Source organism: Ictidomys tridecemlineatus (assembly GCF_052094955.1).
Source record: "Ictidomys tridecemlineatus isolate mIctTri1 chromosome 2 unlocalized genomic scaffold, mIctTri1.hap1 SUPER_2_unloc_1, whole genome shotgun sequence".
NCBI classification, from domain to species: domain Eukaryota; kingdom Metazoa; phylum Chordata; class Mammalia; order Rodentia; family Sciuridae; genus Ictidomys; species Ictidomys tridecemlineatus.
The window spans coordinates 32,564-104,652 of record NW_027520951.1 but is presented as its reverse complement, the minus strand read 5'-3'; the positions used below and the strand labels follow the sequence as shown (position 1 = coordinate 104,652).

At 39.2% G+C, this 72,089-nt stretch overlaps 1 pseudogene; it reads right to left on the bottom strand.

Moving 5' to 3' along the window:
• Positions 1-30,751: 30,751 nt before the first annotated feature.
• LOC144372228 (KH domain-containing RNA-binding protein QKI pseudogene) lies at positions 30,752-31,384 on the bottom strand (annotated as a pseudogene).
• Positions 31,385-72,089: the final 40,705 nt, after the last annotated feature.

Genomic DNA, 72,089 nt, shown 5'->3' with positions numbered 1-72,089 from the left:
GCCTGAGGCTTGGCATAAATAGCTTTTACAATGTCGAGGTAAGATCCTGTTATCCCTAGTTTTTCTAGTGTTTTGAACATAAAGGGATGCTGTACTTTGTCGAAAGCTTTTTCTGCGTCTATTGAGATGATCATATGGTTCTTATCTTTAAGTCGATTGATGTGGTGAATAACATTTATTGATTTCCGTACATTGAACCAGCCTTGCATACCAGGGATGAATCCTACTTGATCATGGTGTACAATTTTTTTGATGTGCCTTTGTATCCGATTCGCCAGAATTTTATTGAGGACTTTTGCATCTAAGTTCATCAGAGATATTGGTCTGTAGTTTTCTTTCTTTGAGGTGTCTTTGTCTGGTTTCGGAATCAGGGTGATGTTGGCCTCATAGAATGAATTTGGAAGAGCTCCCTCTTTTTCTATTTCCTGAAATAACTTGAAAAGTATTGGTATTAATTCTTCTTTAAAGGTTTTGTAAAACTCCGCTGTATACCCATCCGGTCCTGGGCTTTTCTTGGTTGGAAGTCTTTTGATTGCTTCTTCTATTTCATCTATTGATATTGGTCTGTTTAAGTTGTGGGTATCCTCCTGACTCATTCTGGGCAAATCATATGACTTAAGGAATTTATCAATGTCTTCACTATCCTCTATTTTATTGGAATATAGGTTTTCAAAATAATTTCTAATTGTCTTCTGTATTTCTGTTGTGTCTGTTGTAATATTGCCTTTTTCATCCCGTATGTTAGTAATTTGAGTTCTCTCTCTTCTTCTCTTCGTTAGCATGGCTAGGGGTCTGTCAATCTTATTTATTTTTTCAAAGAACCAACTTTTAGTTTTGTTAATTTTTTCAATAGTTTCTTTTGTTTCAATTTCATTGATTTCCGCTCTGATTTTAATTATTTCTTGCCTTCTGCTACATTTGCTGTTGTTTTGCTCTTCCTTTTCTAGGGCTTTGAGATGGAGTGTGAGCTCATTTATTTGTTGGTTTTTCCTTTTTTTGAGGTATGACCTCCAGGCGATGAATTTCCCTCTTAAAACTGCTTTCATTGTGTCCCATAGATTCCGATATGTTGTGTCTGTGTTTTCATTTATCTCTAAGAATTTTTTGATTTCCTTCTTTATGTCTTCTGTAACCCATTGATCATTCAGTAACATATTGTTCATTTTCCATGTGATATAGGATTTTTCCTTCCTTCTTTTATCATTGATTTCCATTTTCATTGCATCATGATCAGATAAAATGCATGGTATTATCTCCACCCCTGTATATTTACTGAGGGATGCCCTATGACATAATATATGGTCTATTTTTGAGAAGGATCCATGTGCTGTTGAAAAAAAAGTATAGCCACTTGATGTTGGATGATATATTCTATATATGTCAGTTAAGTCTAGGTTGTTGATTGTGATATTGAGTTCTATAGTTTCTTTATTCAACTTTTGTTTGGAAGATCTGTCCAATGGTGAGAGAGGTGTGTTGAAGTCACCCATAATTATTGTATTGTGGTCTATTTGATTCTTGAACTTGATGAGAATTTCTTTCATGAATGTCACAGCCCCATTATTTGGTGCATAAATATTGATGATTGTTATGTCTTGTTGGTGAATGGTTCCTTTTAACAGTATATAATGACCTTCCTTATCCCTTTTGATTAATTTAGTCTTGAAGTCAATTTTATTCGATATGAGGATGGCCACACCTGCCTGCTTGCGAGGTCCGTGTGCGTGGTATATTTTTTCCCAACCTTTCACCTTCAGCCTGTGTATGACTTTTCCAATCAGATGCGTCTCCTGGAGGCAGCATATTGTTGGGTTTGTTTTTTTAATCCATGTTACCAGCCTATGTCGCTTTATTGGAGAGTTTAAGCCATTAACGTTTAGAGTTACTATTGATGTATGGTTTGTACTTCCAGCCATGTTTGATTATTTATCTTCTTTTAGTTTGTTTCTCCTAGCTTAGCTTTCCCCCGCCCTCTGGCTTTATAGAGGCACTTCCCACTGATGGTTTTGGTTATTGTTTTTCATTTCTGCCTCATGTAATGTTTTGCTCAAGACGCTTTGCAATGCTGGTTTTCTGGCTACGAATTCTTTTAGTTTTTGTTTATCCTGAAAAATTTTTATTTCGTTGTCGTACCTGAAGCTTAATTTTGCTGGATACAAAATTCTTGGTTGGCAACCATTGTCTTTCAGTGTTTGAAATACGTTGTCCCAGGATCTTCTCACTTTTAGCGTCTATGATGAAAAATCCGTTGTTAACCTTATTGGTTTACCCCTAAATGTAATCTGCCTCTTTTCTCTTGTAGCTTTTAATATTTTCTCTTTGTTCTGTATGTTGGATATCTTCATAACAATGTGTCTTGGCGTTGGTCTACTGTGATTTTGTGTGCTTGGTGTCCTGTATGCATCTACAATTTGTATATCTGTTTCCTTTTTTATTTCTGGAAAGTTTTCTGTAATTATTTCATTCAGCAGGTTACTCATTCCCTTGGTATTAATCTCTGTGCCTTCTTCTATCCCGATGACTCGCAAATTTGGTTTTTTTATATTATCCCAAATCTCTTGGATGTTTTTTTCGTGATTTTTTACCAGCCTATCTGAGTTGGCTAGACTCCTTTCAAGATGATATATTTTGTCTTCATTATCTGACGTTCTGGCTTCTACTTGTTCCACTCTGTTGGTGATACTCTCGATTGAGTTTTTAATTTGGTTTACCGTTTCCTTCATTTCCAGAATTACATTTTGATTTTTTTTAATAATCTCTATTTCCTGATAAAGATGCTTAACTTCTTCTTTTATCTGTTTCTGTAATTCACTTTCAATGTGATCTTTAAGATTCTTTTCCATCTGTCTAAGGTGTTCCTTGAGTTCTTTATATGGCCATTTTTCTGATGACTCTAGGTCCTCCTGAATATTTAGGCTGTCCTTCATTTTTTGTACTCCTTTTCTTCCTTGCTTTTTTATGCTCATGTTACTTCTTGTTCTGTTTGACTGTTGAGTTATTGTTTATTCTTATAAATTTATTGGATGCTTAGGAGGAGAGATAATAGAAGGGAAGGGAAGAAGTCACTAAAGAGAATGAGTGTAGGCAGGTAGGGTTCCGGAAAGGGGAAGTACGAAAATTGAAAAGAAATGAAAAGACAGAAGAAAAAAGTGAAAAGAAAGAAAGAAAAGAACAAAAAATTTAAGACTTTAAAACAAAAAAAAATTATAGTGATAATAAAAAATGAAAATTAAAGTTTAAAAAATAATAGTAACCATAATAGAATAAAAAGAATTTAAAAATTGAAACCATTAATAAGAAAGTTAAAGAACAACAACTAATCAACATCAAAAAGTAAAAAAATAAAAATAAAAATAAAAATAAAAAAATAAAAAGATAAAAGAATAGAAAAATTTAAAAAAGTACTAATAATAATCATTGAAAAATAATAATAATAATTAATGCAGTCATAGAGCTCGGTTAACTTCTCTTCCAGTAGGTGGAGCTATGCCCACTGGGCCAGGCTTCTTTTCTTGATAGGTAGGAACCAATCACTGTGCCTCAGCTCTTCTTCCCAGACTGTGTGGGTCTCCAATCCTGAGTACTTAGAGCCTTCTCTTGTGGTTCCTCAATCCAGGCCCCGCTCACCTGTGACGCTTACCACACTACTGGCTACACGCTGGGTCTGCTGCTCCTGGAAGCTCTGTTTTCATGGATGCCTGGCCACACCCTTTCTGTTTGCCTCCCTCAGACCCCAAGTTTGTATGGCTTGGTGCTGAGGGCCCCAGCGAACTTGTTTGCCCTCAGGTAGTGACTCCCCTGGTATCTGGTGCAAGGGACCTCTGTTGTCAGCACTGGTGGAAAGCAATAGCTGTGAGATCTGCTCTGCAGGTCCCACGTCCCTCCTGATTCCCTGGGTCCTGCTATGGTGCTCAGTTGGTTTTTACCTCTGTGAGTTCAGGTGGGACTAGTTATTTCAGTGGGATCGTTAGTGCTGAGACACGAGAAGCAGGTGAACCAGAGCTTGCATGCCGCTGATTCATGCTCAGTGTGTGTTTTCTGAGGGGCCCAGGCTGCACGCCTTAGCTCCACATCAGCTCAGCTTTGCCTAGTGATCCTGAGCAGGCAGGCTGTGGGCCGCGCTCAGGCGCCGCGGTTGTCCGCGGCCTTAGCAGCGGGGACCTCCGTCGCTCCTCGGCTAGGTGCCTGGGTCCAAGCGGCTGCCGCCACAGCTCTCCGGCCCCTCCCTCCGGAGCGCGGGTCCCCTTGCAGGGGACTGCCAAGCAACTCCAGAACCATTTTTGCCCAAAGGTGCAGCAGGGAACACGCAACCGCTGTGTTCAGAGTCGTGGTCCCGCCTTCAGAGGATAGGACTCGGCACTCAGGCCAGTTCCCGTCTCTAGGTGCGGCAGCAGGGCGATGTAGTCAGAGCAGGAAGCAAATGGCGGCTCCCGCGGAGTGGATTTTCGGCCCCGAAACCACAGCCCAGCCAACAATCCCAATCCACTAACTCTCCTTGCATAGAAAATATTCAAAAAAAAAAAAAAGGTGTTGTACTGAGCTTTCTTTGTCAGGTACTTACAATCCGCTGATGATTACGTATTCAGCTTCTCTGCCAGTAGCGAAGTGAAAGAGGCAGCAGATGGGCGCAGAGCACCCGCGGCTCTGAGCAGAAAAGCGTCTCTCTTTAAATCTCCTTGTTTTTTCTGCTGCTTGGCAAGGTGGTCCACTACAGATTAATGGTGAAAGGAGCTCTAACACGCTGCTTAAAATCTCGATTAAAGCCGCTGCTCAGAGCCCCACGCTCAGCACTTCAGCAACCCCTGTACACAGCGGCCATCTTCCTCAGAACCTCATCCTGGTTTTCGGTATTAATTCTTCTTTAAAGGTTTTGTAAAACTCCGCTGTATACCCATCCAGTCCTGGGCTTTTCTTGGTTGGTAGTATTTTGATGGCTTCTTCAATTTCATCCATTGATATTGGTCTGTTCAAATTGTGTGTGTCCTCCTGACTCAGTCTGGGCAAATCGTATGTCTTAAGGAATTTATCGATGTCTTCACTATCCTCTATTTTATTGGAGTACAGGTTTTCAAAATAATTTCTAATTGTCTTCTGTATTTCTGTAGCATCTGTTGTGATATTGCCTTTTTCATCCCTTATGTTAGTAATTTGATTTCTCTCTCTTCTCTTCGTTAGCATGGCTAAGGGTCTGTCAATCTTGTTTATTTTTTCAAAGAACCAACTTTTAGTTTTGTTAATTTTTTCAATAGTTTCTTTTGTTTCAATTTCGTTGATTTCCGCTCTGATTTTAATTATTTCTTGCTTTCTGCTACATTTGCTGTTGTTTTGCTCTTCCTTTTCTAGGGCTTTGAGATGAAGTGTGAGCTCATTTATTTGTTGGTTTTTCCTTTTTTTGAGGAATGACCTCCAGGCGATGAATTTCCCTCTTAAAACTGCTTTCATTGTGTCCCATAGATTCCGATAGGTTGTGTCTGTATTTTCATTTATCTCTAAGAATTTTTTGATTTCCTCCTTTATGTCTTCTGTAACCCTTTGATCGTTCAGTAACATATTGTTCATTTTCCATGTGATATTGAATTTTCCCTTCCTTCTTTTATCATTGATTTCCAGTTTCATTCCATTATGATCAGATAAAATGCATGGTATTATCTCCACCCCTTTATATTTACTGAGGGTTGCCCTATGGCATAATATATGGTCTATTTTTGAGAAGGATCCATGCGCTGCTGAGAAAAAAGTATATCCTCTTGATGATGGTTGATATATTCTATATATGTCAGTTAAGTCTAGGTTATTGATTGTGGTATTGAGTTCTATAGTTTCTTTATTCAACTTTTGTTTGGAGGATCTGTCCAATGGTGAGAGAGGTGTGTTGAAGTCGCCCATAATTATTGTGTTGTGGTCTATTTGATTCTTGAACTTGAGGAGAATTTGTTTTATGAACTTCACAGCACCATTATTAGGTGCATAAATATTGATAATTGTTATATCTTGTTGTTTAATGGTTCCTTTTAACAGAATATAATGTCTTTCCTTATCCCTTTGGATTAATTTAGTCTTGAAGTCGATTTTATTCGATATGAGGATGGCCACACCTGCTTGCTTGCGAGGACTGTGTGCGTGATATATTTTTTTCCAACCTTTCACCTTCAGCCTGTGTATGTCTTTTCCAGTCAGGTGTGTCTCCTGGAGGCAGCATATTGTTGGATTTGTTTTTTTAATCCATGTTACCAGCCTATGTCGCTTTATTGGAGTGTTTAAACCATTAATGTTTAGAGTTACTATTGATATATGGTTTGTACTTCCAGCCATGTTTGATTATTTATCTCTCTTTTTTTTTCAATTTAGTTTGTTTCTCCATGATTTGCTTTTCCCCCTCTGTCTGTCTTTACTGAGGTACTTCCCACTGTTGGATTTGGTTATTGTTTTTCATTTCTTCCTCGTGGAGTGTTTTGCTCAAGATGCTTTGCAATGCTGGTTTTCTGGCTGCAAATTCTTTTAGTTTTTGTTTATCGTGAAAGATTTTTATTTCGTTGTCGTACCTGAAGCTTAATTTTGCTGGATACAGGATTCTTGGTTGGCATCCATTGTCTTTCAGTGTTTGGAATACGTTGTTCCAGGATCTTCTTGCTTTCAGCGTCTGTGTTGAAAAATCCATTGTTAACCTTATTGGTTTACCCCTGAATGTAATCTGTCTCCTTTCTCTTGTAGCTTTTATTATTCCCTCTTTGTTCTGTATATTGGATATCTTCATAACAATGTGTCTTGGCGTGGTCTACTGTGATTTTGTATGCTCGGTGTCCTGTATGCATCTACAATTTGTACATCTGTTTCCTTTTTTATTTCTGGAAAGTTTTCTGTAATTATTTCATTTAGTAAATTACTCATTCCCCTGGTTTCAATTTCTATCCCTTCCTCTATCCCAATGACTCTTAAATTTGTTTTTTTTATATTATCACATATCTCTTGTATGTTTCTCTCATGATTTTTAACCATCCTATCTGAGTTGGTTAGACTCTTTTCAAGTTGATATATTTTGTCTTCATTATCAGACGTTCTGGCTTCTAGTTGCTCCACTCTATTAGTGATACTCTCATTTGAGATTTTAATTTGGTTTATAATTTCCTTCATTTCTAAGATTACTGTTTGATTCTTTTTTATAGTCTCTATCTCCTGATATAGATGCTTAACTTCTTCTTTTATCCTTTTATGTAATTCCTTCTCAATGTGTTCTTTCGCTGCTTGAATTTGCTGTCTTGTGTCCTCTTTAAGGTTCCATTCCATCTGTCTAAGGTGTTCCCTGAGTTCTTTATATAAGCACTTTTCTGATGACTCTATATCGTCCTGAATATTTGGGCTGTCCTGTGTTGTTTGTACTCCTTTTCTTCCTTGCTTTTTCATACTGCTCATTTTGCTTTTTGTTCTGTTTGACTGTTGAGTTACTGTCTACTCCTATAAATTTATTTGATGTAGTTATGGGCAGGTCTCCTTTCAATGGAATATTGTTAGAAGTTCCTCAGCAGGTCCCATGCAACTGTATTTATGTGTCTCTCTGATCCCGTTACTGTGGAGGTACAGAAAATGCTGCCTGCTCGCCGTCCGCCATGTTGGAACCCCTCCTACAACTGAAGTGATCTTCAAATTGGAGCCAAGAACAGTCCCATGGATGGATGAAGACTATCCGCATCAAACCAGAGCATCCCAGATGTCATGTGTTGTCCCGAGTTTTGTGGAGGATCTTGACCTTGTCCCTCCCGCCCTGAGTTTGAAAATTCAGTGGTGAAAGCAAAAGATGGGTTTCTGCACATTGGCCATATCTACAAGGGGAGCTCAGGCTCACTGTTGGGGGCGTGTGGGAAAATAGATTTTCAGGGGGCTGCAGGCCGTGGGTTCCCGCCTCCGCCACTGTCCACGCCCCTAGTGAGCATTTTCTTCAGTGGCACTTTTCCTTGATAGAAAAAGAATTTTGTGCATGTCATCAAATTGTACCTGAGAAATCCCTCATGCAAAGCTCATGTCTTTTCACAGATGCCCTCTGCCTTACTTTGTGATCTTTGCCCCAACTGCTGTTTCCCATCTAGTTAACTAATGTCACCATAGCCAACAGTAGACTTGTGAAAATGATCTTCTGTTCACACTGTCTTCCTTTCTGTAACTACAGGTAGCCTCTGCAACAAATGAGCAAAGTAAGTATTCTCAACTCCCTAACATGCTGAGGAAAACCTCTGTGTTTAGATAGGTCAGACATTCCTTCCTGTTTCTATGTAAAAAGTTATCCTGGATTTAGATTTTGTTTGAAAATGAGGATTGGGATATGGTGACAAAGTGATTATCCAGTGAAGAATTGTGGCCATCTACCATGATCCTGAAACAGCTGTCTTTTGGGTGGTGTGCATTTATGTGAATGAGCATGGGGTGGTATCTCTGAGCATGTCCATGTGTAATAATTGTGTATGTGTTTGTGAGGCTATGAGACCTTCTTCAGAAATTCTCTTCTAACATGCCCAGAACAAGCATCCATTTTCTAAAAATAAAAACCCACACTAATGCATGATTTGTTTGATATAATTTCTTCCCACTTCATGACATCCAAATGTAAAGTTGTGGTTACTAGGCCCTCTCTGTAGATAGAGATATTGCTGAGCCAAAAGTACAGGTTCTTCACTCTGTAAGTGAAAGAAGCATTAAGAATTCAGGAAATTATCCTGATGGTGATGCGTTCGGATAGGGAACTGTATACATCACTTAGTGATATAACACATTGCAGGTGATTACAATATATAAGTAATAACTAATCTCCTACAGAGATGTGAAATATTTTGCATACTTTTAAAGTGTCCTCAGTGGTCATCTCTAGAGACAAACATACCTCTAAAGGTACAAAATAAGAAACACACATATCACACCTGGTTCCAATCTACTGGAAACCCAAACGCTGTGCTTCTCATTCATTCTTGTTCTTATCTTTGCTGTATATTTTCACTGATGTCCATATCAAGAAATGCCCTGAACTATTCATAAGCAATAAATCAGTGTACTAATCATTATTATGCATCCTCCTAGTCCCCCCAAATGGCATGGTGGAGTTCATTCCTGAAGAAAGCATGAGTCGAGAGACCCCATCAAAAGCCATGGTAAGGTTGCTTATCTTCCTCTGAAATCCAAGTGTTGCTCTTTAGTTTCTCTTTCTCTTGTAATAGGATATGGTTTCCTTGAGATGACATACACAATTTCCTGAGTGTGCAGATTCTCACTGGAGTGTCTGTTGCCAAATGAGACCTCACTGAAGGCAACATTAACAAGAAACAGTATCAACTGCACACTGTATGATAACAAGCTTTGTGCCTGGCTGTGGTTTTCCCTCCTGGCCATCAAATTCCTTAATTATCACCTAATATAGACCTGTGACACAAATCCCCTAGAAAAGCTGGTGTCATTTGGTGAGAGTGAAATTGCTATGTGTTCCCTTGATTTGCCCACATTCTCAGTGGATTTTTTAATGTCACCAGTAAACAAAAGATTTGAGCACACGGGACAGAGCATGGCTTGATCTTCATAGTGACTCCTTTTCATATTTACAGGAGGATTCAAGAAGATCCATAGTTGGTATGTATCCTGGCCCCACTCTCTTTCTGTTGCAAAATGTAGATGAAGCCAAGAGTCGGAGAGTCTTTTTTCCTTTTGAGTGTAGAGTCTCAGTGATTCCACTACCTCCTTAAGAATGAGAAGTGAGGGGGCTGCAGTCCAAATTAATTTTTAAAAAATCTATGGCATTCTGCATATTTCCTTGAAGCACCTGTGTGAGTTGAGCAAAGTGGTTAGGTCAATGAGAGTTTTATACATGTGTCTCTGTGTGCATTCATGCAACATTATTCTGAGTGTGACTTTGTGTTCATTTTTGCACATTTGTTGTTTCTCTAGATATATACATACCAAGATGCCAATGTTTACATGTTTAAACAAAAAAAGCCATCTCCATTAGATAATGATTTTGTATATGTGTAAATAGATCAAACTGTAAACTTTCCATGTGTGCAGTTCATCCACACCAATACCTCAATTAACATGCAAAACATATCCCATCAAAACCCAGAAAATTTTCACGACACTCTATAAGGAAAAAGCTCGGGTTCATTCCTGTCACTTCACCAGTAGCAACTTCGTTTAATAGAAAACCTCACCTGTCAGTAGGCCCTGTATTTAGTCAGTGCATGTGATTGTTCACAACACTTGACTCGAAAAATTTTCAAGTTCATATACATTTTCTGTGAGAGGTGTCAGAATTCATCTTCCAATCCCCATCCATTCTAGGCACAAGTTTCTGGACAGGGCCAATCCTTAACAGTGACCTTCAGGTCCACCAATGCACTATGCTCACTTATGGTGGGTATCTGAGACAGAGGAGATACACAGGCCAGAGGTTACTGTAGCCAAGGAAGGGCTTACTTTGCATGTTCCAACTGACACTGAAAGCTACATTATTGGGTCTTTTTGTAGACATTTCTTTGTAGAAACATGTTTTAACTGGATGGATTTTCATGGGGCCTGATCAGCACAACTGCAGCTCATCTAGTTACAGAGCAAAAGGTGGGCTCTAGTGAAGGTCCAGCTCAGCACAGCAGTGGTGTTTGATCCCTAGTTTAGATCTGTGCTGCTCCCTGTGTGGCCTGCAGGATATCACATTGACAGTATATATGATAGGTCTTCATACTGTCAGTCTCAAATGCTGTCCAGGTCCTTCTATTCATACATACATGGATACTGACACTGACTGGTCACTGTGAGGATAGAACTACTGTGGTCATCATTCCTTCTCATCCCTGAACTCCTCCCTGGGCAGAGTGTCTTCATCTTAGTCCATGTCTTCATTCATAAATGCAACTCTATGCTAAGATCTCCCTTGTCAAGCATGTGGGGCTCTACAATAAACCAGGTATCCACCTGGGATCTGACCAGGACCAGCCAGAATCAGTAGGTAAGTTAAGAAGATAGCATTGTGTCCAAGCTTTTCACACACATATCTCATGAGCTCTAGGTGGGACGTGCTTGACCTTGTGCAGAGCCATCTGGATCTTAATGTTGACTTTGTTTATGTAGATTCCACAGGCCCTCAGAGAGTTCCTGGCACTTTTCACTTTTGTATGACTCCACAGTCTACTTATAAATGAGGAGTATGAGGAGTAAGAACATGCCACCAAAGTGCTGTCCAAGGAAACCCATGGGAAGGAAATTATTGCCTGCTTCATTTTTAAACTTCAGGTCTTGGCCATCCAAAATAACAGTATTTTAAATTTTATTTTAATTTTAAAACAAAACTTTCAAAGTGGCCAGTAGACCCATGTGCATAAAGCAGAGAACATTTCCTTTTGTCTTGTGAGCAGCTAATCTGATGCTGGCACAGTATATATTCTGCGTGTTTATATTCCTGAAACTATTGGCATTACACTTTGCATGTCAGCTTGGTCTGTTTCAAGGAGACAGTGATAATGTTCCAATGGAAGAAAGTAGTTAAAATTTGACTCCTTACAGCTCCACTCTCTCATTAGAAGGTTTGCCATTGTTTGCAGCATCCTGTTTGAGGCCTCTGACTCCCCAGAACTCGAGAGGGTCTGAGAACCCAGAACAGAGATGAACATGACCCTGACTATTAATATTAGTATCACTATGTTTTTCTTTCTAATAAGGAAACCCAGAAACTGAATAAATTATACAGGTGGGTGTGTTTAGCTTACACTTCTGGAGATACAAAAGCATGGCACTGGCAAACAATTGGCTTTAGGGAATACCCTTTAACCTGCATTGCATGATTGGTGGTGTCAGCAGAAATGCAGGTGCAGGAGGGAGACATCACATGGGGAGACAGGAAGCCAGCAAGGATCAGATGATTCACTTGCTCTTCTTATATAACAGGATCTAACAAGGGTTTGAGAAATCTATATTCTTACTTCTGACTCTCATACCGTCAAATGTCCTCAACACCTCCAAGCAGACCCTTCCTCACACAGATTTCACAAATCTCATTGTGGCCATACTGAGAACCAAGCCTCAATCACACAATCTAGTGTGGGATAAAAAACATCCAACCCTAGCAACCATCATAAGCTTAATTGTGTAGAAGAAAGCATGAGTCAATCTTAAGTAACTCTGTTGATGGTGTCTGTGTCTCTAAAGGTTGGATATGGAACAAAGATTATGATTCAAGCAGTGATGAGGAAGAGACTGCAGGTAGGAACAGCCCTTGGGGTATGACAAATTGGGAAAGGTTTCATGGTAAGATTTGAGTTCACCTCCTCATGTGGGAAAATAGAAATGGGAATAAAATAGAAATAAACAGAAATACGTGTTATTTTCATAAAAATAAGAGTTAGTAGTCCTTCTGATATCCTGTTCATAAGAAGACAACTTTTGCTTTGCCAGTTAAACACAATCTTCCATGTTAAGTCCCATTCTGTCCTAAATTCGCCTCTAACAAACATCAAGTAGCTTGACTTTCGTTATTGATTATTTTTTTGCATCATGCATGAAAGAAATAAGATCTGCACTTTAGGTTTGAGCGACAATGGAAAGAATCTAGTGGGACATACTTTCTTAGAAGCACTTTGAAAACCTGTAATTGAAGCTCTCACTAGTGATAAGCAGTGAATATGAAGTCACAATTACACTCTGAATGTTCTCTTTTTAGAGCAGCACTTTCTCTTCTGTGTTTTGTCTATTTCTGGTTGAAAATAAACTCCCAAATGTGGGAGACTTAAAAGAAAATTGTTTCAGTTCTCTTTGAACAGGCCACTGTGTTCTCCTGTGAAAGAATGGAGAGAAGTTCCTCCTTGAACATGTTTCTAATCGCAAGTCTTCATCTAATTCCCAAGCCCTGGGACTAGGAGGAAAATCTGAATTTGCTTGTATTTAAGAGGCCTAAGTCCAGAAAATCAGGGAGACTGTGGTTGCCTCTTGGAGGAACAGGATGACACAGAATCCCTACCAAATACAGTGGCGGAATGTGAACTGGAAAAGAGCTCTTGGGATGCTAGATCTATTTCTCATTGCAGAGGTGAGGTGATGGAGGCCAGGAGACAGGAATGCAGACAAGAGGAAGAATGGAGAGCTCTGACTGTGGGTTCTAGAACACCAGGAAAAAGAGCAACTCAAGTTCTCACCTTGACTTTAACTCTTCCTTTTTTTTTCTAAGGCCACATTATCACCATCAAGGCCATGGTCCACAGAGAAAATATAGGAAGCGATTCAGAGGATGAGGAGGAGGAAAAAAGGACCAGAAATCTGCAAGAAATTGATTTTCTATTGGTTTCTCTTAATTATTCTTTCTTATGTAAAGGCTGTAGATTTTCCATGTTTCATCTTTCCCACATTTTATGACTTTTCTAAAGGTGCTTTCCTCATCCAGATCTTTGAGGTCCTTGGACCTTCAATGTCTGTTAAATCTCTCGGCACTAACATTCTTAGTCATTCCCTGTTTTTTTTTTTTTTCACCACAGGCAACACCACTGAATCATGCTGAGCAATACTGCATACCCATACACTGAGTTTGAGTTGTAGGGAGCTTCAGAAACACTGAGTTGTTGCCTGATGCATGAAACACAAAAAATATGGGTCTGTTTTACTGACCACTGAATAGCTGGGTTCTCCTGCCTTTGCTGGCTCTGAGTATGCATGAATTTACCCTTCCTTTACTAAGTTAAGATTACACAATTCGAATGTAGGTCCCCTAACATGAATTGTTTCCAGGGGCCCTCTTCTGATTTAATATGTGGGCTCAATGCAACAAAAGTTTCAAAGCAGTTTAGGAAAAGGAAATGTGAGTCTGGAAAGAATGGGAAGGATAGAAGAGGTCAAATCAGTCCACATATTCTCCATTGCTTTCTTAAATTTCTTTGTTGCACTTTATGCAATCCATCAGAACCAATTAGTGCACTGAAGGTTCCATAGTTGCATGTGACCATAGCCATGCAAGGAAGGTACAATTTGGTTAAAATCAGTGCAGGAAGCTCTCTGAGGAAAGGCGCTCAGAGGGTAGGGCTGGAGGAGCCAGGGTCCTTGCTCCACCCTGTGTCATCACAGGTGCTGCTCCTCAGGGTCTCAGGTGTGTGCTACTCAGCCTTTACACCCAAATGTCCTAGAGAACCCTTCCCATTCCCTCATGTTCACTCTCTAGGGAAGCACTCAGAAGGTTCTGAAGGTGAATGTCCATGGAAATTTGCTCCTGAGGACATTCATAGACACTCTTCCCACAGACAACACTCTCAGCTGAGGGCAGCATACCAGCCTCAGTGCTCCCTGCCCAGACCCCAGGAGAGATCAGGGCCCAAGTTCATGTTGCACATCCTGAGGACAATTGTGGTCCTGGCCACTCTCTGTGGCCAGCAACTCATCCCAAGTGACCTTTTTACCTTGTTCTGTTTTATAGACCCCATAAGACACCTGGGAGAGCAGAGATCTTGGCCCTGGGATACAGGAGAGATGATACCTGCAGTGCACAGAAGCTGAGATTAACCTGTAAGACTCGAAGCAGGAGCTTGTTTTTCGGTTCAAAAGACATAACTGTCTATATTGTATAGAATTTGCAGATTTATATGTTCTTTGTTTAATAATTTTAATATTAGTACTTCATGTTAAATTTTTATATTAAATTATATTTACTTAGTAACAGTTGCTTTTTAAATTCATTCTGTAAAATAAAACACACTAGGGAAGAGAAGTGCGAGGGAAAGGGAGGGAGAAGGGGAATTTCATGGAAGATGGAAGGGGAGACCCTCATCATTATACAGAATACATGTATGATGATGTAAGGAGAAAAAAAAGAAGTGTGTCACATTAGATTGGGTAGAGAGAAGTGATGGAAGAGGAGGTGAGGGGGAGGGGGGAAAGGAAGGTCAGCAGAATAAAATAGACATTAGTATTACTGTATGTATATACATGACTGCATGACCAATGTGATTCTGCAACCTGTACACTCAGAAAAATGAGAAATTATACCCCATCTTATTCAAAAATATGATATGTCAAGATCATTGCACTGTCATGTTTAACTAATTAAAACAATTTTAAAAACACACACACTAAAAGAGGAATATGTTCCTGAGGCAGATCTTGATGAATTACAAAGCTTTTACTTGGTGACTTCCATCACCATCACTCCTCTCCTCCCATACCCCTCAGTTTGCTTCTTTGGTTGTTTTTTTAGATTGGTATTATAACATTCACTAAATTATTGATGTGGGTGAATAGATGCAATAAAGAATCAAATCATTAAATTACAAGATAAGTTAAATCCCAACTAAATTTCATAAGTGTTTAATTAATTTATCCATTCATTATCTAACTGAATCTCAAGTCAAAACACCCAATATAAGAAAGGGCTGGGAAACAATTAAAAATATTCATTTATGAAAAATTGTGGTTTTACATTTTATATCCTTTTTTCAATCAAGAACAATAATTTTGTAATATCACATACATATAAAACAAGTTGGAAAACTACATTACAAACTTGTAACGATGGATTTAAATACATTAACTGGCATGTTTCTCATTGGAAATAGGTTGGTTGCTGTATATATAGTGTATGAAAACTACTAATATAATAAAGTGTAGACAAAATATAAATGTCTGCTCTATGGTAATATATGAGCATCACTCTAATCTAACCATGCTAAAAGTTACATAATACTGTAAAAAATGTCTTAAAACTATATACTTTAATAAGAAATAAATTCAATAAAGAATGATAATACAGGGATTTGGGTTGTGGCTAAGTAGTAGAGTACTTACCTCACACATGTGAGGCCATGGGTTCGATCCTAAGCACCACATAGAATAAACAAAATATATAAAGGCATTGAGTCCATCTACAACTAAAAATATTTTTTAAAAAAGAATGATGGGGTGGGGTTGTAGCACAATGGTAGAGCACTCCTAGCATATGTGAGGCACTGGGTTTGATTCTCAGCACCACCTATAAATAAATAAAGGTCCATTTATAACTAAAAAAGTATATATAAGAAAAAAGAATGATAATACTGAGAACCAAGGCATTCAGATTTCAAAATTCATGCTTCTTTTCAGGTGATCCAATATTTTGTCAACTAAGTTTTCAAAATTTGTTCAAAGCCAACATTACTCATATATGTTACGCATCTATTATTTCATAAATTTACTTTCCTCATAAAAGACCTTTGATAAACATCCAAAATATTCAGGTTAAATATATGCGAAATGAAGCTGAAAGAAATACTGGTATCGTTTGTCACTGTCACTTCAAATGTTTAAGTATTACAAGTATTCAACCAACACAACAAAGTTAAAATTATAATGGCACAGCCTGTATTGTAATTAAATCAACACAACAGACTGTGTAACACAAAGAGCAGTGGCACATTAAATGAAAACTAGCTGAATACAAACAATTGACTACTGCAGAGCATAATATTAAAACAGTTCAAGTGAGACAAAGTGATGGAGAGGTCACCATGAAGGTGCCAACTGATGATTCTGTTGACCACTGTTGTCCAGAATGGAAATTAAAAATTATATTTGTAAAAATATATTTGTAAAAATTATATTTGTAAAAATATGTAGAATTTGCAGGGAAATGGATGGCATTAGAGCAGATTATGCTAAGTGAAGCTAGCCAATCCCTAAAAAACAAATGTCAAATGTCTTCTTTGATATAAAGAGAGCCACTAAGAATAGAACAGGAAGGAAGAGCATGAGGAAAAGACTAACAGTAAACTAAGACGAATGGGGGGAGAGAAAGGAAGAGAGAAGGGAAAACATATGGAAATGGTAGGAGACCTTCAGTGATACACAAAATAATAAGAGGTTATGAGGGGCAAGGGGGTGGGGGGAAAAAAAGGGGAGAGAATTGAACAACAGCAGAGGAGGTAGAGAGGGATGTTGGGAGGGGAGGGGAGGGGAGGGGGGATAGTAGGGGATAGGAAAGGTAGCAGAATACAACAGTCACTAATATGCCATTATGTAAAAATGTGAGTATGTAACAGAAGTGAGTCTGTATTATGTATTTGGGGAGTTCAAAACCCAATTGAGTCGAATGTATGAAAGATGATATGTCTTGAGCTCTGTAACGTTTTGAACAACTAATATAAAAAAAAAAAAACAGTTCAAGTGAGACAAAGTGATGGAGAGGTCACCATGAAGGTGCCAACTGATGATTCTGCTGACCACTGTTGTCCAGAATGGAAATTAAAAATCATATTTGTAAAAACTTTGATAGGTATACAATTATCTCCAGCATTAAAAAAAAATAAAAGATTTCCAATGCATCTGCCTTCTCTGAATAGAATAAAGCTCTAAGTTTATTTGTCAAAAGGTGTTTCGATCACACAAAATTTTTACCTCTGAATTTTTTGGGTTGACATTGATGACTGTAACAACCAAAATTAGCCCATGATGACATGTTTTTAAAAACTTTTTTAAAACTTATTACTCAGATATTACAACAGTTATCAATTTTTTACAGTATCAAATTTGCCAAATTTGCATTGCGGTCATGTGGCACACATCATATAATTCAAAGACTCAACTCATTTGTCCCTGTGATATCTTCTTTCAGACACACACACACACACACACACACACACACACACACACACACAAACACATTTCTTCATCAGCAGTCTTGTATTGTGAAAGTGTCTAGCTTTTCTTCATTTTTTTATGCAATACACTTCTATCTACAATTTCATTACATGCATACAGCAAAAAGGAAATTATGGGTTTTACATCCTTCATGATAATTTCATATACAGGGAGGTTTAAAACAGTACTTCAACAGTTTGCCTAGTAATGTGACACAGAATGATTGTATCTTGTTCTCAAAATTTTAATAAGGAGGTATAAAATACAGGTTCAATAATTTTAAATCAAATATCCATCTTTTAAAAAATAGTGTTGCAGCATTGTTCTTTGCATTACTTTTAAAACTTTTTAAGTTTTTCTCTCATGGCACAATCTTCTAATACTTCATATATGAGAGGCAATTTTTTAAAAAATTGCAACTTCTGCTCTTGGAAGGGCTCTGTAGTGACTGAATGGCATATGAATTTTATATTGATTTTATATATTTATATATATGACAGTGGAATGTATTCCAATTCTTATTATGCATGTAGAGCACAATTTTTCATACCTTTGTATATTAAATATGTTCACACCAATTCATGCCTTAACACAATTACTTTCTGGGTTTTTTTTTTTTGCATTACAATTCTTATCCCACATATATACCACAATTTTTTCATATCTCAGGTTGCATATAAAGTATGTTGAACCCCAATTCAAATCTTTATACATGTACTTTGAATAATGATGCCCATTACATTCCACCATCCTTTGTAATCCCCTGCTCCTCCCTTTACCTCCCACTCCTCTTTCCTATCTAGAATTCATCTAATCCTCTCATGCTCCCCCTCCCTACTCTACTATAAGTCAGCCTCCTTATATCAGAGAAAACATTTGGCATTTATTTATTTATTTGTGGATTGGCTAATTTCACTTAGCATTATCTTCTCCAATGGCATTTATTTACCTGCAAATGGCATGATTTTATTCTCTCTCATTGCTGAATAAAATTCTATTGTGTATATGTGCCACATTGTTTAATCCATTCATCCACTGAAGGGCATCTAGGTTGGCTCCACTGTTTAGCTATTGTGAATTGTGCTGCTATAAACATTGATGTGGCTGTGTCTCTGTTGTATGCTGTTTTTAATTCCTTTGGGTATAGTCCAAGGAGAAGGGTACTTGAGTCAAATGCTGGTTCCATTCCCAGATTTCCAAAGAATCTCCATACTGCTTTCCATATTGGCTGCACCAATTCGCAGTCCAACCAGGAATGTATGAGTGTAGATTTTTCTCCACATCCTCACCAACATTGTTGTGTTTGTCTTCATAATAGCTGCCATTCTGACTGGAGTGAGATAATAACTTAGAGTAGTTTTTTTTTTTTTGAGAGAGAGAGAGAGAAAATTTTAATATTTTTTTTCCAGTGGACATAACATCTTTGTTTGTATGTGGTGCTGAGGATCAAACCCAGGCCGCATGCATGCCAGACGAGCGAGCTACTGCTTGAGACACACCCCCAGCCCAAATTTAGAGTACTTTTGATTTGCATTTCTCTAATTGCTATAGATGATAAATATTTTTCAAATATATTTGTTGATTGATTTTATATCCTCTTCTGAGAAGTGTTTTTTCAAGTCCTTAGTCCATGTGTTGATTGGGTTATTTGAGTTTGTTTTTTTGTTTTGTTTTGTTTTGTTTTGTTTTGGTGCTTAGCTTTTGAGTTCTGTATATATCCTAGAGATTAGTGCTCCACCTGATGTGTGAGGGGTAAAAATTTGCTCCCAGGACGTAGGTTCTCTGGTCACCTCACAAATTGTTTCTTTTGCTGACAAGAAATTTTTAGTTTGATTCTACCCTATATATTGATTCTTGCTTTTAATTTTTGTGCTATAGAAGTCTTATTATGGAAGTTGGGGCCTAATCCCACATGATGAAGATTAGGGCCTACTTTTTTTTCTATTAGGCATAGAGTTTCAGGTTTCATTCCTAGGTTCTTGATCCATTTTGAGTTTAGTCTTGTGCAGGTAAAAGATAAGGGTTTAATTTCATATTGTTGCATATGGGTTTCCAGATATCCTAGTACCATTTTTTGAAGATTCTCTCTTTTCTCCAGTGCATGTTTTTGGCACCTTTTTTAATATAAGATAATTGTAATTTGGGGGGTTAGTCCCTGTGTCCTCTATCCTCTATCACTGGTCTACAAGACTGATTTGGTGTGAATAGCATACTGTTTTTGATACTATTGCTCTGTAGTATAGTTTAAGGTCTGGTATAATGATGCCACCTGCTTCACTTATCCTGATAAGGATTGCTTTACCTATTCTGAGTCTCTTAATTTTTCATATGAATTTCATGATTGCTTTTTCTATTTCTATGAGGAATGTCATTGGAATTTTGATGAGAAATGCATTAAACCTGTATAGTGCTTTTGGTAGTATAGTCATTTTGATAATATTAATTCTGCCTAACCAAGAACAAGGTAGATCTTTCCATTTTCTAAGGTCTTCTTTGATTTCTCTCTTTAGGCTTCTGTAGTTTTTATTATACAGATCTTTCACCTCTTTTGTTAAGTTGATTCCCAATTATCTTATTTTTTTTTAGGTTGTTGTGAATGGGGTAGTTTTCCTCATTTCCTTCTCAGAGGATCTCACTGATATACAGAAATGCCTTTGATTCATGGGTTTTGATTTTATATACTGCTACTTTGATGAATTCAATTACTAGTTCTAGAAATTTTCTGGTGGAGTTTTTGGGGTTTTCTAGGTATAGAATCATATTGTCAGCAAATAGTGCTAATTTAAGTTCTTCTTTTCCTATGTGTATGACTTTAATTTCTTTCATTTGTCTAATTGCTCTGGCCAATGTTTCAAGAAATATGTTGAATACAAGTGGTGAGAGAGGGCATTCCTGTCTTGTTCCAGATTTTAGAGGAAATGCATTCAATTTTTGTCGGTTTAGAATGATGTTGGCCTGAGGATTAGCATAGATAGCCTTTAAAATGCTGAGATATGCTTCTGTTATCCCTAGTTTTTCTAGTGTTTTGAACTTAACTGGATATTGTATTTTGTCAAATGCTTTTTCTGTGTCTATTGTGGTGACCATATGATTTTTACCTTTAAGCCTATTGATGTAGTGAGTTACATTTTTTGATTTCCGTATGTTGAACCAAACTTGCATCCCTGGGATGAATCCCATTTGATCATGGTGCACAAACTTTTTGATATGTTTTTGTATTAAATTTACCAGAATTTTATTGAGAAATTTGCTTCTATGTTCATTAGACATATTGGTCTAAAGTTTTCTTTTTTGATTTGTCTTTGCCTTCTTTGGAGATCAGGGTGATATTGGCATTATAGAATGAGTTTGGAATGACTGCCTATTCTACTATATCCTGAAATAAATTAAAGAGTGTTGGTATTAGTTCTTCTTTAAAGAACTTGTAGAACTCCCTTTTGTAAACATCCAGTCCTGGGCTTTTCGTGGTTGGTAAGCCTCTGATGGTGTCTTCTATTTCCTCACTTGATATTGGTCTGTTTAAATTGTTTATATCTTCCTGACTCAATCTGGGCAGATCATACGACTTAAGAAATCTGTCAATTTTCTTCAATCAATGCCTTCGATTTTATTGGAGTTTAAGATTTTAAAATAATTTCTAATTATCCTCTGTATTTCTGTAGTGTCAGTTGTGATATTACCTTTTTCATCATGTATGCTGGTAATTTGAGCTCTCTCTTCTCTTCATTAGCGTGGCTAAGGGCCTATCAGTTTTATTTATTTTTTCAAAGAACCAACTTTTTGTTTTGTCAATTTTTTCAATTGTTCCTTTTGTTTTGATTTCATTGATTCCAGCTCTAATTTTAATTATTTCTTGTCTTCTTCTGCTTTTGCTACTGATTTGTTCTTCTTTTCCTAGGACTTTGAGATGTAGTGTGAGGTTATTTATTTTTTAACATTTTTTTTAAGAAATGAACTTCATGCAATGAATTTTCCTTTTAGTATTGCTTTCATAGTGTCCCAGAGATTTTGATATGTTGTGTCTATGTTCTCATTTACTTCTAAGAATTTTTTAATCTCCTCCTTGATGTCTTCTGGAACCCATTGTTCATTAAGTAGCATATTGTTTAGGCTCCAAGTGCTGGAGAAAATTTTGTTTTTTTATTTTGTTGTTGATTTCCAATTTCATTCCATTATGATCCAATAAAATGCATGGTAGTATCTCTAACTTTTTGTATTTGCTAAGAGTTGCTTTGTGGCACATTATATGGTCTATTTTAGAGAAGGATTCATGTGCTGCTGAGAAGAAAGTGTATGCACTTGGTGGAGGTTGAAATATTCTATATATGTCAGTTAAGTCTAAGTTATTGATTGTGCTATTGAGTTTTATAGTTTCTTTATTCAACTTATATTTGGAAGATCTATCCAGTGATGAGAGAGGTCTGTTAAAGTCAACCAAGATTATTGTGTTGTAGTCAATTTGACTCTTGAACTTGAAAAGAGTTTGTTTGATGATCATAGCTGCATCAATGTTTGGGGCATATATATTTATGATTGTTATGGTTTATTGGTGTAGGGTTCCTTGAGCAGTATGTAATGTCCATCTTTATCCCTTTTGATTAAATTTGACTTGAAATTCTACTTTATTTGATATGAGTATGGAAACCCCTGCTTGCTTACACAGTCCATGTGAGTGGTATGATTTTTCCAAACCTTTTACCTTTAGTTTGTATATGTCTTTTTATATCAGATGAGTTACTCAGAGGCAGCATATTGTTGGGTCTTTTATTTTGTCCAATCTAAAAGCCCATGTTTTTTTTTATTGGTGAGTATAAGCCATTAACATTTAGGGATTCCAACATGGAAACAGAGAAGTCATTAGACCATGAAAAGAAGAAGACAAAGAAGTCATTAGACCATGGAAACATGAAGATTTAAACACATATACTAGGATTCCAACATGGTGGCAGGCGCGGAGAGATCAAGTCTCTGACCTCTTCAGCTACGCGGGCATAGGGAGTCGTAAAAAACCTAAATTCTGTTTGCTCAGAATCACTAGGCAATGCTGAGCTGATGTGGATCTGGGCCTCTCAGAACACACACTGAGCCCGGATCGGCTGAATTCAAGCTCCCATTTGCCTGCTTCCCACACACAAACAGCTGTGACTCAGCACTAATCCATCCAGCTGAAACAACTGGTCAGCCCCTCTGATCCCACGGAGGTAAATGCCTACCAAGCTTTCATAGGTAGTGGCCACAGGTTTGAAACAGGGCTTGGGAGAGACAGTAAGGACCCACTCGTTGCATTGGTCACCCGGCAAAGGGAAACGAACTGTCGCCATTTGCAAGAGATACCACCATGGCAGAGAACTGACGTCACCAGACTGTGTGGCGGAGGAGATAACTTCATTGAATCCTGCGGCTACAGGTGTGTAATCCCTTCCCTCTCCACACATCGGGGAAACCTTAAGGGACCCTCCCAGCTCTCCCTTAAGGGCCCCTCCCAGCTCCCCCATGAGCCGAGAGCCAGACCGAGGGAATGAGACATGGTGCAGACCCGTGGTGCGGAACTACGGCTCCCACCAGAGCTGACATCTGAGGTCTCTTCCACCAGTGACCGGGAGAGTCGCTACCAGAGGGCAAGTAAAATTTGCTGAGGATTCTCAGCCCCAAGCTCTACAAACTTAGGGTCTGAGGGAAAGGCAAACTGGTAGAGTGTGCCCAATCGTCATGAAAACAGGGCTCCCGGGAGCAGCAGACCTGGCGTGTAGCCAGTATTGTGGTGAGCGGCACCCATGAGAGGGGCCTGGCTAGAGGAAAAGTTTGGAAGTGACTATAGACACAAGAGGAGGCCCTAGGCACTCAGGATTGGAGACTCGCCCAGTCTGGAAGGAGGAGCTGCTGCAGAGTGATTGCTTCCCACCTATTGACAGGAGAAACTTGGCCTGGTGTCCCAGTGCCACCTACTGGAAGAGAAGTTAATCAAACTCTAAGACTGCATTTAATAAATTTTTTATTCTTTTTTCTTTTCTCTTTTTTTTGATTGGGTTTTTTCTATCATTTTCATTTTTCTTTCTTATTTTTTTAATTTTTTTTACAATTTTTTAAATTTCTTTTCTTCTAATTTTAATTTTATTTTTTTATTATTTTTTTAATTTTTTTTCTTTTTTATTTCCTATTTTTTTTCTTCTTTTGTCTTTTCATTTCGTTTCAATTTTCTTATCCCCCCTTCCTTGAATTCTACCTGCTTACTCTCATTCTCTTTAGTGACTTTTTCCCTTCCCTTCTAATACCTTTCCTCCCAAGCATCAAATAAATTTATAGGAGTAAACAGTAACTCAGCAGTCAAACAGTCCAAGAAGTAATATGAGCAGCTTCAAAAAGCAAGGAAGAAAAGGAGTACAAACAATGCAGGACAGCTTAAATATTCAGGAGGACCTAGAGTCATCAGAAAAATGGTCATATAAAGAACTCAAGGAACACCTTAGACAGATGGAATGTAAACTTAAAGAGGATACAAGACAGCGAATTCAAGCAGCGAAAGAACACACTGAGAATGAATTACATAAACAGATAAAAGAAGACGATAAGCATCTTTATCAGGAGACAGAGATTATAAAAAATAATCAAACAATAATTATAGAAATGAAGGAAACGAATAACCAAATTAAAAAATTAATTGAGAGTATCACTAACAGAGTGGAGCAAGTAGAAGCAAGAACGTCAGATAATGAAGACAAAATATATCATCTGGAAAAGAGTCTAGCCAACTCAGATAGGCTGGAAAAAAATCACGAAAAAAATATCCAAGAGTTATGGGAAAACATAAAAAAACCAAACTTATGAGTCATTGGGATAGAAGACGGTCCAGAGATTCAAACCAAGGGAATGAGTAACCTGCTGAATGAAATAATTACAGAAAACTTTCCAGAAATAAAAAGGAAACAGATATACAAATTGAAGATGCATACAGGACACCGAGCACACAAAATCACAGTAGACCAACGCCAAAACACATTGTTATGATGATATCCAATATACAGAACAAGAAAAAATATTAAAAGCTACAAGAGAAAGGAGACAGATTACTTTCAGGGGTAAACCAATAAGGTTAACAATGGATTTTTCATCACAGACGCTGAAAGGAAGAAGGTCATGGAACAATGTATTTCAAACACTGAAAGACAATAGATGTCAACCAAAAATTCTGTATCCAGCAAAATTAAGCTTCAGGTATGACAACGAAATGAAAATCTTTCATGATAAACAAAAGTTAAAAAAATTTGCAGCCAGAAAACCAGCATTGCAAAGCATTTTGAGCAAAACACTACACGAGGAAGAAATGAAAAACAATAACAAAAACCATCAGTGGGAAGTGCCTCGGTAAAGACAGAGGGCGAGGGGAAAGATAATCATGGAGAAACAAACTAAATTTTTTAGAAAAAAAGATAAATAATCAAGCATGGCTGGAAGTACAAACCATATATCAATAGTAACTCTAAATGTTAATGGCTTAAACTCTCCAATAAAGCAACATAGGCTGGTATCATGGATTCAAAAAACAAATCCAACAATATGCTGCCTCCAGAAGACACATCTGATTGGAAAAAACATACACAGGCTGAAGGTGAAAGGATGGGAAAAAATATACCACGCACAGGGTCCTCGAAAGCAAGCAGGAGTGGCCATCCTCATATCGAATAAAATCGACATCAAGACAAAGTTAATCAAAAGGGATAAAGAAGGACATTATATACTGTTAAAAGGAACCATTCACAAACAAGACATAACAATTATCAATATTTTTGCACAGAATAATGGTGCTGAGACATTCATAAAACAAATTCTCCCCAAGTTCAAGAATCAAATAGACCACAACACAATAATTATGGGCGACTTCAACACACCTCTCTCACCATTGGACAGATCCTCCAAACAAAAGTTGAATAAAGAAACTATAGAACTCAATACCACAATCAATAACCTAGACTTAACTGACATATATAGAATATATCAACCATCATCAAATGGATATACTTTTTTCTCAGCAGCACATGGATCCTTCTCAAAAATAGACCATATATTATGCCATAGGGCAACCCTCAGTAAATATACAGGGGTGAAGATAATACCATGTATTTTATCTGATCATAATGGAATGAAACTGGAAATCAATGATAAAAGAAGGAAGGAAAAATCCTACATCACATGGAAAAAGAACAATATGTTACTGAATGATCAATGGGTTACAGAAGACATAAAGGAGTAAATCAGAAAATTATTAGAGATAAATGAAAATACAGACACAACATATAAGAATTTATGGGACACAATGAAAGCAGTTTTAAGAGGAAAATTCATCATCTGGTGGTCATTCCTCAAAAAAAGAAAAAACCAACAAATAAATGAGCTCACACTTCATCTCAAAGCCCTAGAAAAAAAGAGCAAAACAACAGCAAATGTAGCAGAAGGCAAGAAATAATTAAAATCAGAGCGGTAATCAATGAAATTGAAACAAAAGAAACTATTGAAAAAATAATAAAACTAAAAGTTGGTTCTTCGAAAAAATAAATAAGATCGACAGACCTTTAGCCATGCTAATAAAGAGAAGAAGAGAGAGAACTCAAATTACTAACATACAGGATGAAAAAGGCAATATCACAACAGATGCTACAGAAATACAGAAGACAATTAGAAATTATTTTGAAAACCTATATTCCAATAAAACAGAAGATAGTGAAGACATCTATAAATTTCATAAGTCATATGATTTGCCCAGACTGAGTCAGGAGGATACACACAATTTGAACAGAACAATATCAATGGATGAAATTTAAGAAGCCATCAAAAGACTACCAACCAAGAAAAGCCCAGGACCGGATGGGTATACAGCGGAGTTTTACAAAACTTTTAAAGAAGAATTAATACCAATACTTTTCAAGTTATTTCAGGAAATAGAAAAAGAGGGAGCTGTTCCAAATTCATTCTATGAGGCCAACATCACCCTGATTCCGAAACCAGACAAAGTCACCTCAAATAAAGAAAACTATAGACCAATATCTCTAATGAACCAAATGCAAAAATCCTCAATAAAATTCTGGCTAATCGAATACAAAAACACATCAAAAAAATTGTGCACCATGATCAAGTAGGATTCATCCCTGGGAATCAAGGATGGTTCAATATATGTAAATCAATAAAAGTTATTCACCACATCATAGACTTAAAGATAAGAACCATATGATCATCTTCATAGACGCAGAGAAAGCATTTGACAAAGTACACCATTCCTTTATGTTCAAAACACTTGAAAAACTAGGGATAACAGGAACTTACCTTGACATTGTAAAAGCTATCTATGCTAAGCTTCAGGCTAGCATCATTCTGAATGGACAAAAGTTGAAGGCATTCCCTCTAAAATCTGGAACAAGACAGGGATGCCCTCTATCACCACTTCTATTCAATATAGTTCTCGAAATACTGGCCAGAGCAATGAGACAAATGAAAGAAATTAAAGGCATAAAAATTGGAAAAGAAGAGCTTAAATTATCACTATTTGCAGATGACATGATTATATATCTAGAAGACCCAAAAGGGTCTACAAAAAAAACTACTAGAACTAATAAATGAATTCAGCAAAGTGGCAGGATATAAAATCAACACACACAAATCAAAGGCATTTCTGTATATCGGCGACAAAACTTCTGAAACATAAATGAGGAAAAACACTCCATTCACAATATCCTCCAAAAAAAAATACTTGAGAATCAACCTAACAAAAGAGGTGAAAGATTTATACAATGAAAACTACAGAACCCTAAAGAGAGAAGTAGAAGAAGATCTTAGAAGATGGAAAAATATACCCTGTTCATGGATAGGCAGAACTAACATCATCAAAATGGTGATATTACCAAAAGTTCTCTATAGGTTTATTGGAATGCCAATCAAAATCCCAACGGCATTTCTTGTAGAAATAGATAAAGCAATCATGAAATTCATATGGAAAAATAAAAGACCCAGAATAGCAAAAGCAATTCTAAGCAGAAAGTGTGAATCAGGCGGTATAGCGATACCAGATTTCAAACTATATTACAGAACAATAGTGACAAAAACAGCATGGTACTGGTACCAAAACAGGCAGGTGGACCAATGGTATAGAATAGAGGACACAGAGACTAATTCACAAAGTTACAATTATCTTATATTTGATAAAGGGGCTAAAAGCACGCAATGGAAGAAGGATAGCATCTTCAACAAATGGTGCTGGGAAAACTAGAAATCCATATGCAACAAAATGAAACTGAATCCCTTTCTCTTGCCATGTACAAAAGTTAACTCAAAATGGATCAAGGAGCTTGATATCAAATCAGAGACTCTGCGTCTGAGAGAAGAAAAAGTTGGCTCCGATCTACATATTGTGGGGTCGGGCTCCAAATTCCTTAATAGCACACCCATAGCACAAGAGTTAATAACAAGAATCAACACATGGGACTTACTTAAACTAAAAAGTTTTTTCTCAGCAAGAGAAACAATAAGAGAGGTAAATAGGGAGCCTACATCCTGGGAACAAATCTTTACTCCTCACACTTCAGATAGAGCCCTAATATCCAGAGTATACAAAGAACTCAAAAAATTAGACAATAAGATAACAAATAACCCAATCAACAAATGGGCCAAGGACCTGAACAGACACTTCTCAGAGGAGGATATACAATCAATCAACAAGTACATGAAAAAATGCTCACCATTCTAGCAGTCAGAGAAATGCAAATCAAAACCACCCTAAGATACCATCTCACTCCAGTAAGATTGGTAGCCACTATGAAGTCAAACAACAAGTGCTGGGGAGGATGTGGAGAAAAGCGTACACTTGTGCATTGCTGGTGGGACTGCAAATTGGTGCAGCCAATATGGAAAGCAGTTTGGAGATTCCTGGGAAAGCTGGGAATGGAACCACCATTTGACCCTGCTATTGCCCTTCTTGGACTATTCCCTGAAGACCTTAAAAGAGCATGCTACAGGGATACTGCTACATCAATGTTCATAGAAGCACAATTCACAATAGCTAGACTGTGGAACCAACCCAGATGCCCTTCAATAGATGAACAGATAAAAAATGTGGCATTTATACACTATGGAATATTATGCAGCAATAAAAAAGACAAAATCATGGAATTTGCAGGGAAATGGATGGCACTAGAACAGATTATGCTTAGTGAAGCTAGCCAATCCCTAAAAAACAAATACCAAATGTCTTCTTTGATATAATGAGAGAAACTATGAACAGAGTAGGGAGGAAGAGCAGGAAAAAAAAGATTAACTTTAAACAGAGACATGAGATGGGAGGGAAAGGGAAAGAAAAGGGAAATTGCATGGAAATGAAGGGAGACCCTCATAGCTATACAAAATTACATATAAGAGGTTGTGAGGGGAATGGGACAATAAACAAGGAGAGAAATGAATTACAGTAGATGGGGTAGAGAGAGAAGATGGAAGGGGAGGGAAGGGGAGATAGTAGGGGATAGGAAAGGTATCAGAATACAATAGTTACTAATAGGGCATTATGTAAAAATGTTGATGTGTAACCGATGTGATTCTGCAATCTGCATTTGGGGTAAAACGTGGGAGTTTATAACCCTCTTCAATCTAATGTATGAAATATGATATGCCAAGAGCTTTGTAATGTTGTGAACGACCAAAAAAAAACATTTAGGGTTACTATTGGGACATGGTTTGTATTTCCAGCCATATTTTTTTATTTTTGTTATTTAAGTTGACTTGGTTTTCCTCTTTGATTAGTTTTTTCCTTTACTGCATACCTCCCTCTGTTGATTTTCATTGCTGTTTTTCATTTCCTGTTCATGAAATATTTTGCCAAGGATGTTTTGTAGCACCAGTTGTCTAGTTATACATACTTTTAACTTTTGATTATCATGGAAAGTTTTTATTTCATTTTCAAATCTAAAGCTTAATTTTGCTGAATACAAGATTCTTGATTGGCACCAATTATCTTACACAGCTTGATATATGTTGTTCCAGGATCTTCTGGCTTTCAGGGTCTGGGTTGAAAAATCTGCCATTATCACAATTGTTTTTCCCCTATATGTAATCTTATTCCTTTTTCTTGTGGCTTTTAAAATTCTCTCCTTATTCTGTATGTTGGGCATTTTCCTTATACTGTGCCTTGATGTGAATCTGTTGTGATTTTGTAAATTTGGCTTCCTGCAGGCTTCTTGAATTTGGATTTCCAATTTATTCTACATGTTTGGAAAGATTCTGGTATTATTTCATTGAATAGATTGTATACTCCTGTGATTTGGTCCTCTATGCCTTCTTCTATCCCAATAACTCTTAAATTTTAGCTCTTAAATAACTCTGAAATTTAAAAATTGTTTTTTGGACTTTTCTTCTTTGCATTACTTTTAAAACATCTTTTTAAGTTTTTCTCTCAGGGCATAATCTTCGTATACTTCAGATATGAGAGGAAATGTATTTTTAAAAATGCCTTCTGCCCTTGGAGGTCACTATAGTGACTGAACAGTACATGAAATTGTAATACTTTTCAAATCACTTCACCAATGACTTGCCTGACTGAGTCCATGAATGTTGCATCAGCACACAGTTCATTCAGAGAGAGTATGACTTTTCTATGAGAAGAAAAGTTTCCTAAAATTCTTCCACTGTAACTCCCTCTGTCACTGTGTAGTCAAGGGCCATTGTCTCCCATGGAAGCCTTCTTACCAGTCTCTTGGGGTAGACATTGAAAGATGATCAGTGCTTGGAATGATTTGGTCCCTAATACTTTACTATTATTCAGTACAGGTTTTAGAACCACTTTCATCCACACAAGGGTGGACTTGGTGGACAAAAAGCTGAGCTGGAAGAAAATGTTTTATTTGTATTTTGTTTGCCTAGATGGTAAGACAAATGAACAAAGAAGTTCCTCATCTTGCTGCACTGACCACAGGCAAGCAAAGGAAATGATCACTTAAGTGATCAGCAGGCAGGATGGTCAAGTCATATTGGGCAAAGAGTTCAGAGATAGAAGTTCATAGGTTAGTTGCCTATGAACTCCACCTTTGGTCACAACCTTTTGGAAAGGATGGAGACACATATTGTGCCTTCAAACTTTAGTAGACACTGCACCTCACAAAACATTCAGTTAAATAGGGCACTCAAGGACTGAAGTGGCTGGTGCCAACGTGTAAGGTATTTGTAGGGTGTGTAGATCAACCCAGCCTCTGGCCCTGGAGGGATAATCACAGCAGTAGTGTGAGGAGTTCCTTTTGGCATGACAGAGGTCTGTATTTGTCTGATCAAAGGAATTATGGTAGGGTCAGCTGGAGACAATAACTCAGGGTCACTGGTGAGAGAAAATGTGCAGCTCCAGTTATGATCCTTGGAGCAACCAGGGCTGTTGCCACAAGAGAAAATGCAAGGGCTGGTGATTTAATGTTGACACCTCTGCAGGTGTCATTCAGAATCAGAAGCTCATAACTGCTGTCTTTAGTTTTACTTTGCTCTATTCTGAGCATCTTCTACATTGATTAGTACATCTGAATCTTCATGTATATGCCCCTGATTCAGTTTGTTCTATTTCCTCCTCCTTGAATTTATCTCTTACTGAGCCTTTGCCTCAGGCCGTTGTTTTGCCTCCATTTACTGTCTCAAGCTCTTTAGCTGTAAATCCTCTGGGGCCAAAGTTCCTAACAAGAAAATTAAAATCTAGATATTTAAATTTTTTGAATTTTTTTACACAAATAGAGCACACCTTTTCATTTCTCTGGTTGTACATAATGCAGAATCACTCCATTTGTTAAATCATACCATACAAAGGATAGTAATTCCTTTCTCATTCCACCATCTCACCCACACACATCCTCCCCTCAACCTGCTCTAATCTGCTCAATTCAAAATTTCTCCTTCTTTCCTTGAGTCTCCTCCAGAATATTATGGACCTGATCTACTTATCAGAGAATATATTTGGAACTTATTTTGTTCCATGATAGTCTCCAACTCTGTCCATTAACCTGCCAATGCCTTTTTCTTTAAGGCTCAGTAATATTCCACTCTGCATATGTACCAGTTTGTTTATACATTAAACTGTTGAAGGGCATCTAGGTTATTTCCATGAATTACCTACTGTGAATTCAGCTGCTATGATCACTGATGTCACTGCATTACTATGGTGTGCTGATTTTAAATCTTTTGCATATACACCTAGGAGTGGGAAAGCTGGGTCAAATGGTGGTTCCCTCAAATTTTTCTAAGGAATCTCCAATCTGCTTTCCAAAGTGGTCACACCATTTTTTTAGTGGCAAAAATCTGAATATTCTTTTACAGACACATTCAGTTTCTGTCATAACTGAACAATAGTTCCCACATAATCAGTCAATTTTGCACTCTTTTTTCTTTTTTGTACTGCCATTTAATGTGTGTACATGTCTTTAGGTACTTTGCTAATTTCTTCCGCTGTCAACTGCTAGAAGTGGCTGAACATCCTCCAGAATTTGGACAGGCTGCTCAAGAGCTTCTTGTCATTCACCTACTCCATCAGGTTTTCTGGGACTACCACTTCCCCTGACCATATTCCAGACTCCACAGATCACTTCACCCAATGCCATGACACCAGCACCAGACAGGAGGAATGTTCAGGGGCAACCCCTGGGCACTGTCTGCTGAGGACTCTGTGCCTCTCTGCACTGGCCCCTGCTCTGGATCCAGAGCTGAGCCCCATGGAAGCTTGTCTATGAATTACAGTGAAAGTTGAGGAATGTGTATATATTACACTATAAGGAGATATAGTGACATATGCCACAGTGATTCTGGTGGCCCAGCTGTATGGACAATCTTATGCCCTAGATGTATGCTAATAGAGGAATTGGTGATAGGAGACAAAATCTGATGTTTAGGGAAAGCCCCACAGAACAATCCTAATTGTTTTGGAACTGTCATGTCACCATGGGAGTTTTGTAACAGTCATGTCACCTGATGTAGAGAATTACACACCTTTTGAATTACAGCACATGGTGCAAAGCCTGGTAGGTACAAAACAACACCAGTCATCACTTGAACATGAGGCCATAACTGTGTGATTTTCCAGTCAGAAGGTCAAGGAGGTTCAGCATAGTGGATAATTTGCATCTGGGAAGGAGCAACAGCAGGGCTTGCTCCTAGTACTCTGCATGGGCACGTGGTAAAGGCCCCATATCTCCAAGTTTCCAGTACCAGACACTCTCCCAGGAGTCCCATGTATGTCCCATGGGTGGAGATGAGGCTTTGGGTACAAGGTGAGTGTGACACTACTGCTACCTGAGGGCTCCAGTTCAACAATGTCTAATAATAATACAGTGAAACCTGATTATGCAACGACTCCTAACCACATTAAAATTAAAAAGGCATGCATAATTATTTTAATAATGTTACATAACCCACTATAACAAAGAAGTATCATTTCCACAAAGATTGAATGAACATTATTTATGATATAATTTACATTCTTTTTCTCATGTCGTTTCTTTGAAATATGTTACATGTTAATTTGGACAGTGAAATTTTCTCAGAAATGTCTGATTTGTTTTCTATTTTCTCATTTACATTTGTTAAGGTAGATTTACTTAACCAAATAATCAAAGCATGATTGGTAATTTTCTAACCACTGAGTTGTTAGCAGAAATAACATTTACCCTTTCATATTTACAAGCACATAATATAAATATGATTCATGATTTTTAGAATAAATTCAACTTTGAAGGAAAATGATGTTTGTTTCAAAACTACAGTTTGACCAACTGTCTTATGAAAGTCCATAATTTAAGTAATATAATAACACAATATTTCTAAATCTACATAGTATAATTGCTTAAGTTTTTTCTTTTAGAGAGAGTGAGAGAGAAGAGAAAGAGAGAGAGAGAGAGAGAGAGAGAGAGAGAGAGAGAGAGAGAATTTTTAATATTTATTTTTTAGTTCTCGGCAGACACAACATCTTTGTTGGTATGTGGTGCTGAGGATCGAACCCAGGCCGCACGCATGCCTGGCGAGCGCGCTACCGCTTGAGCCACATCCCCAGCCCTAATTGCTTAAGTTTTTATTTCTTCTTTTTAGATATACATGACAGTAGAGTGGTTTGGGATATATATATATATATATATATATATATATATATATATATATATAAATGGAATATAATTGACCATTCTTGTCATTATACATGATGCAGAGTTACACTAGTTGTATATTCATATATAAAAATAGAAGTTATATAAATAATCTAATTTGGGGGTATAAAAAAGCAGTCTTTTCACTATTCACTGTTACAAGCTTCTGCCATTGTTATGTTTGTGTTCATAGAAATGCAATGTTGATTTTAAGTGACTTTTTTGATCATCAAGCTTTTAGAGTAAAAAATAAATAAACTCTGTGTTTGCAATGTCAAAAACAACATGAAGGTATTTTTGTGCCAGGTCATATTCAACAAAGAGTGACCTGAGAAGGAAATGATCCTGATGATGAGGTGGTTCTTAATTCAATTGGTGTATCTCAGATGGCTTCCATCCCTAGACACAAATATGTTTTCCCATTCAAGTCATGAACACAATGCCCATGCTTTCATGAAGAGAGAGTATTCATGTGGTCATGAAAACAGATTTCCACTCACAGAGGTGACCTGCCTACAGCCAGGTGGCAACAGCCAAATCCAACCCTGAGTTCTAATATGAGATTATTTCCTATGGGAAGCAGCCAGGTACCTCAGAGCAGTTTGATGACACTAGACCTTTTATCATGGCAGACTGACATTAGTTCTCAGTGAAACATGCATTTACCCTTGAGGGAGCTTTTTTTCCTTGCCTGCAGTGCTTCTGCCAAAACTGTTATCCATGGACTTAGTGAACACCTTAACCACCATTGTGGTATTCAACATGGGGCTTCTGAGCACAATGCTTATGTCACAGCCAATAAAGGGCAGTAATCAAGCCATATCCCTGCCATTACTACTCTTACATTTCTCCAACATCCTAAAACACCAGGTCTGACAAAAAAAGTTGATTGGATTTTGAGGAGTCAAAGATGAATTTTGGTGACAGGTTTCACCCATATTCAATACATGATGATGTTTGTGGCATAGGCAGGATTCCTGGAGCTGGAATGAGGGCCTGGGACTGGGAGTGACTCCACACACTAGTGACCCACTAGCACAATGTTTGCTTCCCAGTTCAGTAATTCAACCCTATATTGGTCTAGTGCAGAGGACTTAGCTCCACACATGACACAAGAATGACTGCTCTAACCTGGGTCCAAGCCTCCCTTTTGCTACTCATGACAAGGAATCATTAGACCAAGTTGGGGCTATTGGGACATGATTGGTTTGATAATCAGGGGAATTAGGTTGCCACTGCTGACTCAAAATAAGGAGGCAATGCATGGAAAGAAGCATGTTCTCTATTCCTTCATTAGACTGCAGTTAAGGTCAGAAAACCAACACAATTCACTTCAGCAGGGCTATTGGTGCACCTGTGTTGTCTGCAGTGATGATTTGGGCCATTCCACCTGGCAGTACTAGCTAGAGATCAACACTAGCCAAAGCACGTTTTGGTGATCAAGGGACTTAGAAATGGGGAGTGAAGAAAGTATCAATGATGAACACAGGAATTAGAATTCTATGAGAAAATATTTATTTTAATGTGAATGTGTTTGAATATGATTTCCTTCCTCTGTGTGATCCTAGTGTCATCTAACATAGGTGTGTTAAAAATAGGTAACATTAGATGAGCATGGTGACACATGCCTGTATTTCCAGCTGCTCAGGAGACTGAGGCAAGAGAATCATGAGATCAAAGACAGTATGAACAAAACCAAGGCACTAAGCTATTCAGTGAGGCCCTATTTTTAAATAAAATACAAGATAGTTCTGGGGACTCGGCTCAATGCTCTAGTGATCCTGAGTTCAATCCCTGGTACCAAAAAGAAAAAAAATAGTTAACTTTATATTTCAATATTTAACTTACAGGATATCAAAATGGAGGGAAATGAACATACTTGAGGTCAAAAAATATATTTTATTATCTTATTGGGAAAAGATGAGCATTTTTTGTTTGGGCGGTTTGTTGGATAATATTATCTTAGTGCATGTGGCCTGGATATCATATGGATATAGGAATGAGTTTCTGGTTATCCCAGGTGGGATATGGTGCCTTTTTTAGTTACAAATTTCATAGCTTCAGTTTATTTCTCAAAATTGATTATATGTTTATTTCTGGTAATAGGAGGAATGCTTTCTGTTATACTAGCCACGGAGGATAAAATTGAAGCCCTGCAATCCTGTGACTTATGCATGCATATGTGTATCTGTTGAGCCACTACATAGAGAGGAGAGCTCAGGTTGTTCACATGTCCTTGGATTCACCTCCAGCATGGTTCTGATACTTCAATTCTTTCATAATTCACAGTAACTAAAACATCTGACTCTATGTTCATTTTATCTAATGCAAAGAATGAGTAGTACTAGATGAGGCATCTGTATATTTACCACAGAATTTAGCAGGATTAGAGCAGCTTTCTGAGTATAGAATGGCCTTCCTGGTCCATGATTAGTCAGATATGTCTGTTGCTGATGTGATGAGAACCCAACAACAACAATTTAGAGGAGGAATTTTTCCCCCTCATGCTTTCAGAAGTGTCAGTCCATATAGGGCCATCTCCATTGCTCTGGGCCCAAAGTGAGGTAGAATACCATGGCCAGATGACATGGAAAAGAAAAGCAACTTTAGTCATGACCATCAGAAAGCAGAGAGACCTCAGCTCACCAAGAACAAAATATAAACCACAATGTCCCATCCCCAGTGATAACCTCATTCAGCCATAGTCTACCTGCATATAGTTACCACCTATATCATTGGATTAACCATGGATTAATTTACACCTCACAACCTCTTCATTTTTCCTCTCAAGATTCTTGCATTGTCTCACACATGAGCTTTTGTGGGACATCTATATCCAAAACATAAGAGTCCCTGAATGCCCATGTGGGAGATCTCTCTTCATTGATTTCTGTCCTCAAATGCACATCACAGCTGGGCTCTCTGAGAGCCATTCATCTATAGATTTTTAGGGTAACTGTGTATTTGGTCACCATGCAAATTGTGAATTCCCTGGGCATAATACTGATAGGAAGACACTCGAATCAACTGTGAGGTCAAAAGAAGATTCTGAGGAGTTGGAGGTTCAGCATTCAACCTTCTTCAAGCTTCTTTGAGCAAAGTATCATCCTTGACTTCCCTGAACAATGGTTATAGTCAATTTCCAGTTGTTGACACGTTTAACATTCTTCCAATTCTTCTGAGCTGTTTTTTTTTTTTAATCTGGGTCTAGTTCAGACAGTCTGTTGCCCTTCCATGTTCCTGTCCATGGGCAGGGTATTCCCTGCTGAGAGACCACTGATGACAAGTGACTCAGCATAAGGACACCATGGACCCTCACATTCCTCATAGTTCTCTCAGTAGCTCCCAGATGGACTTTAGTTTCCTCTTTGACATTTCATTTAATGTTCCTTTTGTTGTTGACATGCTTTTAAGCATTTCACATGTTCTGCATTGTTTACTTATTCAACTTATTCATTACTTTTTCATTTACTTATTCATTGTTTATACTTTTGTGGATTTACTACCAATTTTAGCCTCAAACATTGTGTTTGACACATCTTATTCTGCAATGTACCATTAATAGCCATGTTTTTAGTCATCCATGTTTTATGTGGCATGTCTAAAAGCACCATAATTCAGCCCTAATGGACAAATCAACTTTAGGTCCTTTATTGTCTGTGAAGCTCATCAGTGTCATAGTTTCTAGGGCTGAGCTCTTAAAGATAATTTCTCAAGGATTCCTAAAGCAGAGATGATCCTGTCTCTGAACCAAGGTGTATTCCAGGTTTAGGGCTATGAATTGAGGCTGATGAGAGTCAGTGTCACTTTGAGAGTCTCCTCAAGGAGCCTGTCCATACTCCATGCAGGGAGAAGTGAACAAGTGCCCTTTTCGCTCATGCAAGACCACATAGAAAATTCTTCCTGAGTTACGAATTTGGCTGGAGGTGGGAGGAAATTCCAGAGAAGACTGTGCAGGCGTCTTCGGAAGGCCCTAGAATAGAGAAGCCTTCCCAGCATTGACTTCTGGACAGTGGTAAATTGTTCCCTGAGATTAGCAAGAGGCACATGCAGACATGCTGGGAGAAGAAAATAGACCCTAAGAGCCCCATCTTCTCACACTGTGCTCCCTCATCTGAACCTCAGCGTGTTCTCCATAAGGAAATTCATGGAAATTCTTCCATGCTTACACATATGATCAGCCTCCTTCAGTGCATTTCACAGGTGAGGTCCTCTGTGCCTTGGCTCTTGCCTGTGTCCTGGGGGTGACTCTGTATTAATCTGACCCTCGGAATGTGGTCACTGCAGCCCCAGATACAGTTTAAACTCTCCTGATGCCCACTCAGGGACTTAAGTTGGACTCCTCCTTTTCACCCCCAGGGCTGGCCTCACTCTTGAACTCTGCCTATGTAACCCCAGCTTCTCTCTTGGCTTCCTCTGAATGCCCTTCCACTGACACTTGCTGGTTGAGGATTAACAGACTAGCAGCCCTTCTCCAGAGGACCCCAAATCTTCTGTCACTGGAGAGCCTGTTGTCAGGATGCCCAGCCTCATTCTGTGCCAGTTGTGCCAAAACGTACCCTGTCCTATGTCTCAGATTGGTGGCATTCACAATGCACTCGAAGTCATGGCAGGTCAAGTTTCTGTTACCAGGGGCTTTCTTTCTGTTAGAGGACAATCTTTCAAACTCAAGCCTATCTCCCCACATGCACGAGTTTAGAGAAATTTTGTTAAACCTTGTGCAGATGCTGGCTTCTTAGGTACTGAGAAACCAAGACTTATGTGTTCCATCTAATGTCATCCCAGATAATGACAGATTTCTGCCAATGTGCGGATTTCTACACGTGTTTTACCTTTTGTTAAGTTTCTTACTTATTCACTACCATCTCCCATTGTGATTAGTTTATTTTTTCCCCATCATATCAATTTGGTTACCTTTCATAGCCTTTTATATACACTTTAAATTTATTTTCATAATGGTTTCTACATGCTTTACACCAACTACTTTAAATCAATACCAACATACGGGTTCCAACATGGCGGCCAGCGAGCAGGCAGCATTTTCTGTGCCTCCGCAGTAACGGGATCAGAGAGACACATAAATACAGTTGCATGGGACCTGCTGAGGAACTTCTAACAATATTCCATTGAAAGGAGACCTGCTGATAACTAGTAAGTCTGTGGGAGGGGTCAGTTTGTCTCAGGCGAGTGAATCTAGGCAACGCGGATCAGGGACACAATCCCACAGGGACACAATCCCGCCGGCCGCAGCAGGAACTGCAGTGAACTGCAGCGAACGTACGAAAGGCCGCGGCTGACTGGGCCCCCGCAGGCCTGAGTCTGTGAACTGCCTCTGGCGGTTTGTCGCTGCAAACAACACCCCCACCCCACCCCCAGCCGGTTCGGAGCAACGCGGATCAGGGACACAATCCAGCCAGCTGCAGCCGAACTGCAACGAACATACAAATGGCCTGAGTCTGTGAACTGCCTCTGGCGGTTTGGCGCTGCAAACAACACCCCCACCCCACCCCCAGCCGGTTCGGAACAATGCGGATCAGGGACACATTCCAACTGGCCACCGCTGAACTGCAGCAAACTGCAGCAAACATACAAACGGCCGCGGCCAGACTGGGCCCGCAGGCCTGAGTCTGTGAACTGCCTCTGGCGGTTTGGCGCTACAAACAACACCCCCACCCCCCCCATCCCACCCCCAGCCGGTTCGGAGCTGCAAACCACGACCCCCCACTCCCACCCCCACCCCGCTCCTGTGAACAACTCCTGCCCACTGGGCTCTGCAAAAGGCCCCGACCACACGGCAAACGGACAAATAGTCCCGACCACCGGGCACTTCGAACAGCCCTGCCCGCACGGGGGAATCAGGAGTGGCGCGGGACCCACCGCACGTAACTCCCAGCTACGGCTCCCACCAGAGGTAACATCTGAGGTCTCTTAAACCAGTTTCCAGGGGCGTGACTACCAGAGGGCAAGCAAATTCGCTGCGGGTCCTCAACCCCAAGCCCTACAAACTTAGGATTCCAGGGAATGGCAAACAGGGAGAGCGTGCCCAGGTGGCCATGAAAACAGGGCACACAGGAGCAGCAGACCTGGTGTGTAGCCAGTATTGTGGTGAGCATTACCGGTGAGCAGACCCGCCCAGTCGGGGAGGAAAGGCTGCTGCACAGTTACAGGCTCCCGCCTACTAAGAAGAGAAGCTTAGCCTGGAGGGCACAGCTTCACCTAATGGAAGAATAGTGAATCAGACTCTAAGACTGCATTTATTAATTTTTTTTTTGTGGATGTTGTTGTTGGGTTTTTGTTGTTGTTGTTGTTGTTGCTGTTTTGTAAAAAAAGTGTTTTTAAAATTCATTTTATTTTATTTTATTTTATTTTTTAATTTTAATCCTCATCTCTATTATTACTATTGTTATTTTTTTTAATTCTTTTAAATCTTCAATTTTTTCTTTCTCTTTCTTCTCTTCCTCTGTCTTTCCATTTCTTTTCAATTCTCTTATTCCCCCTTCCTTTTTTCTACCTGGTTACTCTCATTCTCTTTGGTGATTTCTTCCCTTCCCTGCTAATACCTTTCCTCCCAAGCATCAAATAAATTTATAGGAGTAGACAGTAACTCAACAGTCAAACAGAACAAAAAGCAAAATGAGCAGTATGAAAAAGCAAGGAAGAAAAGGAGTACAAACAACACAGGACAGCCCAAATATTCAGGACGACATAGAGTCATCAGAAAAGTGCTCATATAAAGAACTTAGGGAACACCTTAGACAGATAGAATGGAACCTTAAAGAGGACACAAGACAGCAAATTCAAGCAGCGAAAGAACACATTGAGAAGGAATTACATAAAAGGATAAAAGAAGAAGTTAAGCATCTATATCAGGAGATAGAGACTATAAAAAAGAATCAAACAGTAATCTTAGAAATGAAGGAAATTATAAACCAAATTAAAATCTCAAATGAGAGTATCACTAATAGGGTGGAGCAACTAGAAGCCAGAACGTCTGATAATGAAGACAAAATATATCAAATTGAAAAGAGTCTAGCCAACTCAGATAGGATGGTTAAAAATCATGAGAGAAACATACAAGAGATATGCGATAATATAAAAAAAAATTTAAGAGTCATTGGGATAGAGGAAGGGATAGAAATTGAAACCAGGGGAATGAGTAATTTACTAAATGAAATAATTACAGAAAACTTTCCAGAAATAAAAAAGGAAACAGATGTACAAATTGTAGATGCATACAGGACACCGAGCATACAAAATCACAGTAGACCAACGCCAAGACACATTGTTATGAAGATATCCAATATACAGAACAAAGAGAGAATATTAAAAGCTACAAGAGAAAGGAGACAGATTACATTCAGGGGTAAACCAATAAGGTTAACAACGGATTTTTCAACACAGACGCTGAAAGCAAGAAGATCCTGGAACAACGTATTCCAAACACTGAAAGACAATGGATGCCAACCAAGAATCCTGTATCCAGCAAAATTAAGCTTCAGGTACGACAACGAAATAAAAATCTTTCGCGATAAACAAAAACTAAAAGAATTTGCAGCCAGAAAACCAGCATTGCAAAGCATCTTGAGCAAAACACTCCACGAGGAAGAAATGAAAAACAATAACCAAAGCCAACAGTGGGAAGTACCTCAGTAAAGACAGACAGGGGGGGGGGGGAAGCAAATCATGGAGAAACAAACTAAATTGAAAAAAAAAGAGAGATAAATAATCAAACATGGCTGGAAGTACAAACCATATATCAATAGTAACTCTAAACATTAATGGTTTAAACACTCCAATAAAGCGACATAGGCTGGTAACATGGATTAAAAAAACAAATCCAACAATATGCTGCCTCCAGGAGACACACCTGACTGGAAAAGACATACACAGGCTGAAGGTGAAAGGTTGGAAAAAAATATATCACGCACACAGTCCTCGCAAGCAAGCAGGTGTGGCCATCCTCATATCGAATAAAATCGACTTCAAGACTAAATTAATCCAAAGGGATAAGGAAGGACATTATATTCTGTTAAAAGGAACCATTAAACAACAAGATATAATAATTATCAATATTTATGCACCTAATAATGGTGCTGTGAAGTTCATAAAACAAATTCTCCTCAAGTTCAAGAATCAAATAGACCACAACACAATAATTATGGGCGACTTCAACACACCTCTCTCACCATTGGACAGATCCTCCAAACAAAAGTTGAATAAAGAAACTATAGAACTCAATACCACAATCAATAACCTAGACTTAACTGACATATATAGAATATATCAACCATCATCAAATGGATATACTTTTTTCTCAGCAGCACATGGATCCTTCTCAAAAATAGACAATATATTATGCCATAGGGCAACCCTCAGAAAATATAAAGGGGTGGAGATAATACCATGCATTTTATCTGATCATACTGGAATGAAACTGGAAATCAATGATAAAAGAAGGAAGGGAAAATACAATATCACATGGAAAATGAACAATATGTTACTGAATGATCAAAGGGTTACAGAAGACATAAAGGAGTAAATCAAAAAATTCTTAGAGATAAATGAAAATACAGACACAACCTATCGGAATCTATGGGACACAATGAAAGCAGTTTTAAGAGGGAAATTCATCGCCTGGAGGTCATTCCTCAAAAAAAGGAAAAACCAACAAATAAATGAGCTCACACTTCATCTCAAAGCCCTAGAAAAGGAAGAGCAAAACAACAGCAAATGTAGCAGAAAGCAAGAAATAATTAAAATCAGAGCGGAAATCAACGAAATTGAAACAAAAGAAACTATTGAAAAAATTAACAAAAAAAAGTTGGTTCTTTGAAAAAATAAACAAGATTGACAGACCCTTAGCCATGGTAACAAAGAGAAGAAGAGAGAGAAATCAAATTACTAGCATAAGGGACGAAAAATGCAATATCACAACAGATGCTACAGAAATATAGAAGACAATTAGAAATTATTTTGAAAACCTATACTCCAATAAAATAGAGGATAGTGAAGACATCGATAAATTCCTTAAGACATACGATTTGCCCAGACTGAGTCAGGAGGACACACACAATTTGAACAGACCAATATCAATGGATGAAATTGAAGAAGCCATCAAAAGACTACCAACCAAGAAAAGCCCAGGACCGGATGGGTATACAGCGGAGTTTTACAAAACCTTTAAAGAAGAATTAATACCAATACTTTTCAAGTTATTCCAGGAAATAGAAAAAGAGGGAGCTCTTCCAAAATCATTCTATGAGGCCAACATCACATTGATTCCGAAGCCAGACAAAGACACATCAAAGAAAGAAAACTACAGACCAATATCTCTGATGAACCTAGATGCAAAAATCCTCAATAAAATTCTGGCGAATGGGATACAAAGGCACATCAAAAAAATTGTGCACCATGATCAAGTAGGATTCATCCCTGAGATGCAAGGATGGTTCAACATACGGAAATCAATAAATATTATTCACCATATCAATAGACTTAAAAATAAGAACCATATGATCATCTCGATAGACGCAGAAAAAGCATTCGACAAAGTACAGCATCCCTTTATGTTCAAAACATTAGAAAAACTAGGGATAACAGGAACTTACCTTGACATTGTAAAAGCTATCTATGCTAAGCCCCAGGCTAGCATCATTCTGAATGGAGAAAAATGGAAGGCATTCCCTCTAAAATCTGGAACAAGGCAGAGATGTCCTCTATCACCACTTCTATTCAATATAGTTCTCGAAACACTGGCCAGAGCAATTAGACAAACGAAAGAAATTAAAGGCATAAAAATTGGAAAAGAAGAGCTTAAATTATCACTATTTGCGGATGACATGATTATATATCTAGAAGACCCAAAAGGGTCTACAAAAAAACTACTAGAACTAATAAATGAATTCAGCCAAGTGGCAGGATATAAAATCAACACACACAAATCAAAGGCATTTCTTTATATCAGCAACAAAACTTCTGAAATGGAAATAAGGGAAAACACTCCATTCACAATATCCTCAAAAAAAATAAAATACTTGGGAATCAACCTAACAAAAGAGGTGAAAGATTTATACAATGAAAACTACAGAACTCTAAAAAGAGAAGTAGAAAAAGATCTTAGGAGATGGAAAAATATACCCTGTTCATGGATAGGCAGAACTAACATCATCAAAATGGCGATATTACCAAAAGTTCTCTATAGGTTTAATGCAATGCCAATCAAAATCCCAATGGCATTGCTTGTAGAAATAGACAAAGCAATCATGAAATTCATATGGAAAAATAAAAGACCCAGAATAGCAAAATCAATTCTAAGCAGGAAGTGTGAATCAGGTGGTATAGCAATACCAGACTTCAAACTATATTACAGAGCAATAGTAACAAAAACAGCATGGTACTGGTACCAGAACAGGTGGGTGGACCAATGGTATAGAATAGAGGACACAGAGACTAATCCACAAAGTTACAAATATCTTATATTTGATAAAGGGGCTAAAAGCATGCAATGGAGGAAGGATAGCATCTTCAACAAATGGTGTTGGGAAACTGGAAATCCATATGCAACAAAATGAATCTGAATCCCCTCCTCTCGCCATGTACAAAAGTTAACTCAAAATGGATCAAGGACCTGGATATCAAATCAGAGACTCTGCATATGATAGAAGAAAAAGTTGGTTCTGATCTAGATATTGTGGGGTCGGGCTCCAAATTCCTTAACAGGACACCCATAGCACAAGAGTTAATGGCAAGAATCAACACATGGGACTTACTTAAACTAAAAAGTTTTTTCACAGCAAGAGAAACAATAAGAGAAGTAAATAGGGAGCCTACATCATGGGAACAAATATTTACCCCTCACACTTCAGATAGAGCCCTAATATCCAGAGTATACAAAGAACTCAAAAAATTAGACAATAAGAAAACAAATAACCCAATCAACAAATGGGCCAATGACCTGAACAGACACTTCTCAGAGGAGGACATACAATCAATCAACAAGTACATGAAAAAATGCTCACCTTCTCTAGCAGTCAGAGAAATGCAAATCAAAACCACCCTAAGATACCATCTCACTCCAGTAAGATTGGCAGCCATTAGGAAGTCAAACAACAACAAGTGCTGGCGAGGATGTGGGGAAAAGGGTACTCTTGTACATTGCTGGTGGGACTGCAAATTGGTTCGACCAATTTGGAAAGCAGTTTGGAGATTCCTGGGAAAGCTGGGAATGGAACCAACATTTGATCCAGCTATTGCCCTTCTCGGACTATTCCCTGAAGACCTTAAAAGAGCGTACTACAGGGATACTGCCACATCGATGTTCACAGCAGCACAATTCACAATAGCTAGACTGTGGAACCAACCCAGATGCCCTTCAATGGATGAATGGATTAAAAAAATGTCGAATTTATACACCATGGAGTATTATTCTGCATTAAAAAATGACAAAATCATGGAATTCGCAGGGAAATGGATGGCACTAGAACAGATTATGCTTAGTGAAGCTAGCCAATCCCTAAAAAACAAATACCAGATGTCTTCTTTGATATAATGAGAGCAACTAAGAATAGAGCAGGGAGGAAGAGCAGGAAGAAAATATTAACATTAAACAGAGACACGAGGTGGGAGGGAAAGGGAGAGAAAAGGGGAATTGCATGGAAATGGAAAGAGACTCTCATTGTTATAAAAAACTACATATAAGAGGTTGTGAGGGGAAAGGGGGGAAAAAACAAGGAGAGAAACGAATTACAGTAGACGGGATAAATAGAGAAATGGGGGGAGGGGGGATAGTAGAGGATAGGAAAGATAGCAGAATACAACAGTTACTAGTATGGCATTATGTAAAAATGTGTATGTGTAATCGATGTGATTCTGCAATCTGTATTTGGGGTAAAAATGGGAGTTCATACCTCACTTGAAACTAATGTTTGAAATATGATATGTCAAGAGCCTTGTAATGATTTGAACAACCAATAAAAAAATAAAAATAAAAATAAAAAATAAAAATAAAAAAAATCAATACCAACATAGTTTGCAATGATGCTACCTGAGTTCTATTACCATGTTCCCTCTCCTCCTCCCCTCATCTATTCTTGCATATGATGCTGTTGTCACAAGTATGATGTGCATACTAACATTTTTATGCTCATTTCCATTCTTGATTCAACCTATGAGCACTTCTCCTGTCTTTTAACTCATATGGTAAAATGGTCATTATTTCAGGTGTTTGTTAGAATGATGGGAAGCTAACACAGCAAGAATGCAGAACCACAGTCTAATCCCTGCATCCCCTCTCTTGTAGCTGCCCCTGCAGCCTTCCACTGGATACCAGGCCTCCTCCCTGCAGAAGAGCTTCAACACTTTCTGTTCCTCAGTTCCCGGCTGGTCTCTGCTGCTGCACCCTGTTGAACTCTCTCTGTCAGGGAGCATTCTAAGCAGTTGGATGGAGAGTTTGAAGTTAAAGAATTCAAATTGCCCTAAAAACCACCATTGGGTTTCAGGCTGACTCCATCCCAAGTATAAAATGCCTGGTTCTCTTAGGTCTCTTCCTTGTACTGGCCAATTGCCAGGACACAGACTTTACACAAACATGCTCTGTGTCTTAACATGAGAAACCCTCCCTCTCTGTAACCCCACTAACTCATCAATATAAGAAACTAGAAGATCCTTGCCAGGATGGTAAGTCTGGTACCTGAGGGAGAGCTATGAAAGGGTCTACTCATATCACCAAAGATTACCACAGGTGCCAGGGTTCTTAGGTTCTCAGAGGCCGCTCCAAGGGGACTTGGATCTAGAGAGCTAGACCCTAACTGAGAATTGTGAGACTCAGAACCATTGTTATGCCCCCACACAAATACTCAGTCATCCTCTGCCTCAGAATCTGCAATTCTCTACTCTGCAGTGGGACAATCACATGACATGAGAAGAACCATTGGGGATAAAATGGAGCAGGAAGCTGAAGACACCTGGGCCTAGGAAAGATGCATGTCCTATAGCCACAGGCAGAGACTCTAAGACCTGTGAGTAGAAATCAGGCAGCAGGAGGCTAGAGCAAGTCTTTTTGACAGGAGAGAAACTAGAAGGGCATACCTATCCCTTTTCCCCAGGAGAGACAAGCCAGGTTCCACTGAGAAAATGGCCAGCTAGACCAAGACTCCTCTGTCACTGCCAGAATTCAGCTCTCAGTGTATGTCAGTCTGGAGCAGGGGAAGTCATGGGCATCTAGAGCTGCACCTGCAACAGCTGGGGAGATCCCCTGCCCAGTCTCCTGAGAATTTCCCAGAATCCAGCCAGTCCCAGATTTCCAAATTTGAGTGTGGCCACCATGTGAGGATGTGCTCTATGGTGAGACATCTGCTGCAGGTACAGGAGCTAGAGGTGGATAGGGGACTTGTGGCTGGGTGATGGTATAGCTTGGGATGCTATGTTTAGGGACAGTCCTTTTTTTTCTCCCTGAGACCTAGGACAGTCCCTGGGGGAAGCCACAGCTTCTGGGTCCTGAGTAGTGAGAGAGTCGTGCCCATATGGGGAGTGCTCTGGAAGGTCTGTGCAGCCCAGACTCCTAGGATGGAACCTGCAACTAGTCCCCAGGATGTGAGGAGTCCAAGGACAGAGGCAGGAGTGAGACATACACCCTAACAGGAGAGAAGCTGAGCTGGCTCAAGGAACTCCCAGGGGTTGTCCCCTGAGCACTGCATGACATCTTTTATGCCACCTTGTTTATCTACAAGGTCAGTGATATGTGGGGTTATTAGCATCACTCCTGGCCCTCAGAAAAGGAGAAAACAACATTGTGCAATGGAAATATCCAGCCTGGAGATCCCTGAAATCTGATCTGATGAGTTAAGCAAAATCATTCAGTCATGATTACCATCCTTCACTTTATCTCTTTCTTCCTTCTCTTCATGATCATCATTGATAATTGTGAAGGTTCTGAGACTTTACCATATTTTCAAACTAAAATGCTATCCAGCCACAGTTTCACAGATGCTGCAGAACACAAAAACTCCTAGATCAGAAACAAAGAACATATTGCCACTCACAGCAATAGCAGGTGCCCAAACAGCAGCATTTTGTTGCACTATTTCCACAAAGCCATGCAAAGAATGTCAGGTGGCATTTTTCCACATGAGTTGAGCACCCTAAACCATTTATTTAGTACATCAAGAATAGCTGTTCTCTGCTCCAAAGGAAAACACACTCTCTACCTTCCAAGGTTGCTCACTCTCAAACATCCTTGGTAATACAGCCCAGAATGAAGGTGTTCAACACTATGGCTCAAGAGAAATGAAGAAATGCAGAGCCCCATTAACATTTTTCTGACAACCATGATCTATACCAACAATTGGAATACCATTTCCACTACCACACCCCATGGATACGGCTAGACTGATTTTGACCAAACATAGCAGGTATTTTGTTTAGTTTATAACTCAAAGCACAGACCAAACAACTCCTCAAAGAAGTCTTTCAGAAAATTTACCTTGGTTGGTCCTAGGAGGCCTCTTTAATCATTGCTAAAACAAAACAAGAAAAATTCCCACAGGGCTGCAGTTCTGAACTACAAGAGATTCATTTAAGATCTTATGGTATAACAAGGTAATTATGGTTGACAACAATTCATTGAATACTTCAAAGTAGCTAATAGAGAGGATTTTAAAAGTTCCTCACATAAGAAATTATAAATGTTTGAGACAATGCATTTGCAATGACCCTGATCCAGTCATTTTAAATATATGTATAAATATGAATACACATACATAAAGATCACACAGTAACCCATAAATGTGTACAGATATTATGTATAAATTAACATTAAATGTTTTTCAATGAATTTCCTGGCAGAAAAAGCATCAGGAAAACAAAAGAACAGATCCACACTGCAGTCCTAAGAGCAGCACAGCAGGGAGCTTTCTCATCAGGATCTAAAGTCCAAAGTCCTAAGGAACTCAGACATCTGTATACTAGTCTTCAGGGCATCAGAATGCAGAGAGGTGAAGGAGCCCAAATGGCACAAGTGCACAAGTAAGGCAGAAGAAAACTCTATTCAATCATGTCCAGGTTGGGCCCATGTTTAACTGAGCAGCTATCATAGGCCTGACTCTGAAATTTGAGTTTTCAATGAACTGAGCAGCCTGACACCATCTGGAGAACAGTGTCATCATCAACAAAGAATGTCCTGGTGCCATTCAAACACCAGGCTTCAAAATACAACCTTTTATTTAGTACATCAAGACTAGCTGTTCTCTGCTCCAAAGGGAAACACTCTCTCTACCTTCCAAGGTTGCTCACTCTACAAACATCCTTGGTCTTGGCCTTATGGCATCACAAAAGTAGGGAAATGCCTGAACATCAACTTCTTCATCTTCAAATAGGGGAGGGTTAAAGTGTGTAAAGCACTCAGCCAGTGCTAAAGCATCACTATTAACCATTAAATTATGAATAATATACCTTTCCCTCAATGCACCCCAACTCTAAGCCTGTGTCTATTCCCCTCCTCCTCCTTTATCACTGCCTAACAGAACTCAAACTTTGGCTCCACAGGGAACCAGGCACAAGTCTTACAGGTGGACTAAAGACTAGAAATGCAAGGAAGAAGTTCAGTCCTAGTTTCTAGCTCATCCTGCACTCCACATAATGAGCAAACTTAGACCCTACATTCATCTTCTCTGGGTCTTAGTTTTCTCACCTGTAAAACAGGGACACTTGCCCCAAGGGTAACCCAAGAGTTGTTCTGAAACCCAAAGTGAGACAGCAAACAAGGAAGCCAGTGTTCATCAGACACCTACTGGTCTCAGTAACCCTCATAATCTCCCTTATGCAGAATAACATTCTACCCATTTTACAGGCAAGAAAACTGAAGCCCAGAAGTGACCTATGCCTGAAGGGACTCAACATCTTGATTTCACCACCTGATTGTCTGGGAGGTACAGAATCATGCCCTGCAGGAGGATCCTTTCCTGATTCAAGAGAGAGCCAGACAGGAGCAGGCCAGGCTTGGCCAACCCAGCCAAGGTAGTAGGGTTGGTCTAAACTGACCAGAGTGCAAAGTGTAGGAGTCCAGCCTGGGGCCTGATCAGAAAAGCCACAACCTTGTCCCCTCCTTCTGACATCCAGTCTTCTGGGGCTCCTGTTCCAATGAGCACTCAGCCAATTTCCACATTCTCTCTATGCCCCTGGGTGACAGTTCACAAACCCATGACACCCTTGGAGGAACTAAGAAAAGATGCAAAATGTGGTTCAGGAAGGCCCCACCCAGGGCTCCAGGGATGGGGCCAGACTGGTGGCTGCCCTGAGGAGCAGTTGGGCTCTGGATCCTTATCATAGCAGGGCAGTTGGCAGTTGTCTCTCTGCAGGAGACCCCCAGGGGTAACAGCTATGGGCCCTGGATCAGGCCAACTGAGGACAGGGACCAGAACCAGTCCAGGGTGAGGAAAGGGCCAAGGGCCTCATGGAACTGTATATACTGTAGCAGCCACTGCCATCAGGAGGACCAGGACTATCCCCTCCACAGACCCCATACCACAAGGGCCTCTGACCCTGAGAGCAGACAAGGCCCAGGGTAGGCCACCGGGTACTGGACCCTCCTGCTGCTGCTGGACCTGGCAGTAGATGCCCATGATAGAGGCCCCAACGGCAGCAACTGGGAGCGGGCCTAGCCCAGTAGCCTGACCATGAAGCAGTCTGTCCAACCTGCAGAGCCCTTGGAGCAGGTAAGGAGTCTTGGGGTAACATGAGAGTCTCAGATGAAGCTGGGAATTGGTGGTAGAGGAGGAGGGCAGCAGATGTAGCAAAAGTGGTAAGAAAGGATCAGCCTGAGACACTGGCCTAAAGTGCTGATTTTTGTCCATTGTTAGTTTGTTTGAATTAATTTTCAACATTCTATTGAAGTATTATTTATCTTGGTTCCTCAGTCTTTTTGCACTAAAGATAGTGCCTCACTCACTCCCCCTAGTCCATTATTAGCATCTCCCATTTGCACAGGGTTCAGCCTTTCCACTCCTCCTTCTCCCTGCTTCCTCTTGGCTGTACTCTACACCCTTATGGTTTGGCTGAACCACTGAAGGCGGAAATCAGGGATCCAGTCATCAGACCCTTAGCCTAGGATTCTCAACCAGGGCTGAATTTGGGGGTTGCTTCCTCCCCAGAGCTGTAGATGCATGATCATGTCTTGTATTTTGTGACAAAAAAGGGAGGTGCTGGGGAGTGCGCCCAGTGATTGGCCCATGATAAGCACATCTGCCACAGAGCTACATCCCCAGCTCTGTCCTATGATGGTCTAAGAGAAGGGGTGTTCTGCAGAGCCCTCTCCTGAGAATGAAGTATGGATTTCACTTGATCTCCCCCAAGCATGTGCCCTCACTGCCTTGTTCATTAACATTTCCTGCATACCAGGCCTGGAGACAACAGAGAGGACTGGCCTGCACCAAGGGAACTGTCTAGTTATGAGAGACAGACTTTTGGTCCTTCTAGAAGCCATAGAGGTAGAGAAGAGGTGCTCCCTCTGTGGGTTGAAGCCCAATCTGGTCTCACAGATGAATGGGTGCTGGCTAGTGATGCTACAGCCCAGCAGAGACACTAGAGTTCCATGGAGAGGGAAGCGGGTGGGCACCAAGAAAAGCAGGGAGCTTCTGGGATGAAGCAGGTGGAACACCTAGGTCTGGTGCCCCAGACTAGGTTCTGCTGTCTGGGTGCAGGCTCTGGGGGATTTAAGTCCGAGTCAAACTTGTGTTTTGGAAAAACCAACTCAGGTCTGGAGTTTGTGTGAGGCCAGAATTGAGTCCAGGGACAGAGACAGAAGACAGAGATGGGGCAGCAGCGGGGGATCTGGAAGGTGGTGAACTGGGACCACAGACTGCTCCTGGGCATGGGGAGAATGCACCAGTCTACAAGCCAAAATTGCTATGAAATTAATAAATGAATTCAGAGCAATGATACCTGGGAGGAATGGGCACTTTCATGGACTATTTATAAGGGTTTCAATGTACAACAAACTCAGGAATAGGCAGCAAGTCATGAAAGAAACTGGGTTTATCTAAAGTGTGTAATTACATTTCTCAAAATTTTTCTGAAGGGGGGAAATAAAGCCATAACCAAAGATTTATAAACAAGGCCGTCTATCTACCTCAATGTTATTGATAATGGGAAAAATTGGAGATAACCCAAATAACCATGAGAAAAGGTGTGACATAGCAGTGTGGCACATCATAATAAAGCATCTTTCACAAACTTCAAAACTATATTTGAAAGATTGAAACTGGCAACAAGTCACTGCTTAATAATGTTATTTTAATAATATCATGAGAAAGGAATCAATTTCATAAAAACTGTTTCTGAAGCATCTTTAGTAATAAGAAAATTCATTTTTAAATGATAATTTGGTAACTTATAGAATGTTACTAATGATGTTCTTAATATATGTGTGCATTTTGAAAAGCCAGTCTTTTAAATTTGAAGAAGTTTTTTTTTAATTTTTTAAAAAATTTTTCATAATTTGTCTCCAGCTGGTGTAGTTTCAATTCATTTAAATTTTAGTTTTTAGTTTTCTGATGTTATGAAAATGTTCTCAAGGAGAAATATTTCATTTTTTCTAAGATAATTCTAATAAAATAGTAACAGTTTTTGTAAATATATTAGTACTTTCCTTTTAAAAAAGTAGGGGCTGGATTGTGGCTAAGTGGTAGAGCACTTGCCTCCCACATGTGAGTCACTGGGTGCAATCCTCAGAACCACATAAAAATAAATAAATAAATAAAATGAAGGTATATGTGCATGTAAAACTCAAAAATATATAAAAAGAAAAGCAAGAAGTATATTATATACAGAAGTATAAAAATAAACAGCAGACATTTTCTGTTACCCTCTCTCTTCTAACATTTTTCCCTGAAAACCTATTCCACTTTCCATGGGCACTGTCTTGTTGTTCTGTATAGTTCAACTCTTTCACTGTATTTGCATTCTTGAAAACACACACACACACATACACACATGCTCAGTGGAAGAGAGTTGGTGTTGATATTTTATTTTTTGAAAATAAAGTCACACTATTTATATTACCTTGCAGTTAGCTTTCTAAGCTATCTATGATTTATTTTTCTAGGTTAGTTCCTATGTATCTATGGTATTCATATAAATAGCTATCTAGGGAAAGTTTAAGTGTACCAGAATTTTGTAATAATTCCCCTTTTAAAGATCATGTAGATTGTTTCCACTAGAAAATATGCAAGTGATGATGCATTGAAAATTTGGGTTTTGAAGGTGACCTTAGTGTACTTCTGTATCTCTAAAGATTAAATGCCTAAAAGTGGAAATTCTGGATCTCAGAAGAACTCTTTTGAAATTTTTCAGGTAGTTCCAAACTACTTCCAAAAGGCTGTTCCAATTTATACTCACTACAGTGAATTAGAATGCCCTTTCTCCTACCTCCTTGCCAATAATGTGCTATTGTTGATTTTTCTTTACTTTACCCTTGTGTAGAGAATAAAGGGAATGTGTTTGATTTATTATTTATGTGCATTATTGGTTAAATGTTTATCTTTTCTTATTTTTTACTTAGTGTATTCCTCCTGTGAATTAAGAAGTCATAAAGTTGCCTGCTTTTTTACTCCATTGCTTGTATCTGCTTATATTATCTATAGAAACTTAACCTTTGTTTAGAAAATGTGTTCTAAATATTTTTCCCTTGGTCTATTTTAGAACTTTGGTTTATGAGGTCTTCCACCATAAAGTGGTTGTTAATCTTATTGTGTCACATTGGTTTAGCATTATGTTGATGGTTTCTGTGATCCATGTCAAATTTAGGAAGGTGATTTTTATTTGGATATGATAAAATCACTCTTCTATTTTGATCTATTACTTTTGTTGTTTGGGTACATGTGTGTTTAACTTTATCTGGAGTTCATGCTATATGCATATAACTTTGTTTATTTGCTAAATGGAAAGACATCTGTGAATATAAATGAGACTTTTATCAAATGATAAATAATGACTTATCACATCCTTTATGTCGTTCTCTTGAAGTATTGGTTTATTCCTGTATCCTTCTATTTTGTTTTGATTATTTTAGCTTTATAATATGTTTTTGTATCTTCTAGGGGAAACAACCCATCATAATTACTGTTTTGCAAAATAGCCATACATACTCTCCATCTTTCTTCCTGTTGAACATTGGAGTCAATTCACTAATTCTCAAAAATCATTCTTTTGGTATTATGTTTGTCATTTCTAGGAATATATGGTTAACTTGAGGTGAACTGATACCTTTATAAAGCTCAGCACTTTCATCCATAAACATGACATGCTTTCCATTCACTCACTTTTATGTTCACTAGTCAAGTAGTCTTGTATTTAATTCATTGAAAGTCTAGAGTTATTAATTTATAAATCTTAGTTATTTGAAAGATAGGTTCAGGAGTCAAATATATTTTTTAATTAAAAATTTCCCCAAATTTTATATTCTAAAGTGTTACTGCTTATGTAGCAAAGAAACCTGATCATTTTTACATGTCACTCTTATGTTCAGCCACTTTAAATCTTGTATGGATTCTAACAGTTCAAATAATTATCTTAAGTAGGTTGGTTTGCTTTTTAGCAGACAAGCACATAATTTTCAGAAAACATTTCACTCTCTTTTCTTAATACTTATAACTTTTCCCTCTTCACTCCTTACATTGTTTAGAATCTGTTGAATATTGAAAATTGTGGGTGAGGGGCTGGATTTGTGGCTCGGTGGTAGAGTGCTTGTCTAGAATGCACAAGGCAATGGGTTTGATTCTCAGCACCACATAAATGTAAAATAAAGATATCATGTCCACCTAAACCTTTAGAATAAACATTGAATTTTTTTTAAAAAAAAGAAAAGTTTGAGTGGGAAACTTTCCTAGTTTCTGACACAAATGTCTTTTTTTTTCCCATTACATACGAATGTTGTAAGTTTTGGAAGACATCATTTAATAAGTTGAGGGAATTTCCTTGAATAAGTTTTTGCAAGGATAAATGTTTCCTTTCTTATTTAGAAACAAGAGTTGGATTCATATTAATATTACACTAAATTCTGAGTTGCCAAAGATAGGAGGGTATAGGGACAGTTTGAGCAAAGTCACTTACCTAGAATGGCGAGCTGGGTCCCAGCACCAAAGATATACCACAGTGATTGAGGTATGACTTGTACACAAATTCTACACTAATTTCATTAGGTGCATGTCTTTAATACATCCATTGTCAAATAGTCCTGATGCTAAGGTTAAAATCATGGTGATCCCAATGCAATGCATAATCTTCCAATGTACTTTATTTTTAAAGATGAAATCACATTTGGCAAAGACACCATCAATTTTTAGAGTATAACTTCTGTAATTTTCTTTTTATTTTTCTTTTGACAATTTTAATGGTCTATTGTGTTGTGGTATAAGGTCTAGGAGACAGAAGGTGATTGAATCAGGGAAAGCATTCTAAGATGACTCCAGGCCTCTGACTTGGAGACAAATTGCTGAAATGAGGACATTGCAGGGGATCAGATTTTCAAGGAAATGTATTTAGTTGAAAGCTGTTGATTTCCAGGTGCCTGCCATACATTCAAGCAAAGATAGGTTAAGGAATCAAAATAAATGTAGATCTGGATCTGAGAAAAAATGTCAGAGAAAGAAATAGAGATCTGAGACCCCTGGGCAATTGTGGAGTGCATCAATAAGAGTCAAATCAAAGACAGTGGGAAGAATACAGAGGAAAACCACGTGGTCATGGTTTAGGGTCATCAGCTATGCATGGGTCAGAAAGAAAAGAAAGCTATAGGAACAAGAGAGTGGACCATCTCCATAACCAAGGAGAAAGGAATGTCCAGAAAAAGGGAACTCCTGCAGAGACCCCAGGTTACTGGGAAAGACCTACAGATTGAGACAATGGCCTATTAGACCAAGACTTGAGAAGTTTCAGGAAAATACGAGGGTGACAGCCAAGGGAATCCTACCATGTTCTAGAATGCAAAACAGTTCCTTGTGTATCTGGGTGTTTCATAGACATTTTGTATGGATTAATAGATGGATGGATGGATGGATGGATGGATGGATGGATGGATGGATGGATGAATAGATGGATACATGGATTAATAAATGAAAGTATGAGTAAATACAAAGAGTGGTCTGAGAGATCAGGGAAGATTTCATGAATGTGGCGGGACTGCACTATGTCTCCACGGAGAGAAATGCAAGTAGAAGAGTCTCCATATGGAAGTTCCTTAAGTCAGGCATGACCCAGTGTCTGTGGGTCCAGCGAAGAAACTTTCAGGATTGGAGGACTGGGTATTTGTCTAAAGGAGATTAAGAAGTTCTAAAATGAGGCCAGGAAAGGTTGAACAGGTCCAAGCCAGATCAGGACTCTCTCCCACATCACATAGCCACTTCAGAATACGCTCCACTATGGGATTCTTGGCAGTAACTATGCTTATCTTTTCTGTCAGCACTGAGAACCTCAGAGATAGGGGACACACATGGGGTATCTCCAAGGCCATGTGCAAAACATGCCTGGGACAGGGCGATGAGTGTCTGGAGAACAGTCAACAACCTGCAGTACGCCAAAGACAAAACCCCACCCATCACACCCAATAGTTTCCACTCTTGCCCAACCCCTAGGGGGCAGACCCCAGGTGCTGACGCTATGGGTTTTAGTTCAAGCCTCAATCACTGTGGTATGTCTTTGGTAGTGGGACCCAGCTCACTGTTCTAGGTAAGTGGCTCTTCTGACTTTTATCACTCTGTCATATACCCCTCCTGTCTTGGGAAAGTCTATTTTCTCTCCTTAAGGGCTTTTAACCTTCTTCCCTACCCTGTCTTAAGGAAAGACCACATACCTTTCTCCATGGGGTATAGGGGAGGTTGGTGGTCATGTGGTAGCCAGCAGGAAGGATTGATCAACAGAAGAAGCCACCTTCAGATTCCAACAGTTGGATATGGCCTTGTCCTGGAAGCTTGGGCTGAAGACAGGGAGAGGGGTCCCTTTCCCTCCTCTGAGGCTGAAGACCAAGTGGGGATCAGGGACTAGATCTAATTAGGGAGCACTAGGCCATAGTGAGAGTTCACAGGACCTCAGAATCTAGGCTGAGGGCTGAATGTTCATCCAGTTTTGGAATGCTTCACATAATACTCAGTGACAAGACTGGAGTAGAAACCCTAGCCCCTGGGCACTCAAGAGGTTATCCCAAATAGACACCAACACAAGACAGATAGAGAGAGATCTGGCTCACTCTAGGGTGCACCTATCTGGTCCTCTAATGGGCCATGTGGGCAGAGGGATTCAGAGCCAGATGAGACTAAGCAAGATGACCAGAGTCCAGCCCTGGGAGGGTGGTCCTCAGAAAGAAGCAAAGACTCCTCTGTCCTTGGAGCCCCTTTACCACAGGGAATGACACCTTGATTATTCTTGCATCAGACTCCTGCCTTCCTCAAAGCACAAGTTAAATTCAGGAGATGATAAATGAGAAAGCAATTGGAAGCCTCAGAGATCTATTTGGCTTCTAGGTGAATTCAAGGGTCATCAGGGACTGTGAGGGTAGGTGAGGGCTTCTGTGCCCCCATAGTCTGGGGCAAGGAGTGGTCCCAAGAACACAGCAGAGGCAATGGACTTATAATGAGAAGATGGCAGACTTGAAGGAGCCTCCTCTTGTCTAGGTACAGCACAACTCCTTGCCAAAGAGCTGAGAGGAACAGGCTGGAGCAGAACCTGATGCAGAGGAGGACAAGAATTTCAGGAATCCTGTGAACTGAGTACAGGCTCAAAACTTCCCCACACCCACCAGAACCATCCTTCCATCCTGGATGGACGAAGTTCACAGAGGAGGTTCTGGGCACTAGAAGGAAAGAGAGATGGAAATATGGACTGTGGAGAGGGCTCTAGAAGTCAGGGCCAAAGTCCAAACTCAGACTTGAGACCAGGGGAGAGGGTGCACAACATACTCTGGTGATATCTGGTAAACTACGGTTACAAAGGGGAGGGACACAGATTATCTGGGAGAGATAACTTGGAAAGGGCTGTCTGTTCTCCAGGTGGCTTAAGTTCACAAGAAAGGAAAGAAGAGGGAAGGAGAGTCCCCGAGGGGAGAAGAAAACCACAATAAAAATGGTTACAGAAACTTTGGGGGTTATCCCCAACAGCCTGGCTGTCCTCTGCTCACCCATATCACTTCTCTATCCACACAGGTCATCCCAAGGCTTCCCCCTTGATAACTATATTTCCATCCTTCTCTGAGGAACCACAGACCAACAAGGCCACACTGGTGTGTCTGATCAATGACTTCTACCTGGTGCTGTGACTGTGGCCTGGAAGCAAGATAGTACCACAATCACCCAGGGTGTGGGGACTACCCAGGCCTCTAAATGGACCAGCAACAAGTACATGGCCAGCAGCTACCTGACTGTTACACCTGACAAGTGAAAATATCACAAAAACTTTAGCTGCCAGGTCACACATAAAGAAAACACTGTAGATAAGAGTGTGTCCCCTGCAGGATGTTCTTAACCTTTTTTCCCACACCCCACTCTAATGATCCTGGAAGTGAAGGACCCTGGTGAGGGACTCCTCTTTTTCCTAGTCTTCCCACTAAGCCTTTATCTCTGAACCCACTGACTGCTCAATAAAATATCCCATTGTGAATCAGAGAACTTGCTCTGTCCCATTTGTTCTTATCTTTAGTTTAGTTGCAGTGGTCTCAGATTTCTCAGTGTAGTGTGAAGGGAATCCTGGCACCCAGTAGGAAAATTAGGGCCTTTTGGATCATCTCTTGGGGAATAACCCCAGGAGGTACCTTCTTCAATCATATACCCATTTCCCCAACTCTCTACTGTATTCCTGAGCCCCCAACACCTAAGTTCACACCATGTATATCTCACATGTTCCTCATTCCTAAATCTCATCAATAAAGACCTGATAATCATGCATCATTTCATATTTCTAATGTGACACTGGTAACTCATTGTATCTCTTAGCAGAAAGGTCACTGCTTAGGGGCCTGGATCCCCTGAACCCTGGGGCTTGGGGCCTTCCTTATTCACGCATCAGACTCCTGCCTCCTTCAAAGGGAATGCATGTGTGCTAAACTCAGGAGATGAGATATGAGAAAGCAAATGGAAGGTTCAGAGAACAAGATGGCTGCTAGTTGAAATTAAGGGTCATCAAGGACTGGGCTGTAGTTCAGGGTCAGAGTACTTGCCTTGTATGCATGAAGCACTAGATTTAATCTTCAGCACCACATAAATATCAACAAGTAAAATAAAGGCATGCTGTACATCTACAACTGCATTGTTTTTAAAGAGTCATCAGAGACTGTGAGAGTGGGTAAGGGCTGCTGTGCCTCACAGTTTGGGGGTGAGGGGCACTCCCAAGAACACAGCAGAGCCAAAGGCTCACGAGATGCCATCTCCTGCTCATTCAATCCATCAAACCCACCATAGACTTGGTGAGTTCCCTATGCTGATCAGGACTGTAAGCAGAAATTTTATCCCTACAGAATGGCTTTGCCTATCTGGAAGGGACAGAGGCCTGTTAGAACAATGGCATTGGCCATAATGAGGAATTAGGGAGAATTAAAGGGAATCCTGATGCTCAGCTACAAGCTAGAGGTAGAAACATGAAGATAAAGAAGAACCTTGAGCCAAAGTCATGAACTTTCCATATCCTATGAGGAACCATTTTGGGAGACTATTAACCAAGTGAGTTCTCCATAGTTTGTCATCACAAGGAATCCCATGGAAAGGTTTGGAAAATGAAACCTACATGTGCATTCCTAAGGCTTTCACATTGCATGTTAACTAAGTAAAGCTACAAACTTCTGCAGTAGGAAAAAAAGCTGATATAATGAAACAGTATTTTCCACACTGTGTTCACCTGCTTCTTCACTCTTGGGAGTCCTATAATACTCTCAAAAAGACTCATATTTCATGGAGATAGTTAGGGGAACATAGGGTAAAGCAAAAGCATACAGGAATGATCACTGTATGATCCAATGAATGTGAAATCGAGATTAAGTTTGACAATATCATGGGGTTGGAAAGAAACCCTGAAAGTTTGGACCACAAGCTTCCAGGATGAAGGTTTATGGTTGGTTGATGGCTAGAATTGTGTGATGGTCAGCCTGTTAAAGGAGGAAATTGAAACAGTTGGAAAAGATATGAAAGAAATTAGGCAAGTGAGAAAAGTCACCAAACTGAGCACAGAACCAGCATTCATTGATTGTCCCTTGGAAGATGTGTCAGAGACCATTTAAAGACAAGAACTGGGTAAAGTTAAAGTAAATCATGGGAGGCTGAATACATCAAAATAGCTACAAGTAAAGTCTAGTTTCCATGGGGACTCAGAGCTCCCAGATTCTCCATCCCACAAGGCCCACACCCTTCCTCTCTCATATGGCTCAATCATGTGCACCTCCAGCCCAAAGTCAGAGACACACTCTCAGGGGCCATGACAATAGGTTAGATACCTAAATATGCATCCCTGCTGTCTCTATTACTCCTCTGTGCCCAAAGTGCTCACAGAACCCACTTTCTGAGAGTCCACCTCATCAAGAACCTGGCAGATGTCCTCACCAGAGCTGCCAAAACAAGGACAGCAGTTGCAAAGATAGGAAGTTCTGGTGTCACAATGGGACAGAAAAGAAGTCCTCCTTGAACTTGATTATGGACACACCTGATCACAAACCTCATCTTTAATATACCTCAGCACTAAACTGACTCCAAGGTATGGATATAGAAGCTGAGACTATCCAATACCCTATCAATGGCCTCAGTGGATATAATGCCAGGGTCCACCCTATCCCAAAACACTGCCCCAAGAATAATATCCTCTTCATTTTAAAAATTGGTGTTTATGGTGAGAATTTTCAACATAAAGAGAAAACAGGAATAACAATGACCCCCATGGTCTCATCAACCACCTATCAAAATGATCAATTCACAGATGATTTTGATCCACCCACAACAGAATAACATCACGCTTATGTGATATTTTGACATAAATGCCAGACATCTTGTCTTTTCATCTGCAAATACTCCACTTCTGTTCTGGAAAGTTCAGACATAACTAAAATATGTTTATCCAACCTAAGCCAAAATTATCAGTGATATGTGAATATCAAAAGACAATGAGGGACTCATAAAATCCCTCCCAAATGTCAGATGTATTTACTTTGTTCTGAGTATAGTGCTGTGGTTATTTGTGGTTGTTTTCTGTGTGTAAGAAGCTGAAACAAGAGTTGAAATGGTGCTTTCAGCATGTGTTCTTGACCTCTCATCATCTGGCATAGTCCGACATTCCTCTGGTGACTCCAGGCCAGGCAGGAGGTAAGAGAAGCTGAGCTCTTTGTCCTGGTACTTTCCCCAATTGCCACCCAGCCCAGGGTCTCCAGAAGTTGTCACTGAGTACTTCTGTTTCTTCCTTTCCCAAAAAGTGGTTCTTCCATGGAGAACATGAAAAGGTATAGTTGACATTTTGGTTGACATTTTCAGGTTTCTGGGCCTGTTCTGCCAGTGGGTCGCAGGTCCGCCTACCTTGCAGGTGCTCGGGCGGCTCTGCCCCTCCACAGGCCGCTAGGCCTGTTCTGTGGGTGGTCGCAGGTCCGCCTACCTTGCAGGCACGGGGGGGGGCAGCTCTGCCCCTGGGCGGGTTTCTGGGCCTGTTCTGCTGGTGGGTCGCAGGTCCGCCTACCTTGCAGGAGCTGGGGTGGCTCTGCCCCTCTGCAGGCCACTGGGCCTGTTCTGCTGGTGGGTTGCAGGTCCACCTACCTAGCAGGCGCTGGGACAGCTCTTCCCCTGCATGGGTTTCTGGGCCTGTTCTGCCAGTGAGTCTCAGATCTGCCTACCTAGCAGGGCTGGGGCGGCTCTGCCCCTGCGCAGGTTGCTGGACCTTTTCTGCCAGTGAGTCCTGAAGGAGGTTTTAGAAAATGGAAAGATCTCCCCATGTTCTTGGATAGGCAGAATTCATATTGTCAAAATGGCCATACTATCAAAAATGCTTTACAGATTTAATGCAACTCCTATTAAGTTTCTGATGATATTCTTCATAGAAACAGAAGTAGCAATCATGAAATTCATTTGGAAAAATAAAAGCCCAGAATAGCCAAAGCAATCCTTAGTGAGAAAAGTGAAGCAGGAAGCATCACAATACCAGACCTGAAATTATACTACAGAGCTATAGTAAAAAAAAAAAAAAAAAAAAAAAAAAAAAAAAAAAAAAAAAAAAAAAAAAAAAACCATGGTATTGGCACCAAAACAGACATGAAGACCAAGGAAATTGAATAGAAGACACAGAGGCAAACCCACATAAATACTCTTATCTCATACTAAATAAAGGCATCATAAACATACATTAGAGAAAAGATAGCCTCTTCAACAAATAGTGCTGGGGAAACTGGAAATCCATATGTAGCAAAATGAAACTATACCCCTATCTCTCACTCTGCATAAAACTCAACTCAAAGTGAATCAGGGACCTACGCTAGAGACTCTGTGCCTACTAGAATAAAAAGTAGGCTCAACTCTCCATCATGTTAGCTTAGGAATCAAATTCATTAATAAGACTCCTAAAGTGCAGGAAGTAAAATCAAAAATCAATAAATGGGATGGTATCAAACTAAAACTTCACAGCAAAGAAAACAATTTAAAAAGTGAAGATAGAGCATATAGAATAGGAGAAAATCTTTGCCATCTGCACCTCAGAGCCTTAACCTCCAGGATATATAAAGAACTCAAAAAACTTAACACCAAAAAACCAAATAACCCAATCAATAAATGGGCAAAGGAACTGAACAGGCACTTCACAAAAGAAGAAATATGATGTGGTTAACAAATATATGAAAAAAGGTTCACTGTCTCTAGCAATTAGAGAAATGCAAATTAAAATTACATTGAGATCTCACTGCAGTCAGAATGACAATTATCAAGAACACAAGCAATAATAAATGTTGGTGAGGAAGTGGGGGAAAAGGTAAAGTCATACATTGCTGGTGGGATTACACATTGGTGCAACCTTTCCGGAAAGCAGTATCAAGATTCCCAGAAAACTTGGAATGGAACCACCAGCTGACCCAGCTATCCCACTCCAGTTTATAACCAAAGGATTTATCATACTACAGTGATGCAGCCACACCAATGTTTATAGCAGCTCAATTCACAATAGCTAAACTATGGAACCAATCTTGATGCCCTTAACAGATGAATGGATAAAGAAAATGTGGTACATATACACAAAGGAATATTATTTAGCCTTAAAAAAGAATGAAATTATGGCATTAGCAGGAAAAAGGATGGAGACGGATAATACAAAGCTAAGTGAAATAAGTCAAACCCTCCAAAATCAAAGGCTAAATGTTTGTTTTGTTTTGTTTTGTTTTTTGACAAGCAGATGCTGATCCATAAAGGGAGGGGAATGAGGGGACTTTGGATTGTGCAGAGGGGATTGAGAGGGGGGAACAGGGTATGGGGAAGGGAAGGACAGTGGAATGAAATGGACATTATTACCCTACACACTTTTGGTGTGACTCTACACCATATTTTGTGGGAAGCCATTTCTGACACATGATTGGGTGACTCCCGTTAAGGGTCTGACGTGCTTTGGCTGTGTCGAAGCTTTCCTGGACCTTTCCTGATGAGAGAGCCCATCCGTGTGGGGGTGTGCCTGACCACTGACCCCGGGGATAAAATCAACTTCAAACCTAAGTTAATCAAAAGGGATAAAGAAGGACAGTATATACTATTAAAAGGAACCATCCACCAACAAGACATAACAATTATCAATATATATGCACCAAACAATGGTGCTGCAACATTCATAAAACAAACTCTCCTCAAGTTCAAGAATCAAATAGACCACAACACAATAATTATGGGTGAATTCAACACAACGCTCTCGCCATTGGACAGATCCTCCAGACAAAAGAAACTATAGAACTCAATAACACAATCAATAACCTAGACTTAACCAACATATATAGAATATATCAACCATCATCAAGTGGATACATGTTCTTCTCAGCAGCACATGGATCCTTCTCAAAGATAGACCATATATTATGCCATAGGACAACTATTAGTAAATATAAAGGTGTGGAGATAATACCATGCAACTTATCTGATCACAACGGAATGAAACTGGAAATCAATGATAAAAGAAGGAAGGAAAAATCCTGCATCACCTGGAAAATGAACAATATGTTACTGAATGATCAATGGGTTACAGAAGACATAAAGGAGGAAATCAAAAAATTATTGGAGATGAATGAAAATACAGACAAACATATCAGAATCTATGGGACACAATGAAAGCAGTTTTAAGAGGGAAATTCATTTCCTAGAGTTCATTCCTTTAAAAAAAGAAAAAACCAACAAATAAATGAACTCACACTTCATCTCAAAACCCTAGAAAAGAAAGAGAAAAACAACAGCAAATGTAGTAGAAAGCAAGAAATAATTAAAATCAGAGCAGAAATCAATGAAATTGAAACAAAAAAAATTGAAAAAAATTGATAAAACAAAAAGTTGCTTCTTTGAAAAAATAAATAAGATCAACAGACCCTTAGCCATGCTAACAAAGAGAAGAAGAGAGAGAGCTCAAATTACTAACATACGGGATGAAAAAGGCAATATCACAATGGACACTACAGAAATACAGAAGATAATTAGAAATTATTTTGAAATGCTATATTCCAATAAAATACAAGATAGCGAAGATATCAATAAATTTCTTAAATTATATGATTTGCCGAGATTCAGTCAAGAAGATTCACACAATTTAAACAGACCAATAACAAAGGAGGAAATTGAAGAAGCCATCAAAAGACTACCAATCAAGAAAAGCCCTGGACCGGGGGGATATACAGCAGAGTTTTACAAAACCTTTAGAGAAGAATTAATACCAATACTTTTCAAGTTATTTCAGGAAATAGAAAAAGAGGGAGCCCTTCCAAATTCATTCTATGAGGCCAACATCACCCTGATTCTGAAACCAGACAAAGACACCTCAAAGAAAGAAAACTACAGACATATATCTCTAATGAACCTAGATGCAAAAATCCTCAATAAAATTCTGGCGAATTGGATACAAAGGCACATCAAAAAAAATTGTGCACCATGATCAAGTAGGATTCATCCCTAGGATGCAAGGATGGTTCAATATACGGAAATCAATATATGTTATTCACCACATCAATAGACTTAAAGATAAGAACCATATGATCATCTCGATAGACGCAGAAAAAGCATTCGACAAAGTACAGCATCCCTTTATGTTCAAAACATTAGAAAAACTAGAAATAACAGGAACTTACCTCGACATTGTAAAAGCTATCTACGATAAGCCTCAGGCTAGCATCATTCCGAATGAAGAAAAACTGAAGGTATTCCCTCTAAAATCTGGAACAAGACAGGGATGCCCTCTATCACCACTTCTATTTAATATAGTTCTTGAAACACTGGCCAGAGCAATTAGACAGATGAAAGAAATTAAAGGCATAAAAATAGGAAAAGAAGAACTTAAATTATTACTATTTGCAGATGATATGATTCTATACCTAGAAGACCCAAAAGGGTCTACAAAGAAACTACTAGAACAAATAAATGAATTCAGCAAAGTGGCAGGATATAAAACCAACACGAATAAATAAAGACTTTTCTGTGTATCAGCGACAAAACTTCTGAAACAGAAATGAAGAAAAACACTCCCTTCACAATATCCTCCAAAAAAAAAAAAATACTTGGGAATCAACCTAACAAAAATGGTGAAGGATTTATACAATGAAAACTACAGAACCCTAAAGAGAGAAATAGAAGAAGATCTTAGAAGATGGAAAAATATACCCTGTTCATGGATACACATAACTAACATCATCAAAATGGTGATATTACCAAAAGTTCTCTATAGGTTGAATGCAATGCCAATCAAAATCCCAATGGCATTGCTTGTAGAAATAGATAAAGAAATCATGAAATTCATATGGAAAAATAAAAGACCCAGAATAGCAAAAGCAACTCTAAACAGGAAGTGTGAATCAGGTGGTACAGTGATATCAGATTTCAAACTATATTACAGAGCAATAGTAACAAAAACAGCATGGTACTGGTACCAAAACAGGCGGGTGGACCAATGGTACAGAATAGAGGACACAGAGACTAATCCACAAAGTTACAAATATCTTATATTTGATAAAGGGGCTAAAAGCATGCAATGGAGGAAGGATAGCATCTTCAACAAATGGTGTTGGGAAAACTGGAAATCCATATGCAACAAAATGAATCTGAATCCCCTCCTCTTGCCATGCACAAAAATTAACTCAAAATGGATCAAGGAGCTTGATATCAAATCAGAGACTCTGCGCCTGATAGAGGAAAAAGTTGGCTCCGATCTACATATTGTGGGGTTGGGCTCCAAATTCCTTAATAATACACCCATAGCACAAGAGTTAATAACAAGAATCAACAATTGGGACTTACTTAAACTAAAAAGTTTTTTCTCAGCAAGAGAAACAATAAGAGAGGTAAATAGGGAGCCTACATCATGGGAACAAATTTTTACTCCTCACACTTCAGATAGAGCCCTAATATCCAGAGTATACAAAGAACTCAAAAAATTAAAAAATAAGATAACAAATAACCCAATCAACAAATGGGCCAAGGACCTGAACAGACATTTCTCAGAGGAGGATATACAATCAATCAACAAGTACATGAAAAAATGCTCACCATCTCTAGCAGTTAGAGAAATGCAAATCAAAACCACCCTAAGATACCATCTCACTCCAGTAAGATTGGCAGCCATTCTTAAGTCAAACAACAACAAGTGCTGGTGAGGATGTGGGGAAAAGGGTACTCTTGTACATTGCTGGTGAATCTGCAGATTGGTGTGGCCAATTTGGAAAGCAGTATGGAGATTTCTTGGAAAGCTGGGAATGGAACCACCATTTGACCCAGCTATTGCCCTTCTCGAACTATTCCCTGAAGACCATAAAGAGTGTACTACAGGGACACTGCCACATCGGTGTTCATAGCAGCACAATTCTCAATAGCTAGACTGTGATACCAACCCAGATGCCCTTCAATAGATGAATGGATTTTTAAAAATGTGGCATTTATACACCACGGAGTATTACGCAGCACTAAAAAATGACAAAATCATGGAATTTGCAGGGAAATGGATGGCTCTAGAGCAGATTATGCTAAGTGAAGCTAGCCAATCCCTAAAAAACAAAAGCCAAATATATTCTTTGATATAATGACAGCAATTAAGAATAGAGCAGGTAGGAAGAGCAGGAAGAAAAGATTAACATTAAACAGAGACATGAGATGGGAGGGAAAGGGAAAGAAAAGGGAAATTGCATGGAAATGGAAGGAGACCCTCATTGTTATACAAAATTACATATAAGAGGTTGTGAGGGGAATGGGAAAATAAACAAGGAGAGAAATGAATTATAGTAGATGGGGTAGAGAGAGAAGATGGGAGGGGAGGGGAGGGAGGATAGTAGAGGATAGGAAAGGTAGCAGAATACAACAGTTACTAATAGGGCATTATGTAAAACTGTGGATGTGTAACTGACGTGATTCTGCTATCTGCATTTGGGGTAAAATTGGGAGTTCATAACCCACTTGAATCTAATGTATGAAATATGATATGTCAAGAGCTTTGTAATGTTGTGAACAACCAATTAAAAAAAAGAAACTGGAAAAAAAGAACAATCTGTCTCATGTGAGAGAAGATAGGGATCATAATAATCTCTTCAATAAAGCAAAGGCTCATAAGACAAACACATATACTAAATTATGTAGAGACATTAATGAACAAGGGCAAGTCATGACAGCTGCAGTACAACAGGTTTTAGATGCCAGGCCAAAAACATGCTACAATTGTGAACAAACAGGACATTTTAAAAGGAATTGCCCCATAGGAGGAAGATTTAACAAAACTAGGTATCAAAGGAGTAGAATATCGGGTATTTGCTCATGATGCCATAGAGGGAGTAATTGGGCTAATGAATGCCTCAGTCTGGCTGGGCACAATTCACAAGCCACTTATCAAGCAGAAATGAACTTTATTTTTATAACACGTATGCCCCACCACACAAGCTCTTCAGGAATTTCCTGAGAGCCCAACTGCCACCACCGGCTTCCCACAAGCCTCTCAAACCCCCACTCCTCCTGCTCTTGAGGCCGATTGGCTGGGTCACATTGGCGGAGCCAAAAAAGGTCCCGCAATGAGCAGCTCTGTGTTCTGAAAGGGCGGGGAAACAGCCCAATGAGCATCACTGCAGAGGAGTCAATCAGCTGGCAGCTAGAAGTTTGCTGGGGCCGCTGTGAGCCAATCATCAGCTGGCAGCTGGAAGTTTGCTGGCAGCTGGAAGTTTGCTGGGGCCCCTTCAGCTGTGGCTCTCAACACAATGCCTTATCTAGGCATACCAACAGGAGAGTTGGGACCTTTATTTGATATCCTAAAAGGTCCATCGGATCTAAATTTACCCCTCATGTTAACACTTGAAGCGAGAAAAATATTAAAACTCATAGAAACATATATGGAAAATATGCATCTGGATAGAATTCATATAAGTTTGCCTCTTTTATTGTATTACCCACTGAAAATATTCCTACAGGAGTATTTTGGCAAGAAGGTCCGTTATTATGGATACATTTATCTTATTCTCCTAACACTATTCTTACTAGGTATCCTGAGGCTGTGGGACAATTAATACTCAAAGGAATAAAAGCAGCAAAGGGAGTGTTTGGAATTTCTCCCAATAAAATTATTACTCCATGTACTATGAATCAAATTGATGAGTTAGCTAATGAGTTAAATACTTGGGCAATTATCAAGTGCAAATCTATTTGTTCATTTGATAACCACTTACCATCTAATCCTTTGTTGTCTTTTGGGTCCTTGCATCCTGTAGTTTTTTCCAAAAATGACAAGAAATACACCTATCATGAATGCTCCAAATATATTCACTGATGGGTCAAATAATGGTACAGCAGCAGTAGTTACCCCTGATCAAGCTTTTACATTTTTAGTACCCAATCAGCTCAAAAGGTAGAGCTTAATGCAGTATTACAAGCTTTTGTAAAATTTGGATTTATGAGGGATCAGTGCTGCGGAAAGACACATGTGTCCAAAAAATGTACATAAGCCCAAGGTACTTTGGAAGGACATTTTGACTGGACAATGGAAAGGTCCTGACCCAGTGATTGTCTAGAGCCAGGGGTCTGTTTGTGTGTTTCCACAGGGAGAACAGCAGCCAATCTGGATTCCAGAGAGACTAACTAAAGCGATTTCTACAGACCAAAAAGAAGACGATTTGGCTCAAATCCATAACAGCTGATATCCAGAACTCCAGATTAGCTATCCTTACATCTGCGACAATGGTTCTTCCACACCTGGAGGCTAATGAATAATGAGCACCATTGAGACCTATTTCAAATGTAAAAAACCTTGAGGCTTACTTGTGGGAATACCTTCAGACCTATATGCAAGCTACAGAAAGAAGGATGGGATATCAAAAGAAGAGTCAAACCCAGGTGGTAGCCAGGATGCTTTTCTCAGTATCTATTTTAAGTAGATTTTGCCTTATGCTCTTCCCAAAACCAAACATATACTCCAAAGTTGGCACACAAAAATGGTTTTTCTGCTATTATGCCTTCTCCCATGTCATGGAGTTTTTATTTTTTGAGTTCATAATTTTGATCCTACAGACCTAAGTTGATGTTTTTCTGATCAGTTCTATTTTTTGATCAACTGTGGAGTTTTTAAACATTGCAATGGAGATTTCACCTGTGAAAAGCAACAAGGCCTTTACTATTGTGTTATGTGTGCACACTTGTGTTATGTGTTGTATGTCTGTATGTGCATATGTCCATATGTCATACACATGATATGAAAATTGGCAGATATATGAGGAGCGCTCATGAAAAAAATGTATCCAAATATCTTTTATTCACGTGATTTAAACAGTTCAATTTAAATTTGGTAAACAGATGAAAGATGTCTTTAAAATTAAACTTACACAAGTTTTTCTAGGTGTTCAAAAAAATAAAATGTTGATGTCTATGAAATAATCTACCTAAATTCAGAAATTTACAAGGATTGTTTTAAAATGTGAACAAAACTCCTGTTTGTTTACTTTCACCTTTCCTTTTCATTATGTCTAATAATTCTGTTCAGGATAATGTACTAAATTATTCAGAAAATTGTTTTCTTAGTGCCTGCTTGAATGCTACACAATTTTCTTTGGCCATCATTGCCAGAATTCCTACCTTCATCCCAGTGCCAGTGAAGACAAAAATAGAAGAATTTCTAGTATTACTGAAAACCAAACGAGACTTTGGAATTACAGCTCCATCATCACAGCTGTTGCTGTTTCTGCTGCTGCAGCAGCTTCTGCAATAGCTATCACACAAACTGTACAAACTGCTGCATCAATAAATAATGTAACTCAACAATAGCACAAGCTTTACAAACACAAAACATTAATGATCATCCTAGAAATGGAATTCTGATGCTCAACCAAAGAGTCGATTTACTTCAAGAAGACATATTAATGGATTCCTCTGCTTTAAGCTGCTTGCAGGACTTACCTGGACTGTGTGTCACTTCTATGCATTATATTATTTCTCGAACACCAAATCTTTCCAGACAATTAGGAGCCATGCTTAATGGCACATGGAATGTAAAGTTTCAAAATTAACTAATCTATTGAGACAACAAATTGTAACTCTTAATAGTACCAGGGTATCTTTGCTGATGGTGTCATTGGTGGTACAGTTTTTCCAGGGGTTTCTCACTTGGAGCCATCAATGGCTTGGAATTGTGACATTTTGTATTCTCCTCCTTCTGCTTGTGGCAGGTTGTTTATGGTGTTTGTGTAAATTACACAGACAACAAAAAGAAACCACTAAGGTTGTTAAACAGGCCATGATGGCCCTAGAAACAGGGCAAGATCCACAAGTATGGCTAAATATGTTGGGCCGGTAGTCAAAGACGGGTAAGATCCAATAACAATGGTACCAATCTAAGCCAGGAGGCTGACAATTTGAGGTCAGACCATCCAGTGACAGGTAAGGACCATATGTAGTATTGGACTACCTAAGACAGGCCCGGTCCCTAAACCACATACTTGTTTAACAAAAAGGGGGAGATGTTGGAGGCCGTGATCAAGTCAAGATGGCACCTGGCAATTTGCCAGGAGGAGTGGTTTGTGAAGCAATGCCACTGAGCCATCAAGATGGTGAGGACTCCTTACTGGCTGATTGCTGTATCTGTAGGGGAACAATGCTATGATTGGATGATGCTGATTGAGTCAAGCTGTGTGTAATCAGTTAGGTATATATACCTCTGCTGTTCTGCAATAAAGCAGTTCCCGCTTCAACCTTCAAGTTGCTTGTCACCTCCTGGTTATTTTCCCAGCCAGACTGCAGCAAATATGATCTGTCAAAACTGAATCAAGAGGAAAAAGAAAACCTAAACAGACCAGTAACTTGTAATGAAATAGAGGCAGAAATGAAAAGCCTTCCAACAAGGAGAAACCCAGGCCTGGCTGGACTCCCAGCTGAGTTCTACCAAAAACTTTTAAAGAACTAATGCCCAGACTCCTCAAACTACTCCATGAAATAGAAATTGATGAAACACATTCCAAATTTATGAAGTCAGCATTGCACACATAGCAAAACCACATAAAAACACATCAAGGAAAAAACCTACACAGCAACATCCCCCAAAGAAATTAATGCTTAAATGTGGGCTGCATGTTTATATGAGGAGGATAAAGAAAAAGTTGGGGTGGATTTCATGGAAATAAAGGAAAAATCACTATAGAAAAGGGCCTAAGGAGTGAGAGGGGCTGCGTTGGTGTGGAGTGATGTTAGCCAAATTATATTGTTATATTCCATGTATGACTATAACAAATCCAACCTTTATGTACAACTATACTGCACCATACAAATTTGAGAAAAAAGAAAAATTTCCAAGAAATCTCATTTTGATCCTAACCACAACCCTGGGAATGGGACAGCTGTTAAAACTGACAGGTGTCAGAATTCACACTGAACTGCTATTACAGGGTGTCAGTCAGCCTACCCTTTAAGATCAAAGGACAGACACAAGGTGTTTGTGTGATGAACACTGAGGAGGCACTGAAAGGACACCAGCCCTAATCTTTACAAGTGGCAGCCTTCTGGGGCAGATATGCGGCTCTCTGTGAATGGAAGTCAAGCTAAAGGAGAGCTGGAAATCCTCGAGGTGATGACCCAACAGAGAGCTGCTCCTGGCACTGCATTCCCTTTTTGGTAGCAATATGATGGTTTTACTTTTTCTCATAAAAATTATAAGATAGGTGCA